The sequence below is a fragment of the Zea mays genome, chromosome 6 (assembly GCF_902167145.1).
Source record: "Zea mays cultivar B73 chromosome 6, Zm-B73-REFERENCE-NAM-5.0, whole genome shotgun sequence".
Classification (NCBI taxonomy): Eukaryota; Viridiplantae; Streptophyta; class Magnoliopsida; order Poales; family Poaceae; genus Zea; species Zea mays.
The window spans coordinates 164,254,721-164,326,086 of NC_050101.1; the positions used below are offsets into that span (position 1 = coordinate 164,254,721).

Genomic DNA, 71,366 nt, shown 5'->3' on the forward strand with positions numbered 1-71,366 from the left:
ATAAGGAAATGGCGCTCGTCATCAAGAGCTTCCGCCAAATCCTCAAGCAAAGGAGGGGGAAGGATTACAAGTCCCGCTCCAAGAAAGTTTGCTACAAGTGTGGTAAGCCCGGTCATTTTATTGCTAAATGTCCTATATCTAGTGACAGTGACCGAGGCGACGACAAGAAGGGGAGAAGAAAGGAGAAGAAGAGGTATTACAAGAAGAAGGGCGGCGATGCCCATGTTTGTCGCGAGTGGGACTCCGACGAGAGCTCAAGCGACTCCTCCGACGACGAGGACGCCGCCAACATCGCCGTCACCAAGGGGCTTCTCTTCCCCAACGTCGGCCACAAGTGCCTCATGGCAAAGGACGGCAAAAAGAAGGTTAAATCTAAATCCTCCACTAAATATGAATCCTCTAGTGATGACAATGCTAGTGATGAGGAAGATAATTTGCGTTCCCTTTTTGCCGACCTTAACATAGCTCAAAAGGAAAAATTAAATGAATTGGTTAGTGCTATTCATGAAAAGGATGACCTTTTGGATTCCCAAGAGGATTGTCTAATTAAAGAAAACAAAAAACATGTTAAGGTTAAAAAGGCTTATGCTCTAGAAATTGAGAAATGTGAAAAATTATCTAGTGAGCTAAGCACTTGCCGTGAGATGATTGACAACCTTAGACATGAAAATGCTAGTTTAAATGCTAAGGTTGATTCACATGTTTGTAATGTTTCAATTCCCAATCCTAGAGATAATAATGATTTGCTTGCTAGGATTGAAGAATTAAACATTTCACTTGCTAGCCTTAGAGTAGAAAATGAGAATTTAATTGCTAAGGCTAAAGAACTAGATGTTTGCAATGCTACCATTTCCAATCTTAGAGATAAAAATGATATTCTTCATGCTAAGATTGTTGAACTTAATTCTTGCAAACCTTCTACATCTATTGTTGAGCATGTATCTATTTGTACTAGATGTAGAGATGTTGATGTTAATGCTATTCATGATCATATGGCTTTAATTAAACAACAAAATGATCATATAGCAAAACTAGATGCTAAAATTGCCGAGCACAACCTAGAGAATGAGAAATTTAAATTTGCTCGTAGCATGCTTTATAATGGGAGACGCCCTGGCATTAAGGATGGCATTGGCTACCAAAGGGGAGACAATGTCAAACTTAGTGCCCCTCCTAAAAGATTGTCAAATTTTGTTAAGGGCAAGGATCCCATGCCTCAGGATAACGAGGGTTACATTTTATACCCTGTCGGTTATCCCGAGGACAAAATCAGGAAAATTCATTCTAGGAAGTCTCACTCTGGCCCTAATCATGCTTTTATGTATAAGGGTGAGACATCTAGTTCTAGGCAATCAACTCGTGCTAAGTTGCCTAAGAAGAAAATTTCTAATGCATCAAATGATCATGCTATTTCATTTAAAACTTTTGATGCTTCTTATGTGTTGACTAACAAATCCGGCAAAGTAGTTGCCAAATATGTTGGGGGCAAGCACAAGGGGTCAAGGACTTGTGTTTGGGTACCCAAAGTTCTTGTGTCTAATGCCAAAGGACCCAAAACCATTTGGGTACCTAAAGTCAAGAACTAAAATTATTTTGTAGGTTTATGCATCCGGGGGCTCAAGTTGGATACTCGACAGCGGGTGCACAAACCACATGACCGGGGAGAAAAGGATGTTCTCCTCCTACGAGAAAAACCAAGATCCCCAACGAGCTATCACATTCGGGGATGGAAATCAAGGTTTGGTCAAAGGACTTGGTAAAATTGCTATATCTCCTGACCATTCTATTTCCAATGTTTTTCTTGTTGATTCTTTAGACTACAACTTGCTTTCTGTTTCCCAATTATGTCAAATGGGCTACAACTGTCTTTTTACTGATGTAGGTGTCACTGTCTTTAGAAGAAGTGATGATTCAATAGCATTTAAGGGTGTGTTAGAGGGTCAGCTATACTTAGTAGATTTTGATAGAACTGAACTCGACACATGCTTAATTGCTAAGACTAACATGGGTTGGCTCTGGCATCGCCGACTAGCCCATGTTGGGATGAAGAATCTTCATAAGCTTCTAAAGGGAGAGCACATTTTAGGATTAACAAATGTTCATTTTGAGAAAGACAGGATTTGTAGCGCATGCCAGGCGGGGAAGCAAGTTGGAGTCCATCATCCACACAAGAACGTCATGACGACCGACAGGCCGCTTGAGCTACTCCACATGGATCTATTCGGCCCGATTACTTACATAAGCATCGGCGGGAGTAAGTATTGTCTTGTAATAGTGGATGATTATTCTCGCTTCACTTGGGTATTCTTTTTACAGGAAAAATCTCAAACCCAAGAGACCTTAAAGGGATTCTTGAGACGGGCTCAAAATGAGTTCGGCTTAAGGATCAAGAAAATAAGAAGCGACAACGGGACGGAGTTCAAGAACTCACAAGTTGAAGGCTTTCTTGAAGAGGAGGGCATCAAGCATGAGTTCTCTTCTCCCTACACCCCTCAACAAAATGGTGTAGTGGAGAGGAAGAATCGAACTCTATTGGACATGACAAGAACCATGCTTGATGAGTACAAGACACCGGACCGGTTTTGGGCGGAAGCGGTCAACACCGCCTGCTACGCCATCAACCGGTTATATCTTCACCGAATCCTCAAGAAGACATCTTATGAACTCCTAACCGGTAAAAAGCCCAACATTTCATACTTTAGAGTTTTTGGTAGCAAATGCTTTATTCTTGTTAAAAGAGGTAGAAAATCTAAATTTGCTCCTAAAACTGTAGAAGGCTTTTTACTTGGTTATGACTCAAACACAAGGGCATATAGGATCTTTAACAAGTCCACTGGACTAGTTGAAGTCTCATGTGACGTTGTGTTTGATGAAACTAATGGCTCTCAAGTAGAGCATGTTGATCTTGATGAGATAGGTGAAGAAGAGGCTCCATGCATAGCGCTAAGGAACATGTCCATTGGGGATGTGTGTCCTAAGGAATCCAAAGAGCCTTCAAACGCACAAGATCAACCTTCCTCCTCCATGCAAGCATCTCCACCAACTCAAAATGAGGATGAAGCTCAAGATGATGAAATAGAAGATCAAGCAAATGAGCCACCTCAAGATGACGGCAATGATCAAGGGGGAGATACAAACGATCAAGGCAAGGAGGATGAAGAGCAAAGACCGCCACACCCAAGAGTCCACCAAGCAATTCAACGAGATCACCCCGTCGACACCATCCTCGGCGACATTCATAAGGGGGTAACTACTCGATCTCGTGTTGCTCATTTTTGTGAGCATTACTCTTTTGTTTCCTCTATTGAGCCACACAGGATAGAGGAAGCACTTCAAGATTCGGATTGGGTGGTGGCGATGCAAGAGGAGCTCAACAACTTCACTAGAAATGAGGTATGGCATTTAGTTCCACGTCCTAACCAAAATGTTGTAGGAACCAAATGGGTCTTCCGCAACAAGCAAGATGAGCATGGTGTGGTGACAAGGAACAAAGCTCGACTTGTGGCCAAGGGATACTCCCAAGTCGAAGGTTTGGATTTCGGTGAAACCTATGCACCCGTAGCTAGGCTTGAGTCAATTCGCATATTATTGGCCTATGCTACTTACCATGGCTTTAAGCTTTATCAAATGGACGTGAAAAGTGCCTTCCTCAACGGACCAATCAAGGAAGAGGTCTATGTTGAGCAACCTCCCGGCTTTGAAGACAGTGAGTATCCTAACCATGTTTATAGGCTCTCTAAGGCGCTTTATGGGCTCAAGCAAGCCCCAAGAGCATGGTATGAATGCCTTAGAGATTTTCTTATTGCAAATGGCTTCAAAATCGGCAAGGCCGATCCTACTTTGTTCACTAAAACTCTTGACAATGATTTGTTCGTATGCCAAATTTATGTTGATGATATTATATTTGGGTCTACTGACGAATCTACATGTGAAGAATTTAGTAGGATCATGACAAAGAAATTCGAGATGTCCATGATGGGGGAGTTGAAGTATTTTCTAGGATTTCAAGTCAAGCAACTCCAAGAGGGCACCTTCATTAGCCAAGCAAAGTACACTCAAGACATTCTTGCTAAGTTTGGGATGAAGGATGCCAAACCCATCAAGACACCCATGGGAACTAATGGGCATCTCGACCTCGACACGGGAGGTAAATCCGTCGATCAAAAGGTATACCGGTCGATGATTGGTTCATTACTTTATTTATGTGCATCTCGACCGGACATTATGCTTTCCGTATGCATGTGTGCAAGATTCCAATCCGACCCTAAGGAATCCCACCTTACGGCCGTAAAACGAATCTTGAGATATTTGGCTTATACTCCTAAGTTTGGGCTTTGGTACCCTCGGGGATCCACATTTGATTTGATTGGTTATTCGGATGCCGATTGGGCGGGGTGCAAAATCAATAGAAAGAGCACATCGGGGACTTGCCAGTTCTTGGGAAGATCCTTGGTGTCTTGGGCTTCAAAGAAGCAAAATTCGGTTGCTCTTTCCACCGCCGAAGCCGAGTATATTGCCGCAGGTCATTGTTGCGCGCAACTACTTTGGATGAGGCAACCCTGCGGGACTATGGTTACAAATTAACCAAAGTCCCTTTGCTATGTGATAATGAGAGTGCAATCAAAATGGCCGACAATCCCGTCGAGCATAGCCGCACTAAGCACATAGCCATTCGGTATCATTTTCTTAGGGATCACCAACAAAAGGGAGATATCGAGATTTCTTACATTAACACTAAAGATCAATTAGCCGATATCTTTACCAAGCCTCTTGATGAACAATCTTTTACCAGACTTAGGCATGAGCTCAATATTCTTGATTCTAGAAATTTCTTTTGATAGCTTGCACACATAGCTCATTTGAATACCTTTGATCATATCTCTTTTATATGCTATGACTAATGTGTTTTCAAGTCTATTTCAAACCAAGTCATAGGTATATTGAAAGGGAATTGGAGTCTTCGGCGAAGACAAAGGCTTCCACTCCGTAACTCATCCTTCGCCATCGCTCCAAGAAAAGGACCCTGTCTTTGGGGGAGAGAGTAAAAGCCCAAAGCAAAAGGACCGGACTTCGTCTTTGGTATAATCTTAACTCATTTACTTATGACCAAAGGGGAAGATAGTACTTCGAGGGCTCTAATGATTCCGTTTTTGGCGATTCATGCCAAAAAGGGGGAGAAATGAGCCCAAAGCAAAAGGACCGCACCACCACCAAATTCAAAAACTTAGTGCTTTCCAAAAGTATTTATCAATTGGTATCCTATTGTGTTCAAAAGGGGGAGAAAGTAGTATTTCAAAAATGGTATATCAAAACCCTCTTGAACACTAAGAGGTGGATCTCTTTTAGGGGGAGTTTTGTTAAGTCAAAAGAAAAGCATTTGAAACAGGGGGAGAAAATTTCAAATCTTGAAAATGCTTTACAAACTCTTATTCATTTACCTTTGACTATTTGCAAAAGATCTTTGAAATGGATTTACAAAAAGAATTTGCAAAAACAAAGCATGTGGTGCAAACGTGGTCCAAAATGCTAAATAAAGAAAGAAACATTCCATGCATATCTTGTAAGTAGTTATATTTGGCTCAATTCCAAGCAACCTTTACACTTACATTATGCAAACTAGTTCAATTATGCACTTCTATATTTGCTTTGGTTTGTGTTGGCATCAATCACCAAAAAGGGGGAGATTGAAAGGGAATTAGGCTTACACCTAGTCCCTATTTAATTTTGGTGGTTGAATTGTCCAACACAAATCTTTGGACTAACTAGTTTGCCCAAGTGTATAGATTATACAGGTATAAAAGGTTCACACTCAGCCAATAAAAAGACCAAGTTTTGGATTCAACAAAGGAGGAAAGGGGCAACCGAAGGCACCCCTGGTCTGGCGCACCGGACTGTCCGGTGTGCCACCGGACATGTCCGGTGCACCAGGGGGACTCAGCCTTAAACTCTCCACCTTCGGGAATTCCCAGAGGCGACTCGGCTATAATTCACCGGACTGTCCGGTGTACACCGGACAGTGTCCGGTGCGCCAAGGGAGATCGGCCTCGGGAACTCGCCAGCTTCGGGAAACGCCAACGGCTCGTCCGCTAAAATTCACCGGACTGTCCGGTGTGCACCGAACTGTCCGGTGCGCCTCCGGAGCAACGGTCTTCTCCGCGCCAACGGCTCTCTGCCGCGCATTTAATGCGCGCTCTGCGCGCGCAGGGGTCAGAAACGCCCATGCTGGCACACCGGACAGCAAACAGTACCTGTCCGGTGTGCACCGGACACCCAGGCGGGCCCACAAGTCAGAAGCTCCAACGGTCAGAATCCAATGGCAGTGATGACGTGGCAGGGGCACCGGACTGTCCGGTGTGCACCGGACTGTCCGGTGCGCCATCGAACAGACAGCCTCCCAACGGCCACATTTGGTGGTTGGGGCTATAAATACCCCAACCACCCCACCATTCATTGTATCCAAGTTTTCCACTTCCCAACTACAACAAGAGCTCTAGCATTCAATTCTAGACACACCAAAGAGATCAAATCCTCTCCAAATTCAACACAACGCCATAGTGACTAGAGAGAGTGATTTGCTTGTGTTCTTTCGAGCTCTTGCGCTTGGATTGCATCTTTTCTTTCTCGCTTGTTCTTGAGATCATAGCTCACTTGTAATTGAGGCAAGAGACACCAATCTTGTGGTGGTCCTTGTTGGAACTTTGTGTTCCAAGTGATTGAGAAGAGAAAGCTCACTCGATCCGTGGATCGTTTGAGAGAGGGAAGGGTTGAAAGAGACCCGGCCTTTGTGGCCTCCTCAACGGGGAGTAGGTTTGCAAGAACCGAACCTCGGTAAAACAAATCTCCGTGTCTCACTTGCTTAATCGCTTGGGATTTGTTTTGCACCCTCTCTCGCGGACTCGTTTCTTTATTACTAACGCTAACCCGGCTTGTAGTTGTGTTTATATTTGTAAATTTCAGTTTCGCCCTATTCACCCCCCCCCCCTCTAGGCGACTTTCAGTTGGGTTCGGAGGTTCCATACTACATATGGGAGCTCTCTTATTCACTTCCCTGCGAGCTTCTCACTCTTGTCAAAAACCCTTTTCTTCAATGCATCCAGGATCATTCCATTTGCCCGCTCTATTTGATCGTTTGCTCTTGGATGAGCCACCGAATCATATTTGACAAGGATGTACTTTTGCTCAAATAAATCGAAGAAGTTTATCCCTACAAAATTAGACCCTAGGTCGGTGATAATGTTGTTTGGCACTCCGAACCGGAATATGATCTCATGGATGAACTCGACTGTCTTGGTTGTGTTAGCGATGCAATAGGCTTGTATTCGATCCATTTTGTGAATCTATCGATGGCCACCAGCACATATGTGTATCCTCCCTGAGCTTTCTTGAATAACATGTCCAACCCCAGCTTGCAAAGGGCCAGGAAACTAGAATGGTCTGTAGTTGCTGAGCCGACAAGTGTTGCTGCTTGGATAGGAATTGACACGACTCATACCTCTGAACTAGGTCGCATGTGTTCTTATTCGATGTCGCCCAATAGAACCTAGCTCTGAAAGCTTTCCCAACTAGTGTCCTGGATGCTGCATGAATCCCGCACTGTCCGGAATGGATCTCCTCCATGAGGTGTTTACCCATGGCTAAATCGATACACCTCATGAAAACTCATGTAGCTCTGCGCATGTACAAGTCATTTCCAATAAGAGTGTAGTTGGTAGACTGTCGGGCAAGTCGTTCGGTGACTGCCTTGTCATCTGCCTTTTCTTCATTCTTGATATATGTGATAATAGGAGTTCTCGAGTCATTCGGGTCTAGTTATGTGACCAGTATAGTGTTTCTTGTTGCCCTGGGCTCTTCTTCTGACTCGTGAGATACTTGAGCGCGGAACTGCCTAACTGAGCTTTGAAAGAGTTTCTGAGAGGCTGACTCTGTTAGTATTGATCCTATGACTGTGAGTTTGAGAGTGTTTCTGAATTCTGATATGACACTTTGGCTTGTAATAAATTTACACATTTGAATTTGAAACTGAGTTGGTCGTACTTTGTTTGGTTACACAGACTAAAAGTATTTAGAATGCATTAAATGACTTATAAGAAGACTAAAAATGTTCATTAACATTCTTCTGCCATTAGTGGGAATGAAATAAATAAGGGAAAAGTAGAATTAATATAATTTGGTCCCTTTAAATCATCTTTTTTGAGAGACTAGAAACTAAATCGGTTTAGTAATCTAGAGCTAAAATATACTGACTAATCTTTAATCACTCGAAGCAAACGTCCCCTGCTCCGGGATCCATGCATGCTTTCAATCACGGCCGTACTGTACCTACGACAGCAACGATGCAAAAGGTGGTCGGTTGCTGTCCAGCCAGGCCTGGGCAGATATTTGACCACCAAAGCACCGTGAAGTCCTTGCTGGACACGGGAGACGCGACGAACACAACCGCACGGACGGATCATGGATCGATCACTCGCGCTGGGTGCCACAGGTCCTCCGGTGTGGGGCATCATTCACGCGGCGCCGAACCACCACACCAGCTGTGCCAAAAACGACGAGCATTACCGTCGCCTCCCCTCGCCGAGCTACAAGTGGCCGGCCGGACTGGCCATTCTTCCGGCGAGCCATACCATGTCTGGCATGGCGTTCTAGATACACCACCAACTTTTTGTCATCCCACCCCACATCCACATGTGCGTGCAGTGGACCTTTTTCTTTCTTTCTTTCCATCACATACCCTTTTTGGTTGGCGCGGCACATACTAGCAATGGGGGGTGAAAATCGGATCGCTTTGGACAAACAAGTGACAATCCGCGTGACTGATTGTAACATCTGCTCCCACAAGTTGGCTCATAAACAAGATCAACCAGCCTTAACAACAAATAAATCGACCCGGCCCCCCACAATGGGCGTCGCTTTCCTCCAATTCTAATTTGACCACACCCAGTTGCCCCCAACCACCACCCTAGTCCGGCCAGCTTTCCTCCCACGCCCACCCATTGGAAGCTCAAGGCCGGAACCCAAACCGCCATCTTTCTACTGAGAGGAAACTATGGCCGAGACAACAACTCGCCCGAGTGACCCTAAACTAGTCCCTGCAACTTGCGAGGCCGCAGTAAAAGTAATGGCAAGTGTGTGCTGCTGCTGCCCTGGCGATTTTCGTCGCGACGAGTGACCATGACCGGCACCACCTCCCCAGTTGTTTGTTCCAGTTCCAGGTATATAAGCGAAGCGCCCGCCTCTCTCCTCCAGCTCCACCACCACCAGCTCCCACCCCCACCCATCCCTTGCCCGTTCGTCCTCCTCCCTCCCCTCTACGGAACAGAACAGCCCTGCCCAACCAAAGAACCTTGAGAGCCTTGAGGTGGGGTAGGGTGTGTCTGCCTGGCACAGAGAGTAGCAGAGCAGTGCAGAGCAAAGCAGTCAGGCAAGCAGCAGCAATGCCGTACACAGCTCCGCGGCCGTCGCCGCAGCAGCACAGCCGTGTACTGAGCGGCGGCGGGGCGAAGGCGGCGTCGCACGGGGCGTCGTGCGCGGCGGTGCCGGCGGAGGTGGCGCGGCACCACGAGCACGCGGCGCGCGCGGGGCAGTGCTGCTCGGCGGTGGTGCAGGCGATCGCGGCGCCCGTGGGGGCGGTGTGGTCGGTGGTGCGGCGCTTCGACCGCCCGCAGGCGTACAAGCACTTCATCCGGAGCTGCCGCCTCGTGGGCGGCGGCGACGTGGCCGTGGGGTCGGTGCGCGAGGTGCGGGTCGTCTCGGGCCTCCCCGCCACCAGCAGCCGCGAGCGGCTCGAGATCCTGGACGACGAGCGCCGCGTGCTCAGCTTCCGCGTCGTCGGCGGCGAGCACCGCCTCGCCAACTACCGGTCGGTCACCACCGTGCACGAGGCCGGCGCCGGCGCCGGCACCGGCACCGTCGTGGTGGAGTCGTACGTGGTGGACGTGCCACACGGCAACACCGCGGACGAGACGCGCGTGTTCGTCGACACCATCGTGCGCTGCAACCTCCAGTCGCTGGCGCGCACCGCCGAGCGCCTCGCCTAGAGAGACGAGACCAGACGAGACGAGAGCCCTGCTGGCGGCTGGCGCCGGCGCCTTGTTTCTTGACTCCGTCGTGTTCTTTTGCCCTCCAAGGGGAGGAGATCAGATCGATCCGTGAACTCGATTGAGGTTCTAGGATAGCCTGTGTTTCGTTTTCTTTTTCTTTTCTCTGTTTGCGACACAGAGTACAAATCATTGTATGGGTGTTGCCTGATATCATTAACCCTTATTCATCACATCACATACATGTACAACCTTTAAATTAGCCGTCTACCTCCCTTCCCTCTTGGCATAGGTAAACCACTACTTGAGGAGAATGATATTAGATGCAAATTTGTGCTGTGTGTGTTCCTGCGGTTTTAGCACCGTTTCTGCAAAGAAATTTATGGAAACCTGAATACAGATCGGGTAGGTGGGGTCAATTCACGAGATCAGTATACTGTGGAACGAGTTGCACGAAGCAGATGCACATGGAACTTGATAAGGAGCATTCCTATTTCTTCTACTAGTGATTAAGGGCATTGTTTCTTTTACCAAACAAGCACTTAATAAAGTTTTGTGCTGCCAAAGCCAAACCATGGATACAAATTATCTTAACCATCCGACAGTCTGACTTCGTATTTCTTTCCCCCATGACATAAATTTTATCCGTGCCCTGAGATCTCAGGTGCCATGCCATCCGCGTGCGTGCACGTCAAACAATCTTCAAGACGCATACGATCCGTGCAGTGCCGCCGCACGCTATTGGCACTACGAAGTAGCAGTCCAAGGACAAGGATATATACACAGATGCCCTGGCCCCTACCATTCGCCGAGAGCCTTTCGCAGCATTTCAACATTGGCGTCGTCGACCACTGGAAGAGTCCCTGACGCAAAATACCCGAGTGTCACTTGGTAATGGAACTTAGAAAATTAGAAAAAGAAAAGGATCTCTATGTGTGTTTGGTTTGAGGTCGAAGTAGGATGATGCGGGTGTGACACCGTCTCCTCAATTTTTTAGGATCACATCGTCATTAAAAAATTACTCTGGTGTTTATCTCGCCTCTACTTAACTCTCATTAAAACACTATAGAAACTATAGTCGTCCCTTTCCATCCCTCTTTATACATTCAACCAAATACACTATAACTTTATAGGCCCATACAAAATCATCCAAAACTGAATTCACTCGAATTAGATGTCACATGCAACGTCTGAGCTACTCTGTACTTACTATTTAGGTCCTCAAACTTAGCGTGTTGTGCCACTTAGGTCCTCAAACTTCACATGTTTTGTTCCCAAACTTTTATTAGTATATTTCAACGTTTCACTTAATGCCAGCATTCTATTTAAACAAATCTGATTTTGGATGATTTTGCACGGACTCACAAAGCCAGAGGACTTGTTTTCCCTGTTTTGGCAGTTCAAGCAAGTAACACAGCGTGCAAAATTTAAACCGCTACTCACCAAAAAAATCCCCCGTGAAACGCATTGGCGTCGCAGTCGCAGGTCGCACGCAGCCAGCAAGCGGCCCCACTTGGCTACTACCAACTTGTTCGTGAAGTGATTGTAAAAATGTGCAGCTCCGTACTAGGAATTTCGGGAGCCGAGCCCTAGGATTCCCTGCCGGTGCAGGGAGATTTTCACACGCGATGGCCTGGCCTGACACCGGTGCAGCTGGAGCGACGGAGTCAGGGGTACAGTGCAGGTGGAGCTTTTAACCTGGTGCCAGCCATGGATCTGGGGCTGACGCACGTACGTGCGTGCGGACGTACCACCCTGCTCGTCTTTGGCACCTACATATACGTGCCAAAAATTTATCGACTAATTTTAGCACCTTAATCTTTAAACAAACTAGATAATAAATCGCCTAATTATTAGTCATATGGTTGACAAACTGTTTACTCATTAGTCGTTTGATCTTGCTAATAGATGCTAATATATCGTGTAAAGAGAAAAAGACATCTATTAGCTAATACTCCAAACATGTCCTAACTAATTCTTGCTAGCTAATTATTTGTCGGCTAATAGTTGGCCACTGGCAAACAATTAGCCGCAAGGATCCAAACAGGGCCTAAATAGACTCATATTAAGCACAACACGATCCATAGTGCTTTGGCACGACACAAGCACGATTCATATAGTTTTAGTGCCAACATAGCACGAGTCTAGTGTCGTGTTTAGGTCTCCACCCAGCACGATGGGTTGGCACGAGCGCGTCACGATTATGTGGTCGGCACAACTTGGAGGTCTATAGATGCGATTATGATGTGTACATATGATTGTGATTTGTTATGATTTCAATCATAATAAATTAACTTTATAATGTATATGTCGGTGTTTTAAACATCGCTTCGATAAGTAAATTTATACTGGCTTGGACGAAATATCACTAACATCCTGTCATCAACGGTACCGGCACCATTGATGATCAAAGCTCATAGTAGGGGTTATAGGCAGGCGAGAGAGGGAGGAGAGGCTCCCAAATCTCTTATTCTTGGTAGAGGTGGTTACAAGGTGGAGTCCTAGCTAAATCCTGGCTTGGCGGCGAAGCTCCGACCTCCAGGTTCTCCTCTTGTTTGTCGGTCTTCTAGGCGTCGTATCGTCTAGGTCCACCCTTGCGTTGTGCTCCCTAACAGAAGAAGCTCCAAGTGACCTTTACCAAAAGGGCGTCCTTCGTGCGCTCCTCTAGAAAAGGGATCCCCTTGTGTCTTGGGGGTTGGTCTCCTCCCTTTATAAGCTAAGGAGGGGTAGGCCCATGATGGCTTCCTTCAGAAAGATCCATCGGGGTAATGGTAAAACTACGTCTTATCATGGGGTAAAGCCACACGTGCTTCTGGTCACCTGGTTGTCCCGTATTTTTTTTATTACGGGCAACGTGGGTAGCGTGGGACTGAGCGCCATCATTTGGGCTATACCGACCCTTGGCCTTCATAGCCTAGGGCTCGGTGCGGCTCGTCGTGTTGCGCCCTGCCAGCGGCCTACGCAATCAGGCCAAGTCCAGATAGGTCATAAGTGCGCCGTTGGCCAGAGATGCGTGGGCCATACATGCACCGCAGTTCGAGGGCCTCGTAGGTCATGAGTGCTTTGCACCCCGAGAGTTCGTAGGTCATGAGTGGGAGGCAGATCGGCGCCTCTGTTGTGGCTCGGCGCTAGACGCAGTTAAATGCGGTCGGTCATTTAGGATGGGTCGGTCTTGGACCCGGCGCGAGATCCACTCGAGTGGTTTCCCTTCGACACGTCCGCCCCCCTATCCGGTTCTGCCACGCTGGACCTCGGGGTCGGTGCCGCGGGGCTCGTCAGGGGCATGTTTGTCTAGGGTAGACATTACATGTCTCCTCCGGCTAACCATCGTCCCTAATTGCTAGAGGCCTTCTCTATGGTACTTACTGACCGGTGGGCCTCAGGGACCAGGGATCATATCCCGACAGTATACATGTTCAAGTTTTAAAATTATATATATTCTTAAAGATCTTCTATATTTTTGAACTCTCAAAGTAAAATAGTGTATGGGCTGACACGCCCACTATTATGTGTTAGTGTCGGCACGACACGATTAGACACTATATTGTTGTGTCTGGGACAATATCTAGACACTAATATCAACACGACACGACACGATTACCAATAGTGCCTAATATTACGTGTCGTGTCGGGCGGCCCATTTGGCCATCTATGCCAGTACTTAGTTGTTGATGATGGTGGTATTGATGTGTGTCGGTGTAGAAAAAGCTACACTCACAAAGACCAGCTAGCTAATTGATTGCATTGCATTGATTCTCTGTCCTCACTCTGTTGCTCCACTCTAAAATAAATGCACATCTCACTTTTAAGGAGTTATTTTTTAAAAGTTTAACTAACTATATGTAAAAATATACCAATACTTATGACGTTTAATAAGTATCAATGGATTAAACATATAATATACTTTTATAATATACTTATTTAAATGTACAAATATTGATATTAGTTTTGATATTTGTAAGCAATTTTTTTTTAAAAAAATGACTCCTAGTAAAAGGAGATGTACAAATAACTGTGGACCAGGGTTGTCTCCTAAAAAACAGTTTTGACTCTTGCCATCCTTCGCAAACAACTCCAGCTCTAACTCGTCTAGAGAATATTGAAATTCGGTAGGGTTGAAATCCTATATGATGGGGAATATATCAACCCTAACAGAAAGATTATAGTTATTAAATATTAATTCAATTAATAAATTTTGATGTATGTGAACAGTGTATGTTGGGGGATACCTATAGAGGTCCTCGACTCTGTAACTACTTATGTAAAGTCCTAAATATCTCAGAAAAATAATAGATTACAAGTCCGGTTTTGAAACAAAACCAGCACACACTTGGCTCTAAACAAAACAGAGAGCTCGCGACATGGCGTGAATAATAATAAATAAATGTAAGCGGCTACTTGGGCAAGTTGCTGCGGCGAGGCCAGGCCATCATTTGCCGACCCCGTCTGGTCAAGGAGAGCTGCTGCGCTGCGGCCTCCCCCCGATTCCATTTGCGAACGCGTCCGTTTCTTTTTTTTCCTTGACAAGTTTGCTTTCGCCATCGCGTTCTCCAACTCGGCGCGCAAGTTGGGGTCGTCGTGGCGCGTGCGCTTTTGCACCCGGATGAGATCGACACACCCGCTTCGAATGCCAACTGCCAAGTGCCAAGGCTTCGGGTCTGGCCTGCCTGCCCAGCTGCTGCGGCTGCTTGATCGGAGGACTCTGCGACTTGGCACTCCATCGGCCGGAGCTTCTTTCCTTCTCTCCGAAGAGAAGGGAGAGAGAGAGAAAACCTCGAGCACCCACCGTCCCCACACCCAGCGGCGCAACTTGGCCCCATACGGCAGAAGTTCTCCAAAGCATATACTCCATCTCGAGCATGCGCACGTCACTCACCGCTTCATCGAGTCACCGGTCACCGCCTTTGTTGGTTTGTTCCGTCGTGCCGCGAGCCGCGTCGACGACTGCCGTTCCGACTGCCTCTCATGTCTCTCCGTCAGTTCCAAACCAACCCAGCGCCAGCGAGCGCAGGCGGGCGTCCCCTCCTCCTCGTTCGGATCGTCGTCATCCGCGCGCGGGCCCAAATCCGAGGGAATCTCCCGTGGCCACTTGCCCGCCCCGCCCAGGCGCCTGCGCCACGAGCGGTCGCATGGCAAATCTCGTACGGCGGCGAGGCGATTTCCTCGGTATAAGCGCGCGTACGCTGCCACAAACATTTCTTTTTTTCATGTGTAGTGGAACTACAATCGACATCCGCTCTACTAGCAGATAGAGCATCTCCATAAGATACTAGAAAATCACCCCTAAAAATAGTTAAAGTTTTGTGAGCAGGGCCGGGCCGGCATAATTGAAGGCCCTGTACTGATTTTTTTTTTCTTTGTTAAGAATAGATGATACAGATTAATCTTATTTATTAACAGTGATTGAATTATTAATGTAGGAAATGGCTTAATAACGGTAATGAATGATCTTAACGTTCGGATGTTATGCCAGCATGTGCTACCTGCACTTCGCCATATAGCCAAAATGAGTTGCATGAGAGATTGGTACTCGCTTGTTACGACAAACACTATGTTTTATTTTTATCGAGCTGACTTAGCTAGACTTTCTAATCATTACTAAAATTTGTATTGATTAAATTATCACTAACTATTATTATTTTAGGGGCCCTTGGAGGGAGGGGGCCCTGTTCTTGTGCACTGGTGGCACATGCCTCCCGCCCGAGCCTGTTTGTGAGCAGCCTAAAACATATTAGACATGCAAATTTTTTTTTGTCTTTTCTCAGACAGTGCACCTAAATATAAACCTAATATTTAAACTGGGGCCACAGCCCATATTTATTCACAGGCCATGTTCGTTCACAGCAGCACACAGTTTATTCAGCCCATATGCAGGTGGACAAAAATTGCACAGACAGCTTCGTGGTTTTATTTCCATTTCCTTCTAATCGTTGTTTTGCCATGCGCTGTCGCTGCCGGTGAAGATTTCTTCTACCGCGCCTCTGTCGCCAAACGCCGGCTGGGAGAATAGGCGGCGGTAAACTGGAAAGTTGGGAGGGGGGGAGAGTCGTCAGTGCAGAGAAATCATGAAGCCAGCAGCGGAGACGTGAGCTGGGCCGGCGGGAGACGTTTCGGGCGTCCCAACAGACTTGTATTTGCTAGGTTTCTCTTCGGCTGTGGACGCTGCATAAAGGTCCTGTCAAGCGATTTAGCAGGACAGTTTTAAAGTGTTTTTTTTCTGGAAAAAATATGTAGAGTCGTTCTAGAGTAGTCATAATCCGTGTCCTCTCTAAGGGCTTGTTCGGTTAGCTCTCAATCCATGTGGATTGAGTGAGATTGGATGAGTTTGAATCCCAAACAAGTCAAACTTCTTAAGAATTTTTTCCAATCTCATTCAATCCATGTGTATTGAGAATAACCGAACAAGACCTAAAATAGTTTTACTCTAGAACATTTGAAAAAAGAATCCTTTGCGGCCACACGTTGCTACTATTGTTGTCCTTCGCGGCCATTGCGTCACTTCAAGCCTGCTACCGAGGTTCGCTAAGAGGTGGAGAAGCCATAGAAGTCGTTCTTGTCTTGCTCTATGTTTCTCTCACATAATTGCAAAAACTCCACAAGAATGTCAGGTCACTTCATCTCCAAGCCCCACACCTTCATAGAGCATCTGTTTGCTTATGTTTGGTTAATTACATTAAATACATTCAGAATAGATGTAACCTGTGTTTGGTTGTATGCATCAGAACATGCACCATAAAAAAGTGTATAAATAAATTTTCAAATATTACATAACATATGTGGTCGAGTTTTGTTTAAAAAAAATATCAGGAACACAAATATTAAATTGGTTCGGTGATTAAATCTTTTATTTGAAAGATACGATAAAAAGCGTTCGCAGTTTGTGTGCTTCAGTGCTTGTGTGCCGTTGCATGCATCGCCATGCACTTGGCCTGGAGGGGGACATAATCAGCTCCGGAACATCACAAGTGGGGCTGATAGGCGATCACTTTTTGCATCTACTCAGCATGTATGTTCAGAGATGGAAATCAATTAAGTTGCACTTGAATTCTTTTCGGAGAAGGAAACCAGGGCCTGTTGTTTTGCTCTCAATTTATTCCACGTGGATTGAGTGAGATTAAGTGTGTTTTAACCTTAAATAAGTTAAAATCTTTCACAATTTTTTCTAATCTTATCTAATCCATATGAGATAGTAATAACCGAACAAACCCTCACACAGAGATTGTTCATGGACCACGATAATCCCCTAGGTGAGATTCCACTATTCCAGTCCCATCCTCTACCTCCCTATGCCTTACCGAGAGGAAACCAAGGCCCGTAAGCTCTTCTTCATGTTTTGCTAGCGACCTCTTGTCGTTGTTCATGGAATCCCTTGTCGGATATCCTATTTTTGCTAGGAAGGCATCCCCATCACACCATGCTCATCCGCTCCAGAATCAACAACCCAAATCTCCCTATACATTCAACTCTTTAACTGGTATCCAGCTGGACTAAGACCATAGCCACAAACCTATCACAATATACAGGCACCAGTGGACACATGATTTATACCTAAGGTAGTCGAGAACGAAAATAATACCATGTATAGTTTGGTACTACATATATATAATTTCTATCAATTCGTTGTATGAGTAGAAATAACTAAAATATGTTATAATGTATTTAACTCATAAAGTTAGGTTGCAAATTACATATATTTGTATTTTTAGCCTAAACTTTGAGTAGTAGTTTGTTTTTGGAGCAAATCATAGAGTAGTCGGGGGCCTACCCATAATACCCTTTGGGTCCGCCCCTATATACCGGTGCATACCCTTGTCCCTATCACTAATCAACACATGTACAACGACCATGTTGGTATCTAAAGGATATACACATGAGTAGAGAGGGTGAATAGTGTTATAAAATTAACACGGTCTAAGATTAATTTGATAATGCGGTATGAAACAACATAAAAAATATATCTACTGATAGATATTATCTATGACGTTAGAACAGAACAAAGTTGAACTAATCTAACAAGATTAACGCATAAAAGAAAAATCGACAACTGATCTAACCATAAAACCGTCATCGCAATAAATTGAAAGTGCAAATTTACTTACAATATTTTCCTAGTGATGGTGAGGAACTCGAGCGGACATGTGAGAAACACTTCCTGAAAACTTGATTCGCCAGCACCCATGCAGATCGTCAGATGGTCGGCGCCGGTTCGAAGACATCGGTCCCCCTTATCTGCTGCACAACAGACCCAGGGACAACAGGGCTAAGAAACGACGACACAGAGAGTTGGAAAAGTGAGGATGAGATGTGTGCACGTAGCACCGTCGTGCACTAGACGTCTCATATATATTTATGGCGCCTCAAAGTCTTAGATTCGATCTGCTAAATTACAGGAACCGCCCTCAGGTACCTCTCTAAGTTCAACCGCTCGGAGATTTCGCATGTAACGTTTGTACCTATTACTCCTGGTTGACATGACAGTTTAGGTGTGGTATTCGATAACTAAATAAACAAAAAAACAAAAATTAACTGCTGATTAGAACATGACACGATTGCAAGTCACGCGATAAATTACGTGAAAAAACACGAAACACGAGCAAGCGTGTGACAGCCTTCATAACCCTTTTATTTATCTCATGTGGAGAATAGTGAACACTCTCATATATAAGTTGGTTCTCTCGTACCTAGATGAGCAATATGAGACTAAAGTCTAATGTCATCTCCACACACCACCTTATTTATTTGAATCGCGCCTCACACAAATGTGCCAAATTTCTGTGTTTTCACCATCTCTACGCTTTGAATTTGGACTATGTATCCCCGTGATTAGTAGGAGGACCAACTGCATCACTCTCACCATCTCCAAAACGTATATTCAGCAGCAACACAAAAATCATTATTGCCTTGCCTCTGTGATCCATGTACAATTAAACAATGAAAGAACAAGAATGTTCCATGCCATGTTCAAGAGAAAACCACAAATAAAAGCCACTGAGTCATGCTACGACACCTACTGCAACACTTAACTACAAATCACACATTTTATAGTGCTATTGCTAACTGCACCCCACAAGAGCAAACCAAAATCGTTACCGTGTACGTGAATTGTTTAGCACTAAAACTAATGGATTGTCAAACCACGCGTAGATCTGTACCTACAGAATCACGAACTGCACACAGTTCATAAATAACGATAGGTACTTATTACGGAATCCAGCACAGTTCACATACCTGTTTTCAGTCTAAACAAATTGAAACAAATAAAACAAATCCATTAGTGAGAGTTTCGTTATTTTGGCGGCAAACCACAGATTGGTGCACGGAGGGGGAAGCCTGGTGTGGGACCTTGGTGCCGTCGACGTGCGATTGCGATAAAGAGGAACAAGTGGTTACGAGCTAGAAGAGTTGGAGGCGAGGTGGACAGTTCCAGCTTCCAAAGGCTAGTGCTCTTGTTCATGGTGGCAAAGGCCAGCAGCATCGTCCAGAGGGGGAAGGGGCTCGCGAGTCGGGGGAGCAGGTCCACCGCATCCATGGACCTGAAGCGCTGCCGCACTGCTCCTTGTTCACAACCGTTTCTATTCGAGGGATAAACTATTTCTATGGTGGCGGGTATCGACATCGTTTGTCTGTCAGGCTTCCGATCAGTACGATTCAACGGATGAGGCCTGCCTGGGTTGTTAGTGGTTACTTGACGGCACCAAAGAACTTGCATGCACAAAAACAAACCCCTCCTCTTCTGTACACTCGAAAGCGGGCAAGCGGCTGACCCACTGTAACACGAACCTAACGAAACTACTACAATTCACTCACTGCGCTTCAGCTCACGTTCTGGTCACTCATGCCCAGATGGCGAGCATGGACATCAAGCCAGCTCCCAGCAGCAGCGAGGCGCTCAGCGCGGCCTGCAGGGGCGCGCTGCCCTGCACCCGGGCGCTCATGAAGTCCTCGCGGAGGATGTCGACGAGCGCCATGTACACCAGGATCCCCGCGGCCGCGGCCTCGAACAGGCCCTGCACGACCAGCGCCGTCTGGCTCGTCTCGTCGTACGCCGACGATATCCCGATGCCGATGGCCACGCCGATCGGGGTCGTCAGGGAGAAGAAGACTGCCATCGCCACCATTGACCTGAGGCGAAATTTGGCCTGCGGTGGAACAGATAGGAAACCTTTGTCATCGCGCTAGAATAGAACCACGAGTGATATTTTCAAATGGGCTGACTTGATATTCAGCCTACGTCCAGATATGAGGAGTACCGGCCCAGTTACTGTCGCCAACAATTTTTTTTGTTTAATAACATCTAGCCCTCAAGACAAAATTTTAACCTGGTTTATAAGAAAATTCAGACCTAAAAATCTTACAAACACACACAAAAATCTAGAAATCCGGAATACAAGCCCTAACAACTAATCCACGGCAACCCACCTACACGACAATTTACTTATACTAGTTGGTAATACAAAATATTATCTAAAATTACCTTAAAACTACGACACCTAAAATATATTTTAGGAGAAATATAGAACAAGAAGATGCGGCGACGTTTTCCTTCAATTTTAGAGGATTGGTAGGTTCTGCTGAGTGCTAAACTGAATAAGAAGAAGAAGATGCGGCGACGTTTTCCTTCAATTTTTATAGGATTGATACATTCTGAACAACGACTTCAACCTTCTCAATTGATGGCATATAGTTTGGCGGACAAAGACCCTGATTGAGCACTTGTAAACCAGTTCAAATCGGAAACAGCAGCGCGCTCACCTGGACGATGCACCCGCCGAGGCCGATGCCCTCGAAGAGCTGGTGGAACGTCAACGCCGGGACGAGCGGGCGCACCGTGCTGGGGAAATCCGAGGCGCCCAGGGACATGCCGATGATCAGCGAGTGCACCACCACGCCCAGCTCCAGCACCTGAATTCAGAACGATAATAAAAGCAGCGGAAAACATTCACGTACTGCGCTTGCATCGTGGAACGTAACGTACGTACGTGCATGTCGCTGGGGGTACCGTACCTGAGAGACGACGCGGTGGCGTACGAGGTCGTCGTCGTCGTCGTCGACACCGTGCGCGTGGCCGTGGCGCCCGCCGCCGGAGGCCTCCTCGGGGTCGTCCCCGCCGAGCTGCGGTGGCTCGTCGCCGACCGCCGCGGCCTTCCGGCGCAGGTACCCCGTGGCGACCGTGTCCACCACGAGCGTGGCGACCGCGGCGAGCATGGCGACCGTTCCGGCGAATGGGAACCTGGCCCACGGCCCGCCGGCCGCCGCGAGGCACGGCGAGCCCAGCGCGTCGAAGGCCGCGGGCAGGATGTGAACCAGCCCCGTGGCGAGGATGACGCCGCCCGCGAAGGCCCTGACGGCGAGGAACGGGCCCGCGCCCGGGCGCAGCGCGGGGAGCCTGCGCCCCAGCGCCGGCACCGCCGCGCCGGCCGCGCCCCCCGCCAGGATGAAGAAGATGGCGATGATCTTTAGCCGCAGCGCTCCCGCCTTGTCGCGGCCCGTGGCGTCGTCGTCCGAGCAGTCGCACTCCGCCGTGACGAGAACGGGCAGCAGCGAGACCGCGACGAGGGCGTAGAGCGCGGCCATCGCTTTCGAACCTGCAGCAGCTCTGCACAGTGACGACGACGCGGCGCGCGGAGGCTGTCACTGGGCACGGGCACGTCGCACGGGGTTTTATTTGTACCCGTACGTGTCTCGCCGCGTAAGTAAGGGTGTGTTTGGCATGGCTCTGCTCCACCCCAGAGCAGCTCTACTCAAACTCTGGGTGGAGCAGCTCTGCTCCAGAGTTTAGATTGTTTCTCATAACCAGTGGCAATGGCGGGTAAATAACTCAAAACTCCATGACTAGGTTGCTTTTTTGGAGTTTTCAGAGCAGCAAAAGAGGTACTCCAAAAAATTGTACTGCAGCTCCAAAAACTCCATAGAGTTTACAACTCTGGAGTTAGGGTGTTTGGCATGCTCTGGCCAGCTCCTCCTTGGAGTTTTGCTCTGGAGCCATGCCAAACAGGCCCTAAATTCAGGGGTTACGAGACGGGAAAGCCGGCCAGGCTCCGACTCACAGTGCATTTATCAGCTGGTTTGGGCGCACGCAGACAGGCATGGATCGTTTGGACGTTTTCAGCGCCCCTCGCGCGCGTTTGGCCGGTTTGATGAGTGGGCAAAACAGCGCAGCCAACAAGGATGATGCTGCCGCGAGCCACGCGGCGACCACGACGTGATTTTTAGGCCTTGTTCATTTGTGTTGGATTGGTGGGTCGAAACGATTCTTAGCCGGATTGTTTCTCTAATTTATATAAACTTTGATCAACTGAAACGATTCCGGATGCAATTCGACGTAAACGAACGAGGCCTTAGGGTTGCTGCCGCTGTTGGTGGGTGTTCGGTTCTTGACGGTTGAGAAGCGCTTTCAGGCGCACGCAGGCGCTTCAGAGTTCTGACAGTTGGGTTGCCCGTCGCCAGCTTGCGTTCAACATCTTGTTGCATTGCATGACAATAACGTGAGCAGGTTACCAGTTACACGTACTTACGTTACTTGTCAACCACTGGCTGAATGATCAGATAGCTCAGAAAGGGCAAGCTGGTACTACACTATATGACTAAACCACCATAGCGGGATTAGCGACGGCTATGCTCATCTGATGCCATGTGCAGACTCTACGTCCTCAATCTAACAAATAAACTACACCAATAAAGGTACAACAGCCCGGATAGTTTAAGAGCTTCAAGTCTTGGGGAACAGTTTAAATACACAGACGACTTTTGGCATGTGTAATGTGTTGCCACAATGTCGACATTCTGTATATATACTGATCTGCACCAAACACCAGACGGTTTATTAACACCTGTAATCTCGTAGTGGCGGCGCTCTATGTAACATGTAAGTACGTACGTAACGGGTCTAGGGGTTGACTATACTCAACTTGGCCATTTCGTATAGTAATTTTTTTTTCTACTATCCAGAAGCTCTCGCGAAAGACAGCAGAGATGCGCTTGCAAGATTGGTACAAATATAGAGGCACACCAGCTTTTTTTTCGCTTCAAGTGGAGTTGATGCGTACGTGCAGCAGTTGAACTTTTCCTTTCTCCTTTTTTTGCAATCCTCAACAAATTGGTTTCGTAGCTTTTGTTGTTTAGCGATATAATCGCACTTTTATTACATGCTTTGGTGGTGATTTTGGTATGTGCTGCTTCATTTTTATTGACAAACACAAATGGTGAGTTGTTAGGTCATGAATTAAGAGACTGTTTTGGTTGCTTGTCTAGGCAAGATTGCCTTCGCAGTAATATAGAGACTCGATTTGATACTCCAAAATAAGGACCTCATTTAATATAGTCTCTTAAGAGATTTTTAGGAGATAATTGCAAAAAAAGAGACATATTCTTAACTGCATTTATGATTCAAAGGCTCATGATCACTGGGGGATCTAGGATTTTTTATCATAGGGTATGCCATCTAAAAATTTCATATATATATATATATATATATATATATATATATATATATATATATATATATATATATATATATATATATATATATATATATATATATATATATATATTTGACCAAACCAATTGACAATTCAGTGATAATTTCTACATCAAATTATACATCTCAAGATTTTATCGGATAGGTCTTGATGTCATAAGCCTAAACACAAAAGAAGCGCAATCTACAAGATCGCTGGTGCAACATCCTTTCTATATTAAATATTATATACACACACGTTAAGTACGCGGCGTATGCCAGGGCATACCTAACATAACTGCTAGATATAATGCCCCTGCTCATGGTTGTATCATGCAGTTCCTTAGTTGTCTCTTATGCTTTGAAAATCGATTCATGGTCTCATGGTTAGGGCATATACTTTACAACTCTGAGCCTCGGAACGGTTTTCAAATATAAGAGACAATTAGGAGTCTATATAGTACAATTCTAATAAGTCTCTAGATAATAAATACAGTTAAGGCACAATATGTATAAAGAGTCGTGTAGAAACAAGCTCTTCACGAAGAGCCCGTCTCTTGATTTTTTTTCACTTAGCCTACTCGAATCCCCTCATTTAATTGGGTTGTACATGACCTAAGGTAATCCAGGTTTTAAGAAATATCGTACGGTGATTTAAATTCTACTCAGACTATAACTTAATAGAGGTGTGCTATTAGAACTTCTAGTTTTATTAAAACTTGAGTATAAAATTCTACTATGTGTATGACTCCTATTTACATGTACGAGTTTTAGCAAAGACTGTATAAAAAGATATATAGGCTATAGGCAGTAACCAAGAATTTAAGCCAATTCAGAATTTATTCTTTGTTTCTCCACTTCTTTCTTTTACCTCCCAAACCTTGTGAAAGTATCAAACTGAAGTTAGATAGTTTGAGCCAGATACTACCATAGTGGCTTCGTAGAATGGTTCTAACAAGATACATAACTTCTTTGACATCTCCCAATCATTAGGCGAAGGCTCATGTGTGGATTTGTGGGTCATTTCGCCTTAAAGCTTCATATGCTCTTCTATACTTCAAAGATGTCTTAAGAATATGATAGGTCGAATTTCACCGGGTGAGGACACCGAATGTAGGGTGTTTCTCAACATCGAGTACAACAACTGTGTGGTCAACTTGAGGAGGAGGTGCCACCAATGAAGATATTATTGGCGGAGCAGGAGAAATGTCGAGCACGACCGATGGAAAGGCAGTAGTGACACTTCACACCAGGGACTTTCCCCTTAGATGTGATAAGGTTGTCCTTCCCTCTCTGGTCTGCATAGATCAATAGACGATATTATTAAGTCAATAACAGTATCAAGTGCCTGTGCTAATTATTGGAAGAGGAGAGAGGGCGATAGTGACGACAGCGCGAGTGAGGGAGAGGGCGCGGCGAGGATGCGAGGGAGGGGGGGACTAGACGCAACGAGGTCGCATGGGAGGAGAGGGGTCGATGACGACGACAATGCGAGTGGGGGGAGAGGGTGGCAGGGACGTGGGGAGGGGGAGGCTTTTGTCAATGGAGTCGCAAGGTGATGATGAGGGTGAGAGATGATCCAAATAATATTGTCCATTATACTTGAATGAGTAAGTGATAGGTTATCCAGCGATCTTAACCATTGACTAGGTGTATGCCCGTGCGTTGCTACGGAGTAAACATGTTATGATGAGATGCAGAAGTATTAATTACTGTCCTATGCTTTTGTTAGTATCTTTTAAAGGTTAGAATATTTACATACCTTAAAAAATGTATACTCCGCCATAAAAGCAAACTATCACGAACGTTTTTATGGATTTTACTATAGTTATGTAAACATTCTTAACCTGGTATCGAAGATGCTAACAAAAGCATAGAACGACAATCAATATATCTTATATATCTTATTATAACATGTTTTCTCCGTAGCAACACACGGACATACACCTATATTATAGAATTGCCTCAATTTTGGTATCAAAATTATTTAGCCATCGATGTTGTGTTCAAGTGAAGATTATACCCAAACAATTTACTTTGACACTGCGTTACTCTTCTACAATTCTACCATGCTAACATGAATGATTCTCAATTTGTTTATTTAGGTGGACGGGATACTTGACCAATCATTTAAAGATGGAGGCCTCTAATACAATTTGGCAAGCTTTTGTTTTATTCTTGCTAGAAAAAAGTACAGGGTGACCAGCCAACCACTCTAATGCTCTTGATTTAAGCAGGGTCAAGGTGACCAGCCGATCCACCCTAACATGTTGATTTAAGAACAATAACCAGAGAGGATGGCGTGACTGCAGATTGGTATCTACCAGTATCAGTCCCACTTTTTTCTAGCAAACTTTAGGTACTTATATGTAGAAATCATATTGCTATTTATGCTTTGAACTATTAAAAATTGCTGGGAATTATTCAAACATCAAAATTATTAATGATCTTAATATAAAATGATGTGTAGTTTTGTGCATCGGAGAGAGAAAATGCAGAGTAAAAATACCACTCTGTACAGATTGAACTATCAAATAATCTAGAATTTTTTGTTCAGATATCTAAAGTATAGAACGTGTGGATGGGAAAAAAAGAATTAAAATATAATAACATGAGAAAGATGTTTACAGCATTCAAAAGACACGTAGATGAGTTAACAGGTAAAATTAGAGCAGTCATACATTGAAGTACTAAAGTAACCAAGAATTACTAAATGATTAGAAGCAGCAGAATTTCCACTCACGTCACTCGAAGCGAATGCGCTCTTCAGCTATGCTCCTTATTCTGATAGATATTTGCACCCACAACACAAAAAGAACAAACCAGCTCTGAATCAGCAATGGGCCAATAACAACAAATTTCAGGAGATAAAATGAAGACCGAGCAATTTGCGCCTTGGTTTGCATCCTAGAACCGAAACGAAATCATGGCAACCTCTCATCTCTGAATCTTTTTAGCAGGAGAAAATCATTTCAAATACCCCTACTCTACTGCACGCTTTAGACTTGCCGATTGATGCTAATGTTTTCCCTCTCATTTTATTTTAACAGAGAAATGGCAAGCAGCACAAATTCAATAGATACAAAAAAAAGAAAATGATGGAAAATAAAACATTCAGAACGATTGAGATCCCTGATGATCTGCCTCTTCACAGAACAAATCAATATGAATTCGTTGTCAGGCCACAGTGCACAAACTCGCAACAACTGAGAACTGGGTTTCATTTTGCAACAGCAAAAGGCTGAACCTACAACTGCGCAGTTTGAGAGACTCTGGGCCGCTTGGAGGCCGCCGTCAGTTGGACGAGCGATGGTAGGGGGCGCGACACCAGTACGTTCATCGACCTGTACAGCCTCCTCAGGCTCGCGTTGAGGCCCTTCGATGATCCGACAACGGTTGAAGAATCGCTCGCCCTTTCAGAGTACTGATGATCAGTGCTCCTCCCTGTTCCTAGTGTAACAGTGGTGCCATCCTCTGGAACATGCGCAGCTGAGACCATCCCTTCAGTCGCTTCCGTACCTTCGTCAGCAATCACCTTATGCCTGCAAACTCCCACCGTCAAACGAGCACGAGCATTCAGGTTCTGTTCTTGCGCCCCCAGTTCAGCCTCTCTGTTCCCTCTATCATGTTCAGTCTCTGCACCCAAATTATGCTCTTTCTTTCCACCTTCAGTTAGATCAACTACTTCTACTCCGCCATCAGATTTGATGTCGTTCAGCAGCTCAGATTCATCAGAGACCGGATTCTGTTCCCTTGTTGCAGCTTCAGTTAACCCAACCACTTGAATAGGCTTACTATGCCTACAAAACTCAAGCTCATTTGCAGAATCCTTGGCTTCAAGCTCATCGTCACCAATGATCTCGACACTCTCATACTCATAGTTCCACAGTTCAGGTTCGTGTTGCGGTAATCAACCTTGTGCTTCTGAAAAGCGTGACAGGTGGCTCGACTCTGACCTCGAAATCAACCACTGTTGCTTCTGCACCCTCCTCTAGTGCCTGGCTGATATCATTAGAGGGAGCACAAGCGCTGAACACTTCCTCGAGCTTCTCGACAGCTTCTACTGTCAGCAGCACTGCCTGGGCCGAGCTGGTAACAGTAGACATTCCATCAGATATCCCTAGCAACTTCCAGAGGGGATCGTCAGGTTCGAACTTGGGACAGGGAGCATTGCTTCCTCACATAGCTGAGGTCCACCACCATGCACGACGACATGGTGTAGACGACCCATTTGGGCTTGAGGATCCCCAGCGCCTGCTCCAACTCCTCCCGGGAGGAGTGCATTGACAAGCAGACGTGCCAGACCCCCAACTCGTCGCACATGGCCTCCGTTAGCACCGGTTTCTGCTGCTGCTGCTGCGTCGATGCCTCCTCCGGTGGAGGTGGGTCGTAGTACGCGTACCACTGCGAGGAGGGCCTGATGATGAGGGGCTTCAGCTGGCGCGCGGCGCGCGCCTGCGCGAGGATCTCCGTGGCCTGCTCCGACAGCCGCGGGAACGACAGCACGTGGAAGCGGGTGGAGGGTGCGGCGTCGTCGGCGGCGAGGATCTCGGGCGTGACATGCGCCAGCCTCTGGTGGCAGTCGGAGTTCTTCTCCCTGTCGACGTAGATCTTGGACCCGAACGCCTTGGACACCCCGACGAGGACGTCCTCCTGCCCCAGCATGTCACACACGAGATACACAACCAACGCGCTCGGGTGCTTCCAGATGCAGTCGATCACCTGGCGGATGGAGTCCTGCGTGGCGGGGAAGCGCAGGGAGCACCGCGCGAGGAAGAGGTAGTCGATGCGGCGGGCGAGGTGGGGCGTCAGGGCGCTGAGGCAGTCGGTGATGTGCAGGACGGATCCGAAGGGGCCCTCGAACAGGAACATCACGGCGCATTTCCTTATTATTAAACCAGCAAGGAATCCGACTCCCAGGATCGTCCACGTCACCAAAAAGTTCTTGGTCGTTGGATCGTTATCCAGTGGTAGCATTCTCCCCTGTGTCCGTTGTTTGCAGATTCTTCTAGGTCTCTCCGCCTCCGAATCTCACGCTCCCTCCTCCCCAGCGTCTTCAATCTCGCGCTCTCTCTTCCCCAAAAACCTCACCTTCCCCCGCTCGTCTGGCCATCGGTATTCTCCACCGGCGCTCCAGAGTTCCAGGTAATCGCGCTCCCTCCCTCGCCCTCCTCCACCCCATCCCCTCCATCCCACTCCGGTTTCCCATTGCTAGGGTTTAGGGCACGGCGGCGACGGCGGCTTCCTTGTGCGTTCGGTAGTACGACGCGGACTGGGGCCGCCGGGCGTCATGGCCTTGCGCGGAGGGGAGCGCGCCCAAAATCGACAAGAGGAGGAGCTGGCGCGTAGACACACCAGGAACAACGGAGGGAGCTCGCCGGAGGAGGGAGCTAAAGCGGTCGGACGAGCGAGGCGTCCGGAGGAAGAAGCACACTGTTGGAGACGAGACAGGAGGAGGAAGGTGGAAGACTCAAGAGTCAACAAGACCAGACCAGTGACGGCTTCTTCCCCGATGGACGCGAACGGTGGGACGCGCTCCGCCGCTTTCCCCCCAGCTGTTGTCAACGCGACCCACCGTGCGAGGTGCTGTGGTGCGCGCTCACGTCATGCAGCCTAGTGCTTTTCTCGCAGCTCGCCATGGCGATGGTTCCCGGCCTCTTCCATTCCTTCTCTCTCCTCGCTATGCTCCCTGCATTGACTTGGGCTTGCTTTGTTTGCTAACATGGCGAACCAGCCCGGGGCCTACATCATCTCTGTACCGAGTGTCGCCGTCGCGTCGGAAAGAAGGGAGGGAGAGGGTAGCATTGCAGCAGGGAAGGGGAGGAGGGAGTTGAGGCATGGCATGCGAGAACGTCACAGGCTCGTCGGAGGATGGCCCTTCTTTCTTTCTATGCCATTAAATTGTTTATAAAAAAATGGTGTGTCGTGTTCGTTGGAGTACTAAGTTCGTTCGGACACTACAAAGCAAAGATAATTAAGATGCTGGTGCTTGCTTTCAACATTACAAGTGCTAATGGGAAAATATATTTATTTGCTCTCCAGTTGCTTAAAAATATACTCAGGACGCATGAAATACGATTACCATCTGATTGTGAATTGAGCCATGACTGCATCGACTTGTGCAGAAAGTTGCTGCGGCTCAATTCAGGTTAAGTCACTAATTTGTAGTTACATTGAGTTCCTATGATATCTTCAATTCCTCACTGAATACAGAGCTTTATGATATTGTCATTGATGGTTCAAAGAAGTTTGAACCACATTATTATTCTTACGTTGCAACTTGGAAAGGAGAAATCTCACAAGTATCGTTGTATTAATTTATTATATTTGTTCTTTGGAAAATGAATGGTACCATGCAATAGCAGTTTTAATTGCAGTGTGATTTTCGCTTTTATTTTTCAGTGATTCTGTTAGTACCTATTTTTCAGTTTTGATGTTCAACTCAAGACTGTTCCTTAACATTAAGAAATTTTGCAGCAGAGATTTAGCCAGTTTTAGATAAAAGTGTTTTCAGAATACCACTTTTTTCAAGGCATACTTTTTTTTCTGCGAAAGTATGTTTAGGAAATAAGAACATTGAAAGTGGATGGTTTCTATTTTTGCGTTTGAGCATATCACGGTGCATAAGCTAATAATATACAACTGCATCATAGCCTTGTATCTAGTATTTAAAACTGAGGCTGAAATGTAATGTATACTATTGATGTTATCATATACAGTTATCAGCTAACATTAAATATATATGTGTGCTAATCTGTATAATTGATCCAGTGGAGCGGCTTACAGTTGAAGAATTTGTGCACCACCCATTTCTTTCTGAACATGCTCCAGAGAGGACCTTGAGGTATTGATTTGTCTCCATTATATTCTCACCTACTGCATTTTCTGATGTTCTAAATATTCTGTATTGCATTTACAGCCGGACATTATCTGAAATAAGAGATGGCTTTCCAATAAATAATATCAGTCCAACAAGGCCTTCAAGCCAAAGTTCACAAGAAGATTGTATGCCTTTTCCTTTGGATGATGAGTCAAGTGGACAGGAGGAGGGTCCAATTCCTGACAGTAAGAGTCCGATGAAATCTTATGGGTTTCCCACAGGTAAAAGATTGGATAAAACTTCAGGCCAGAGTCCATCAAAACATACCAGTCTGTTCTCCAGGTATGTCTTGGGAAATAATCATGCACCTAGTAACCAACACCATGGCCATACTGATAAAATGACCAAGGAAAGCAAGATTCATGAAGTGCAAGGTCCAAAAGGTGTTTATCCAGAAGGTATGGAAGTCATTAGTAGTGCAATTCCTCATTTTTATTATGAACAATCCTTACTGAAATTATTATTTCATTACTTTGTAAATGTAGATTTCCCTATCATTGATTCATTAGAGTTTGTAGATCAGGAATATGTATTTGTGTCTGGACCACACCCAGAGGGATCATCGTCTTCAACAAATGCCTCTCAGCAGCTTAACTTACCGGCAAAATATGATAATTTGTCTGTTTCACCACCGAAGTTAACTTTCTTGAGTGCACCAATACCGATAAACGGTTTGCCGATTAATAGACAACAATCTGCTGGGACTGGTAGCTTCGACAACCACTATTCTCCTGCATCTGTCACTTCATAGGGATCTGCGGATATAAGTGATGCCATGGATGAGCCCCCATCTGATTATCTGATGAGGATTAGATTGTTGGAGCAATATGCATCAGCCATAGCAGGGTTGGTCAGGGATGAGGTAATTTTTTATCTGCTTGGTGGTACCCAGATTCTTTGCTTTCCCTATGTTATATTTTCACTGAGTCACTAGGTCGCGTGTTCGAAGCAGCCTCTCCGCATCTGCGGGGGAAGGCTTGCCTCGGTTTATCCTTTGTCTAGACCCTCTTTAGACCTCGCTCGTGGGGGAGCCTCCGACACTGCCCTATGCTTTATTTTAATTTGACTCAACCTTTGGAGATGGTTATAACCCATTGAAATACTTTCATCCATACCACGACTTAATGTGCACTTTCCATCTATCCTAAGCTTTGTGTAATACTCTCCGTTTCAAATTGTAAGTCGTTCTAGCTTTTCTAGATACATAGCTTTAACTATGACCTAGAAATGCTAGAATGACTTATAATTTGGTATGGAAGGATTAGCAAACAATGCTTTTGAGTTACGTTGAACTGTCTTTAAGCTTGAATCCCGGTAACTCAAGACACAACTTTCCTATGAAGTGTTTGTCAATAGCAACAAGCTGCCACTGACTTGCTTTTTTGTTTTGCCGATCAACCACCTGATTGAAGATCAAAGGTGGCAGACACTAGGTGGCGTTCTCTATTCAGCTAATTGTTCTTGCAACCTGGAAGCAAGCAATTCATTTATGCAATACCTTTGTAGCTTCACTTGCAAAGGAGAGTCACAGGATATCCATATGAAGGGGCTTAGTGCTGATGCTTCACATTTGCTTGCGAACTCAAAGCTAGCTGATGATGTCTGCGTGCAGATAGAGAAACAGTTTCTCTCCGAAAGTGCCCCATCTGTGAATTGATCATGTCAGCAGCCCATTTAGGGACATTTTATAATGTAAAGCAAATAAATAGGAATGCTTGAAAGACATGCTCTTAAAAGAGTAAGTCTGCCAGCATAGGGCAAAAGTCTCCCTCTCCATCCAGCTATTCTCTTATCTATCACAGGTTGTAAATCAGCTCTCTTCAATTTAGTAAAGTGAAGAGGCACACCGAGGTATTTGATTGAGAAACCCCCTTGTTTGCAACAAAACACTTCTGCAAAACTATTAGCATTATCTGAATCCAAACCAATGGCAAGAAGATCACTCTTCTCATAATTGATCTTCATCCCTGATATCTGTTCAAAAAAAAGATTAACAGCCATCTCAAAGTCTTAGCCTTTTCTAGATTATTTCTAAGAAGAAAAGAGTGTCATCTGCATAATGCAGAGTGGTCACACCACCTCCCGTGACCTGAAAAAGAAGCCCAGAAATCAAGTCCTGTCTAGCTGCTTTCTTGAGCATCCTGGTAAAGCTATCAGCTACTAGGTTCAAAAGAGATAAAGGGTCTCCTTGCCTAAGACCTTTTCCAGGTATAAAAATACACTATCCATATCATTTATTCTCACACAAATAGATTCACCCTGTACCAGACTCCTGATCCATCTAATCCACTTGGGGCTAAAGCCCCTAGACTGATAGGGTTCCGCATTCAAAGTCTGTTTTGGATGATCTCTCACAAACCAAACCAATCCAATCCAATCTGACAACAGCCAATGCCAACCCATCGCAATGGCTCAAAGAACCTAAAAAAATATCTTCTTTTTTGCAAACATATAAGTTCAAAAAGAAGGGAAGAAAATGAAAGGGAAGATCAAACCAAGCCCCCCTAGACATCTAGCTAAAAACTGTGTCCCCGGTGGTGCTAGCTTTCTCAACTGATGCCCGTCAGCTCCAGCCTGATCTGCTTATTCCTAGCCGACACCGCCGTGGCAAAGGCGGCGGCGGTGTCCGTAACATCATCAACAAGAACAGAATGATATGTACTGGTGGCAATCTCGTTGGAGCCTAAACATGGCAATGATCTCTTGCTACCTCTCCTGTTATTGTCCCCAACCATCATACTGTAGCAAGCATGTACATGTTGTTGGTCAAAGAAACAGACACATTCATTTAAATAAAAAATGCTATATTGAAATTTTTCTAATCCAAGGTTCATCGGGACTGAACATTCATATGGTCAAAATGCTACACAAGTAGTACATGATCGAAATATAAACAAGTGACTCACATTCTCAATAAGACAAGATGGAGAAAGGTAGCTCATCTTGGAATCGATTGCTTCTTTGGTCAGTAGAGGTCCATAGGTTTCAAACAAGATTGCAGCTGCAGCCACAGTGGACGGCCTGTGATCAAGCACGCTACCAGCTGCACAAATAGTCCAACACCGAGCAGACCAGACAGTCAGAGCAATGCACGCAAGACAGATCACTAGGTGCCAGACAAGAGAAAGAGAGAGAGAGATTAATAAACACTTTATATAGCAATGATCTTAATATTATCAGATTAGTTGTGGTTTTCTATTACTAATGCCATTTAAAATCGTATAGTGAATTTAAAATGAATTGTTAGTACTGTTACCATGATTATCATTTTATTTGTGGCAGTTAATTATTGTTTGGCAAATATACACTTCCAAAACCGTTTGTTTACATGCAGTTTACCTGATCATTCTTGAACTGATGTCCATCACTTTGGTGTTCATAGTAAAGATTGTTGGTAACAGAGTTCATTTATTATTATGTCAGAAAACTGGTCATAGACTCAACACATGGCTTTTTAGTTGTACAAAATATATGCAGTTATTTATTAATAGCTCAAAAACTGAGTTCCACTATCTCTTTATTCTGGAGCTGTTCAAACAAAATTATTCTGAAAATACATAATTCATGTGGGATTGTTAAATATAAAAAGAATTTAGACCACCAGATGTGTTAGTTACTATGAAGATGATCTCAAAGCAGGCGGTTGCAGACTTGCAGCTCTAGGGGATCTCAACTCTTTGCTCATATTCACAGCTGCTCTAGGACATTGCAGCCACTGCTAACTGAACTATTCCACTACTGTCAATAGCAGGAGCTTGTCATTTTCTAGCTCTAAGACGATCTCTTCTTCAATATTATTGACTTTTTCGTAATGACTTATAGTATAATTAAATCAACATCACAACCTCACATGAACCTAAAAATACGTGTATAAAACCAGTTTTTGATCAGGATGTAGCTTTTCACTGTTTTCTATTGAAATATAAAACAGAATGATTGAATTTAGCTTACAAATTATTGTTAGAGTTGTCCTAAATATGTCATTATCTCATAAAGCTTACACCTTTTCTTTTAATCACAGAACGTTGACGAATATGCAGATCAGCTGACCAAGAATGAATTATCATCACCACCCAAAAAGTATGTATGCAAATACATTAGTTTAAAATAAAAAACAAAGCATGCCTTTTAGGCTTACAACTACAAATTCTATTCTATATTAATATAATACATTACATGTAGGATGAAGCACACCCAGGTTAGCAAAGGCATGCCAGATTCTACATGTTCCAAGAATGACAACATTTAGTCCATCATGAAATACATTAAGGTATGGCACCATTTTACTTAGCTAATTAATTAAGTATCTATATTCCTCAAACTTTTTTCAATACTTAGAGTTTACATGGTTTTAGCTTTTCGACCTATTCCTTAGTTTCTATGCTCCATTCTATGCTCCATTCTAAAACCTGTATATTACACATATATATGTGTCTATCTATCCTACTTAAAAGAAACACCAAATGTTTAACTCGCTTGGTGAAGGAGAGCAGGGGCATGAAACAACATGTCTTAACTGCACAGGCTCTTGAACTTCATTGCTTCCTCACTCCAGCATTTTATTTCTTTAATGTTAACCTGTCTTTCTTGATTTGTATTTAAATGCTTTAAACCTTTTCTTCGAACATTACCTAGATGCAGCTGCCAGCGTTCTTAGTACACTTGCTTTTACATTGCTCCTTTTTTGAAAGTGCATTCATCCCTTTTGTGAGTTTTGGTGATTTGGATAACAACACATTTAAAGGTCTAACAAATTTGCTAAGTGTTGAACAGGGAATTCAGTATGATGAACATACTTGAATAGTGTATAATGATCAGTGAACAAAGTTCAACACAAGGTCAAATAACCAGTGAGACAATGCAAATGGATATAATATGGTCTCTATATTGGTTTGAATATATGGACAAGTCCTGAGAAATCACTATGCATAAATATGATCATAGTAGAGGTTGAAGTGATTAAGAGGATTGGTCAAGCCAAAGTGAACAAGATATGAGGAATCGTGAATTGGCTTGACCATATTACTATTAGTCCATATATGAATATATGAGAATCAAACTAGAGCTTGATTGATCTTAGCAGTTATATCTAGATGACATTCAAGCAAGGTTCACAATATTGAAGAAATGATTCTCTCAATGGATGCTCAATAGGATGTGACTCAAGAATGGCTTGATAGGGTGAAGATAGCAAGGAAAGGGCTTCGAGGAACTAAGCGAAGGTGAAGGCCAAGCGACGGCTTGTAGACCGAGGTACCATGGCTAAGGTGAAGAAGAGAGTACTTGCACTAAGTCGATGAACTAATCAGCTATGAAGAGTTACAACATGTTGATGCATCAGTAAGGTGACTTGAAGCCATGATTTGAACTCATATATGGTGAAATGGCACAAGTCATAGGCTCGATTTGTGTTTGCTTCAAAAGGTGAGACAAAGATGTTTGTGATCCTTATGAAGCAACACCATGGAGAAATCACACTTGAGACACCAATGACTCAAGGAGTTTACTTAATTATATTTTATTTAACTTGAGTATAGGAATCGTCGTACTATCAAGGGGGATCCAAAAAGAAGGTTGGTGTTGGTACAAAAGCTCAAAAATCCTTGATCCAAAACTTCCATTTTACCCTTGTTAATCCTTAGTGAAAGTATGTAGTACAACCTTTTAAAGTCTATCTTGGTCAAAATTAATTTTTGGAAAAACAGGTTCAACCGGTTTTAAAACAGGTTCAACCGGTTTTTGCACTGTTCACCTTTTTTCAAAATACTGGTTCAGCCGGACACTCAACCGGACACTCAACCGGTTTTTGTCTGGTGGAAACAGGTTCAACCGGTTTTAAAACAGGTTCAACCGGTTTTTGCACTGTTCACTTTTTTCTGCCAGTCTGCTGTGTCAGCCAAAAAGCTGTGCGCAGCTTTTTGAAAAACCGGTTCAACCGGTTTTGGGACCGGTTCAACCGGTTTTTGGGCAGAAAAGTCAAAAACGGCTAGTTTTGGAGCCCCACCTATATATACTCACTCCTACCTCTCTCCCCACAGAACAGCACGCACAAAACTTCATTCCCAACCTGAGAAACACCTCCCACTCTCTCTCACACACCTCTTGCCTCTCCCATTTCAAATCTTTGGAGAGAAATCTTTGAGTGAGTTTGAGAGCTGCGGTTTTTGTGCTTCATCTCCAAATCTCTCTTGCTCTTCTTGATTCGAGCTTTGGTACTACATCGAGTTCTTTGTGGATTCATTACTCTTGGAGCTTCTAGCTCCTAGACGACTAGGTGTCTCTTGTGAGTCTCCAAATCTTGTGGAAGACCACAAGAAAGTTTGTATTACCCGCTCGTTTGAGCAAAGATTATTGTGTAGGCTTGACCTCTGTGGTTGGCAAAGGGAGGATTAGGGTTGAAAGAGACCTGGCTCTTTGTGGGCGCCTCAACGAGGAAGTAGGGCACCTTGGTGGTGTGACCGAACCTCGGGATAAATCTTGTGTCTCTTGTGTTCTTGCTCATTGTGTTTGTTTGTGTTCTTCGTTCTCTCACCATTGCGTGGAAGATTTGTTTATATATATTTGGTGTGTGGATTTTGAGAAGTGCCCTTCTCAGATCTACTATTTTGAACCCTGTGGATCAACTAGAACATCTCATTTCCAAAGTTAACTGGGTGAATTTCGAGATCAATTCAGTTTTACCCAGTTTGCTTCTAGTTTTTGTTGAAAAAGTTTTAACTTGCCTATTCACCCCCCCTCTAGGCAACTTTCAATTGGTATCAGAGCCTAATCCTCGTTCTAACGCTTAACCGCGTGAGGAAAAGATCATGTCGGGGGGACTAAGAAACAAAAGTGCTTCTAAGCTTGAAAAAGTTGAGGTTGCCTCGACTTCATCTTTTGTTGCAGATGTCGATCCTAGGGCAATAGATCTTGCCATGAGAATCGCCGAAAGGATGTTCCTCAAAATGAAGGAAGATGAGGCGAAGAACAAAATTGAAGAAGAAAATGATCGATGGAGACCAAATGATGAATCCACCTCTTCACAAGGTTCGTCTTTCAAATCCACTTCTCATATGTGCTTTATTGCTAATGGGAGTGACAGTGAAAGCGAAAGTGAGGATGAGGAGGAGCAAGAAAGTGATAGTGAAGATGAGGATGATCTTCAACAATTCTTCGCTCAGCTAAGCAAGAAACATCGGATGAGCTTGCTCAAACTCATGAAAAGAGCGAAAGAACAAAAAGAAATGCTTCATAAGCAAGAAGACTTCCTCATCAGAAAAATTGAAGACTTAGAGAAGTTGACCAAAGAGCATGAGAAGCTAAAGTGCTCTCATGATGATTTGGTCCAAAGGTATGAAGACATTTCAATTGAGCAAATTAAAGTTGTTAATCATTCATCATATATTGCTCAATTAGAAAGTAAAAATGATATGCTCAAGAACACAATAGAAAAGATAAATATTGAAAATCTAGCTTTACAAGAAAAACATGATATGCTTGTGTTCTCTCATAATAAATTGATGGATTCACATATCATGTTAGAAATGGCTCATGAGGTTGTGTTAACTAATTTGAAATCATACCAACCTCACATATGCACATGTACTCAAGTAGAAACTATATTATCATGTGCTAACAAATGTTGCTCTCAAGAAAGCCAATCTTCCATTGAGCTAGAAATTTCAGGAATTAGTGATATTTCTATCACACAAGAAAATAAAGAGCTCAAGGAAGAAGTTGGAATGCTAAGAAGGAGCTTAACTCGTTTGAAGGGAAAGTGTCATGCTCAACATTCTCAAGATAATCGTGATAATATGGTGAAAAATCTTGATAAGGGGACAACCGTAGCATGCACAAAACCCCTTCAAAAGAATACCAAGCTTTCCAAGAAGGGCATGAGCAAAATCCATGGTGAGAAAATTAATGCTCATATGATTTTCTCTAACAATGTACCTATGTGCTTCAACAAAGAAAGATCAAAGAGAAGCGATAGGAGGTGTTATGGATGCAAGGAGAAGGGCCATGAAATTGATTCATGCCCCCACATGAAGAATCAAGACCTTGCACGATCAAGAAAGATGACCATCAAAAAGGATGAAATCAAAAGGCAAATGCATTGCAAGGACAAGCATCGCATTTGCTACAATTGCCGTGAAAAAGGTCATCTATTCAAGGTTTGTCCAAAGGGTAAAACACCTAAGCCTAACTTCTTAATACATTCAAATATGCTTAGGAGACCCAAATTTGACCCTTGTGCTAGAAAGGTGATGAGTTTACCACATTCTAGGACCAAGGCTATTTGGGTGCCTAAGTACTTATTAGCTAACCTTGGTGGACCCATCCAAAAATGGGTACCAAAATATACTTAATAAGTTTTTGCAGGTACCTAGAGTTGATATGAAGCTTTGGGGTGCTTGAGCGGTTTAACTCAATTCTTATCTCAAGCTATCAATCTTACATTGTCTATCCTTTAAGATTGACCCAGAGATGAATTGAGTTGTTATATCACTAACTTCATATTTATCTCTAGCAAGAACTTGTGTTGTAGGGAATAAGGATTAACCTTTGTGGGAATCAAGCAAAAGGCCTACAACCAAGTAATATCCAAAGGATGGTAACACTTAATTCTTAAGTGCACATTGCTTTTAATTGGTATATTCCTTTGTGTCTTTTGTAGCCACATAGGAAAAATGAAGCACTTGAGAATGAACTTAAAAGATTTTACCTTGCTTTGGAAATGATCTAATTATATGGTAGATTGCAAGTTCATATTTTTATATTGTGACAATCTACATGCTTTAAATTGATTATATGTACCTTGTGGCATATTTCAAATTAATTATCGTGTTATTGCCATGACCTAGACATAAAGAGGATTATCCCATGTTCTTAAATGAATAGAGTGCTAAGTAAGAAATTCAAATTCTTATAGCACTTACCAAATGGGGAATTCTCTATATGACTAGAGTTGTGAGACTAATGTTTCTATCTAAGTGTTTATGTAGTCTCACAACATGAGAATGTGTTTCCCAAATGGAGTGTGCCATTCAACATTCAAAGAAGATCGAACCAATACTATGTGATGTATTCATTCTTGTTTAAATTGGTTTTGAGTCTTCTACATTAATCACTCACCATGCTATGAATTAAACTTGCCATGTGAACTTAATTAAATAATCATGCTACTTTCATCTTTTTTACAATTGATGTTATGCATGATGCTTGTAAGGGTAATTTAGTTCATATCATGAGGTTTCCTTGCATGTTTTAGTAACCTTCTTGTCATTCATATACTATAGGTTGCTAAATAGGAAACTATCGCTTGTGTTACTAATACAATCTCTTTTAAGATATTTCATGGAAATTCATAAGTAGAGATTGTGCTCTTTCCATTGGTAAAATCACAAGCTTTAAAGGTTAATCTTCACCTAAAAGAAAGATTAGGAATGGTCAAGGCAAAGGTATGGAACAAATTGCTTCAATTGGTTGTTGATCAATGGTAGTTCCTTTCAAGTGACATTCTTTCAATTGCTAATAATATATTCTATGGAAAGGAATGTCAATATGAAGGTTAAATTCCTTTTGGCTTAAATTTGTAAATTAGTGCATATTGTGAATTCACTGCTCCATGTGCATTAACTTAAAAGGAATTTAATTTATGCCTTTACGCCTCATAAATGATGATTTGTTTGCCATTCATATATAGATATCATCATTCATTAAATACTTCCTTGTACTACTAATACCTCTTTTCAAAGTGTTTTATCGACTAGTTTTAAAAGGAAAAAAGATAACAAAGAAGGAAGTCTCCACAAATGATGAAAAGAAGAATACTAAGGTGACACCACCACAGATAGTAAGATCTGTCAAATTGGTATAACAAATGGTACATTCTATATGGTGTGCATTTGACAAGTCATTCAAATACTTGATGCACATATCTGGGGGAGCACATTCGGTATCTTGTGTCTTAGAGAATAAGTTTCTCTTGAGTAAGCTATACTAACTCAATCCATAATGGTAAAAATTGTATCTCATTTTTATGGATTGTAATCTTTGTTTTCAAAATAGCTACTCTTGATGCAGTTTAAAATTCTCTTATCGTTAATTCTAAAAGTGCATAGGAATCTTTTTGTTGATATTCATCACATACATATGCACTAACATGGATATGATTTTTAAACTGTAAAAGGTACAATTAGTGATCCATACTCTCTAAATTTTGGAAACCCATATTTTGATATCTTAGAAATCTACTTCAATCGATATACATATGCTTCACATTGAATTGGATCACTAAGTTGTAAATTCCATGCATAACTTGTCTTTATGATATGAATGCTTGTGCGACTAACCTTGATAAGCTAGGTGCACCCAAAGTCAAGGTAGGTTCATCATCAAGAAGGCAACACAATGATGTATTAATAAAAGGAGAAAAGGCTCCTATTCTTAACTCTAGTTTTTATCTATGTGATTAAATATTGACTTGAAACCATGTAAGATGGTTGTCAAGTATATGTGGGTGCCTACACAAAGAGAAAGGCCACAATAAGGATTGTGTGGGTACTCAAGGCTCTTACCACTAATCTCAAAGGACCCAATTCAAATTGGGTACCAAGATATGAAGCTTAAACTTGTTTTGCAGGATCACTCCTTCAATGGATCAAGTTGGGTGCTCGATAATGAATGTATAAATCATCTTTGGAGATAGTAGCTAGGGTGGTAACAACTGAATCTCAAGTGCATATTATTTTCAAATCTTATCTTTTTGTGACTTGTGTAGCCACTAAGGAAAAAGAAGCACTTGAGGATATACATCAAATGTTGATTATGAAATAAAGGTCTAATTGGAAGTTGAATGAATATTATCATATGGTGAACAATCCAAAATTATGTGATGTATTCTCTATCTAGTTAATTTGGATTTGATTCTTCTATATTAGACACTCACCATAATATGGATTAAGTCATCCCTTTAGACTTCATTGAATAACCATGCATATTATCCATGTCATTCAAAATATATTGTGCATGAGGGTTCAAGGAAATTTAGTCCATATTATGATGTTTCTCTATTTTAGCAACTCGTTTGCCCTTCACATATAAAGGGTTGCTAAATAAGAAACTAGTGCTTGTGCTACTAATGCCATCTCTTGTGTTGAGTTTATCCATAGAAAATCTATGATAAGAGATGGTGCTTGTTTTAAATTGTATAAATCACAAGCTTAAAGGATACTATTCAACTAAAGTAAGAAGAAGTTGATAAGAGGCCAAGGTATGAAAACTTCCTATCCTTCAGTTGTTTTAGTATTCTATCCTTAGTGGGATGTGCCATAGTATAGGTTAAATTCCTCGCAATACAAAATGTTCAATAGTGCATATAACTTTGACATCAACTATATGTGTGCACTAATTTAAAGGAATTTAATCTATCCTTTTGGGTTTCAAGAATGATGATTCATTTTCCATCCACATATAAGGATTATCATTTGTGAAACCCTCCCTTGTGTTTCTAATGCTCTCTTTTCTAAGTGTTTCAATAAGGTCCTTCCAAGTGCTTTCAAGATGGATTGAAAATCTACGGATATAAGAGTCTTAGTTGTTTCAATCATTGAGTTTCAATTGATCTCATATCAAGTATGATCGAATCAAGAAAAGATGAAAGAAGTTCATGATCACTTGGTTGGATGAAATCGTAAAGGGAAAAGAAATCACAGTGATTCAAGAAAGGAGTTATATTTTTTTTTGTCAACCAAATAATGAAGATGTAGTGACATATTTATGTGACATCCTTCATTATGAGGTTTGAGGTTCATATTAGCATGTTTTACCATTTAGGATTTCAATTGATATACTTTCAGTTTTTAAACTTTCAATTGGTTTGATTTTCATCATCTATGTAAAGCATATTATGTTAAACCAATATATAGTGCAAACATCTCCTTTAACCTCGTATTGTTGATGTGCATAAGTGTACTTTGTGTACTCTTGCATGCACAAATTGAGGGAGAGTTTAACCTATATCTTGTGAGATTAATGATTTCTTAAAGTTCATGTTTTGTAGTCTCACACCTTGGAGAACATCAAATGAGGATGAGTGGTTCCAAGGAAATGATCAAATATTTACCACATGTCACCCCATGGATTAGTTCTATTGAGGATCAATATGTGTTCTCTAGCATAAATTCAATTGTTTCAAATATATTATGCCTTGACCAAGATATATGATGAACTCCTCTAAGAATCTTAATTGAATCAAGTGCATGTTACAAGTAATTCGAGTACTTGATGCATACATTTAGGGGGAGCTCATTCTATATCTTGTGTCCTTAAATACTAACATTTTCTTTTAGTGAACTTGTGTAGTTCTTTGAAAAGAATGGGTTTCTCTTGTTTTTTTAAGAGGATATGTTTGTCCTTGGCATGCTAAATTTACTCAATACATGTCGTAATGAAGACTGATGGGCATGAATGAAAATCATCTTGCTTTGTGCAAAAATAATGTCAAGCCTATCAAAAGCTAAGATGTAAATTCATGATTATAATGGAGACCATGTGGCGTAGAACAAAGGTGTGTCACTCCATGAACTATTGTATTACAATTTTTGTATCTAGGCTCTTACATGCTAATGTGTGCATGTATATGCAATATCTTAAGTCTCACCATAAGGTTGCACTAGTGGTGATGATTATAGAATCTCTAGATATTTGATTAATACCTCTTGTGGTGATGTCATAAGTTTGTCTTAAGTCATCTTAGTGAGGTATGAGTCAAACATGCTAACTTCTCTTGAATCTTGGCTTAAAATATTGCATATCATATCTATTAGTATACCTTTTTATTATGAGTAATTCCTTCAATTGGTACAATTTCACATTTTCATACTTTATCTGTACCAAGGTTCAAATTGTAGAACTTAATCCCCTGACCTCACAAGTCCAAGTGCATAAGCTAAACAAGTATTCATCACTTGTATGCACACATTTAGGGGGAGAATGGTCTATAATTTGAATCTTTGAGACTAACTTCATTTCCAAGTCTATTATGTGTGTAGTCTCAAATTAGAAAGGAATCTTCGGGCAAAGACAATCGCTTCCACTGCAAATTTTGATGGGTATCAAAAATTCTTTGCTCCAATAAATGTATCTTTTATACATTTTATAAGAGAATGAGTTTATCTTGTATATGCTACTCCAAAATCATCTAAAACTGGTAAACATATATCATATTCTTTTGGATTGCAAATGTCTAAAGTAGCATAGCTTATAAATTCTCCTGTCTAGAACTTAATTGATTAAATAGTGCACATGTTTCTTATGTCGCATGATTATGTTCAATTTATACTCATTTTATGCTAATGGTACTTTAAATTACAAATAAGTACTCTCAACTGGTATCAATTGAATTCATATATATGTGCGCTCTAAAACTTGAGGAGAACTTAGTGTAATATGCTATTAGTGATCTGCTTATCTATCAAATTGTATCAATTGGTGTTTTTCAATTGATATTTTTCATACATGATCACTAGTTGTATAATCCATACTTGTGCAATTTTCATGTTGCCTCTTGTTATGATAAGAAAATGCTAGGTGACATCTAGACTCGAGGTATCAAGATTTATCTTTCAATTAGTATGACAATATTCATTTGATATCTTGGACCTATGTCATAATTATGCCAACAAGAGATTGCAAAATGAACTCTAAATACAACACAAGTGTGGAACACCCCTTTGAAAAGGTAAAACGCAAAGGTACATCACTTATGGCACTTCTCCATTACCTTTGTGCCATATAAGGACCCTTTTCATGATAGTGTGTTCAAATCTTGATTAATCATAATTTCTACCCTTTATATTCTTTATATCTTTTTTTTGGAGATTTATGACAAAGTGGGAGAAATTTTGCATTAAAGCTTACCTTTAGTCTTATGTAACTAAGTGTTAGAAGACTTTAAAAAGGGGAGAAATAATTAAAAAAAGGGGAAGTCATAAGAAAAATATAAGATGTAGAAAGTTGATGAGTGCATACTATGTCATGAGCATCACGTTTATTTTATGACGCACTGCATCCTATGGATAGTATGATATAAGTTGTCTCCATACTTTGACCCAAATATGTGCTTTTGGCATTTGAGTACAAAATTGGTATTTTCTGAAATGCACATATTTAGGGGGAGGAAACTATATCATAGGATTCAAAATCTTATTTATCAAATCTTATGTAAGCTTTAAATGTGTTGTCATCAATCACCAAAAAGGGGGAGATTGAAAGTGCATTCATCCCTTTTGTGAGTTTTGGTGATTTGGATAACAACACATTTAAAGGTCTAACAAATTTGCTAAGTGTTGAACAGGGAATTCAGTATGATGAACATACTTGAATAGTGTATAATGATCAGTGAACAAAGTTCAACACAAGGTCAAATAACCAGTGAGACAATGCAAATGGATATAATATGGTCTCTATATTGGTTTGAATATATGGACAAGTCCTGAGAAATCACTATGCATAAATATGATCATAGTAGAGGTTGAAGTGATTAAGAGGATTGGTCAAGCCAAAGTGAACAAGATATGAGGAATCGTGAATTGGCTTGACCATATTACTATTAGTCCATATATGAATATATGAGAATCAAACTAGAGCTTGATTGATCTTAGCAGTTATATCTAGATGACATTCAAGCAAGGTTCACAATATTGAAGAAATGATTCTCTCAATGGATGCTCAATAGGATGTGACTCAAGAATGGCTTGATAGGGTGAAGATAGCAAGGAAAGGGCTTCGAGGAACTAAGCGAAGGTGAAGGCCAAGCGACGGCTTGTAGACCGAGGTACCATGGCTAAGGTGAAGAAGAGAGTACTTGCACTAAGTCGATGAACTAATCAGCTATGAAGAGTTACAACATGTTGATGCATCAGTAAGGTGACTTGAAGCCATGATTTGAACTCATATATGGTGAAATGGCACAAGTCATAGGCTCGATTTGTGTTTGCTTCAAAAGGTGAGACAAAGATGTTTGTGATCCTTATGAAGCAACACCATGGAGAAATCACACTTGAGACACCAATGACTCAAGGAGTTTACTTAATTATATTTTATTTAACTTGAGTATAGGAATCGTCGTACTATCAAGGGGGATCCAAAAAGAAGGTTGGTGTTGGTACAAAAGCTCAAAAATCCTTGATCCAAAACTTCCATTTTACCCTTGTTAATCCTTAGTGAAAGTATGTAGTACAACCTTTTAAAGTCTATCTTGGTCAAAATTAATTTTTGGAAAAACAGGTTCAACCGGTTTTAAAACAGGTTCAACCGGTTTTTGCACTGTTCACCTTTTTTCAAAATACTGGTTCAGCCGGACACTCAACCGGACACTCAACCGGTTTTTGTCTGGTGGAAACAGGTTCAACCGGTTTTAAAACAGGTTCAACCGGTTTTTGCACTGTTCACTTTTTTCTGCCAGTCTGCTGTGTCAGCCAAAAAGCTGTGCGCAGCTTTTTGAAAAACCGGTTCAACCGGTTTTGGGACCGGTTCAACCGGTTTTTGGGCAGAAAAGTCAAAAACGGCTAGTTTTGGAGCCCCACCTATATATACTCACTCCTACCTCTCTCCCCACAGAACAGCACGCACAAAACTTCATTCCCAACCTGAGAAACACCTCCCACTCTCTCTCACACACCTCTTGCCTCTTGAAAGGGAATTAGGCTTACACCTAGTTCCTATATAATTTTGGTGGTTGAATTGCCCAACACAAATCTTTGGACTAACTAGTTTGCCCAAGTGTATAGATTATACAGGTGTACAAGGTTCACACTCAGCCAATAAAAGACCAAGTGTTGGATTCAATAAAGGAGCAAAGGGGCAACCGAGGGCACCCCAGGTCTGGCGCACCGGACTGTCCGGTGTGCCACCGGACAGTGAACAGTACCTGTCCGGTGCACCAGGGGACTCAGACTCAAACTCTTCACCCTCGGGAATTCTCGGAAGCCGGCGCGCTATAATTCACCGGACTGTCCGGTGTGCACCGGACATGTCCGGTGCTCCAAGGAAGTGCGGCCTCCGGAACTCGTCAGCCTCGGGTTCGTGCGGCAGCCGCTCCGCTAAAATTCACCGGACTGTCCGGTGAACACCGGACTGTCCGGTGTGCCAGCGGAGCAACGGCTCTCTGCGGCGCCAACGGCTCCCTGCGGTGCATTTAATGCGCGCGCAGCGTGCGCAGTCGTCAGACTTGCCCATGCCGGTGCACCGGACAGCAAACAGTACATGTCCGGTGTGCACCGGACACCCAGGCGGACCCACAAGTCAGAAGCTTCAACGGCTAGAATCCAACGGCAGTGATGACGTTGGCAGGGGCACCGGACTGTCCGGTGTGCACCGGACTGTCCGGTGCGCCATCGAGCAGAAGCCTCCAGCCAACGGTCAAGTTTGGTGGTTGGGGCTATAAATACCCCAACCACCCCACCATTCATTGCATCCAAGTTTTCCCACTTCTCAACCACTTACAAGAGCTAGGCATTCAATTCTAGACACATTCAAAGAGATCAAATCCTCTCCAATTCCACACAAGAGTTTAGTGATTAGCGAGAGAGATTTGCCGTGTTCATTTGAGCTCTTGCGCTTGGATTGCTTCTTTTCTTTCTCACTTGTTCTTGAGATCACAACTCCATTGTAATCAAGGCAAGAGGCACCAATTGTGTGGTGGCCCTTGCGGGGAAGTTTTGTTCCCGGCTTTGATTTGAGAAGAGAAGCTCACTCGGTCCGAGGGACCGTTTGAGAGAGGGAAGGGTTGAAAGAGACCCGGCCTTTGTGGCCTCCTCAACGGGGAGTAGGTTTGCAAGAACCGAACCTCGGTAAAACAAATCTCCGTGTCTCATTTGCTTATTCGCTTGGGATTTGTTTTGCGCCCTCTCTCTTGGACTCATTTATATTTCTAACGCTAACCCCGGCTTGTAGTTGTGTTTATATTTGTAAATTTCAGTTTCGCCCTATTCACCCCCCCTCTAGGCGACTATCAATTGGTATCAGAGCCCGGTGCTTCATTAGAGCCTAACCGCTCGAAGTGATGTCGGGAGATCACGCCAAGAAGGAGATGGAGACCGGCGAAAAGCCCACTACAAGCCAAGGGAGCACTTCATCGGAAGAGTCCCGCACCAAAAGGAGGGAGAAGAAGAAGAGCTCCTCCAAAGGGAAGGAGAAGAAATCTTCTTCTCACAAAGAGAAGAAGGAAAAATCTTCTTCCCACAAGCCGCATCGGAAAGGGGACAAGCACAAGAGGATGAGGAAGGTGGTCTACTACGAGACCGACACTTCATCAACATCGACCTCCGACTCCGATGCGCCCTCCGTCACTTCTAAGCGCCAAGAGCGCAAGAAGTATAGTAAGATCCCCCTACGCTACCCTCGCATTTCCAAACATACACCTTTACTTTCCGTCCCTCTAGGCAAACCACCAACTTTTGATGGTGAAGATTACGCTAGGTGGAGCGATTTAATGCGATTTCATCTAATCTCGCTCCACAAAAGCATTTGGGATGTTGTTGAGTTTGGTGCGCAGGTACCATCCGTAGGGGATGAGAACTATGATGAGGATGAGGTAGCCCAAATCGAGCACTTCAACTCACAAGCCACAACAATTCTCCTCGCCTCACTAAGCAAAGAGGAATATAACAAAGTACAAGGGTTGAAGAACGCCAAGGAGATTTGGGATGTACTCAAAACCGCGCACGAGGGAGATGAGCTCACCAAGATCACCAAACGGGAAACGATCGAGGGGGAGCTCGGTCGGTTCCGGCTTCTCAAAGGGGAGGAGCCACAACATATGTACAACCGGCTCAAGACTTTGGTGAACCAAGTGCGCAACCTCGGGAGCAAGAAGTGGGATGACCACGAAGTGGTAAATGTTATTTTAAGATCTCTCATTTTTCTTAATCCCACTCAAGTTCAATTGATTCGTGGTAATCCTAGATATACTAAAATGACCCCTGAGGAAGTTATCGGGCATTTTGTAAGTTTTGAGTGCATGATAGAAGGCTCGAGGAAAATCAACGAGCTTGGCGACCCATCCGAAGCCCAACCCGTTGCATTCAAGGCAACGGAGGAGAAGAAGGAGGAGTCTACACCAAGTAGACAACCAATAGACGCCTCCAAGCTCGACAATGAGGAAATGGCGCTCGTCATCAAGAGCTTCCGCCAAATCCTCAAGCAAAGGAGGGGGAAGGACTACAAGTCCCGCTCCAAGAAGGTTTGCTACAAGTGTGGTAAGCCCGGTCATTTTATTGCTAAATGTCCTATATCTAGTGACAGTGACCGAGGCGACGACAAGAAGGGAAGAAGAAAGGAGAAGAAAAGGTATTACAAGAAGAAGGGCGGCGATGCCCATGTTTGTCGGGAATGGGATTCCGACGAAAGCTCAAGCGACTCCTCCGACGACGAGGACGCCGCCAACATCGCCGTCACCAAGGGACTTCTCTTCCCCAACGTCGGCCACAAGTGCCTCATGGCAAAGGACGGCAAACGGAAGAAGGTTAAAACCAACTCCTCCACTAAATATGAATCTTCTAGTGATGATAATGCTAGTGATGAGGAGGATAATTTACGTTCCCTTTTTGCCAACCTTAACATAGCTCAAAAAGAAAAATTGAATGAATTGGTTAGTGCTATTCATGAAAAGGATGACCTTTTGGATTCCCAAGAGGATTGTCTAATTAAAGAAAACAAAAAACATGTTAAGGTTAAAAAGGCTTATGCTCTTGAGATAGAGAAATGTGAAAAAATATCTAGTGAGCTAAGCACTTGTCGTGAGATGATTGACAACCTTAGACATGAAAATGCTAGTTTAAATGCTAAGGTTGATTCACATGTTTGTAATGTTTCAATTCCCAATTCTAGAGATAATAATGATGATTTACTTGCTAGGATTGAAGAATTAAACATTTCTCTTGCTAGCCTTAGATTAGAGAATGAAAATTTGATTGCTAAGGCTAAAGATTTTGATGTTTGCAAAATTACAATTGCCGATCTTAGAGATAAGAATGATATACTTCGTGCTAAGATTGTTGAACTTAATTCTTGCAAACCATCTACATCTACCATTGAGCATGTCACTATTTGTACTAGATGTAGAAATGTTGATATTGATGCTATTCATGATCATATGGCTTTAATTAAACAACAAAATGATCATATAGCAAAATTAGATGCTAAAATTGCCGAGCATAACTTAGAAAATGAAAAATTTAAATTTGCTAGAAGTATGCTCTATAATGGGAGACGCCCTGGCATCAAGGATGGCATTGGCTTCCAAAGGGGAGACAATGTCAAACTTAATGCCCCTCCAAAGAACTTATCTAACTTTGTTAAGGGTAAGGCTCCCATGCCTCAGGATAACGAGGGTTACATTTTGTACCCTGCCGGCTATCCTGAGAGCAAAATTAGAAAGATTCACTCTAGGAAGTCTCACTCTGGCCCTAATCATGCTTATATGTATAAGGGTGAGACATCTAGTTCTAGGCAACCAACCCATGCTAAGTTGCCTAAGAAGAAAATTCCTAATGCATCAAATGATCATGCCATTTCATTTAAAACCTTTGATGCATCTTATGTGCTTACTAGCAAATCCGGCAAGGTAGTTGCCAAATTTGTTGGGGGCAAACACAAGAGTTCCAAGACTTGTGTTTGGGTACCCAAAGTTCTTGTGTCTAATGCCAAAGGACCCAAAACCGTTTGGGTACCTAAAGTCAAGAACTAAAATTGTTTTGTAGGTTTATGCATCCGGGGGCTCAAGTTGGATACTCGACAGCGGGTGCACAAACCATATGACTGGGGAGAAAAGAATGTTCTCCTCATATGAGAAAAACCAAGATCCCCAACGAGCTATCACATTCGGGGATGGAAATCAAGGTTTGGTCAAAGGACTTGGTAAAATTGCTATATCTCCTGACCATTCTATTTCCAATGTTTTTCTTGTTGATTCCTTAGACTACAACTTGCTTTCTGTTTCTCAATTATGTCAAATGGGCTACAACTGTCTTTTTACTGATATAGGTGTCACTGTCTTTAGAAGAAGTGATGATTCAATAGCATTTAAGGGTGTGTTAGAGGGTCAGCTATACTTAGTAGATTTTGATAGAGCTGAACTTGACACGTGCTTAATTGCTAAGACTAACATGGGTTGGCTCTGGCACCGCCGACTAGCCCATGTTGGGATGAAGAATCTTCATAAGCTTCTAAAGGGAGAGCACATTTTAGGATTAACAAATGTTCATTTTGAGAAAGACAGGGTTTGTAGCGCATGCCAGGCAGGGAAGCAAGTTGGAGTCCATCATCCACACAAGAACATCATGACGACCGACAGGCCGCTTGAGCTACTCCACATGGATCTATTCGGCCCGATTGCTTACATAAGCATCGGCGGGAGTAAGTATTGTCTTGTAATAGTGGATGATTATTCTCGCTTCACTTGGGTATTCTTTTTACAGGAAAAATCTCAAACCCAAGAGACCTTAAAGGGATTCTTGAGACGGGCTCAAAATGAGTTCGGCTTAAGGATCAAGAAAATAAGAAGCGACAACGGGACGGAGTTCAAGAACTCTCAAATCGAAGGCTTCCTTGAGGAGGAGGGCATCAAGCATGAGTTCTCTTCTCCCTACACACCTCAACAAAATGGTGTAGTAGAGAGGAAGAATCAAACTCTATTGGACATGGCAAGAACCATGCTTGATGAATACAAGACACCGGACCGGTTTTGGGCCGAAGCGGTCAACACCGCCTGCTACGCCATCAACCGGTTATATCTTCACCGAATCCTCAAGAAGACATCATATGAACTCCTAATCGGTAAAAAGCCCAATATTTCATATTTTAGAGTCTTTGGTAGCAAATGCTTTATACTTGTTAAAAGAGGTAGAAAATCTAAATTTGCTCCTAAAACTGTAGAAGGCTTTTTACTTGGTTATGACTCAAACACAAGGGCATATAGGGTCTTTAACAAGTCCACTGGACTAGTTGAAATCTCATGTGACGTTGTGTTTGATGAAACTAACGGCTCTCAAGTAGAGCAAGTTGATCTTGATGAGATAGGTAATGATGAGGCTCCATGCATAGCGCTAAGGAACATGTCCATTGGGGATGTGTGTCCTAAGGAAACCAAAGAGCCTCCAAGTGCACAAGATCAACCATCCTCCTCCATGCAAGCATCTCCACCAACTCAAAATGAGGATGAAGCTCAAGTTGATGAAGGGCAAAATCAAGAAGATGAGCTACCTCAAGATGATAGCAATGATCAAGGGGGAGATGCAATTGATCAAGAAAAGGAGGATGAGGAAGAACCAAGACCGCCACACCCAAGAGTCCACCAAGCAATCCAACGAGATCACCCCGTCGACACCATCCTCGGCGATATTCATAAGGGGGTAACCACTAGATCTCGTGTTGCTCATTTTTGTGAACATTACTCTTTTGTTTCCTCTATTGAGCCACACAGGATAGAGGAAGCACTTCAAGATTCGGATTGGGTGGTGGCGATGCAAGAGGAGCTCAACAACTTCACTAGAAATGAGGTATGGCATTTAGTTCCGCGTCCTAACCAAAATGTTGTAGGAACCAAATGGGTTTTCCGCAACAAGCAAGATGAGCATGGTGTGGTGACAAGGAACAAAGCTCGACTCGTGGCCAAAGGGTATTCACAAGTCGAAGGTTTGGATTTCGGTGAAACCTATGCACCCGTAGCTAGGCTTGAGTCAATTCGCATATTATTAGCCTATGCTACTTACCATGGCTTTAAGCTTTATCAAATGGACGTGAAAAGTGCCTTCCTCAACGGACCAATCAAGGAAGAGGTCTATGTTGAGCAACCTCCCGGCTTTGAAGACAGTGAGTATCCTAACCATGTTTATAGGCTCTCTAAGGCGCTTTATGGGCTCAAGCAAGCTCCAAGAGCATGGTATGAATGCCTTAGAGATTTCCTTATTGCTAATGGCTTCAAAGTTGGCAAAGCCGATCCTACACTCTTTACTAAAACTCTTGAAAATGACTTGTTTGTATGCCAAATTTATGTTGATGATATTATATTTGGGTCTACTAACGAGTCTACATGTGAAGAGTTTAGTAGGATTATGACACAAAAATTCGAGATGTCGATGATGGGGGAGTTGAAGTATTTTCTAGGATTCCAAGTCAAGCAACTCCAAGAGGGCACCTTCATCAGCCAAACGAAGTACACTCAAGACATTCTAACCAAGTTTGGGATGAAGGATGCCAAACCCATCAAGACACCCATGGGAACAAATGGGCATCTCGACCTCGACACGGGAGGTAAGTTCGTGGATCAAAAGGTATACCGGTCGATGATTGGTTCATTGCTTTATTTATGTGCATCTCGACCGGACATTATGCTTTCCGTTTGCATGTGTGCAAGATTCCAATCCGACCCTAAGGAATCCCACCTTACGGCCGTAAAACGAATCTTGAGATATTTGGCTTACACACCTAAGTTTGGGCTTTGGTACCCTCGGGGATCCACTTTTGATTTGATTGGTTATTCGGATGCCGATTGGGCGGGGTGCAAAATTAATAGGAAGAGCACATCGGGGACTTGCCAGTTCTTGGGAAGATCCTTGGTGTCTTGGGCTTCAAAGAAGCAAAATTCAGTCGCTCTTTCCACCGCCGAAGCCGAGTACATTGCCGCAGGCCATTGTTGCGCGCAATTGCTTTGGATGAGGCAAACCCTGCGGGACTACGGTTACAAATTAACCAAAGTCCCTTTGCTATGTGATAATGAGAGTGCAATCAAAATGGCCGACAATCCCGTCGAGCATAGCCGCACTAAGCACATAGCCATTCGGTATCATTTTCTTAGGGATCACCAACAAAAGGGGGATATCGAGATTTCTTACATTAATACTAAAGATCAACTAGCCGATATCTTTACCAAGCCTCTTGATGAACAATCTTTTACCAGACTTAGGCATGAGCTCAATATTCTTGATTCTAGAAATTTCTTTTGCTAGCTTGCACACATAGCTCATTTGAATACCTTTGATCATATCTCTTCTCTATGCTATGACTAATGTGTTTTCAAGTCTATTTCAAACCAAGTCATAGGTGTATTGAAAGGGAATTGGAGTCTTCGGCGAAGACAAAGGCTTCCACTCCGTAACTCATGCTTCGCCATCACTCCGAGCAACTCTCTATTCCTTGGGGAGAAATGAGCATCAAAGAAAAGGACTTCATCCTTGGGGGAGAGAGCAAAAGCTCAAAAACAAAAGGACCGAACTTCGTCTTTGGTATAATCTTAACTCATTCATTTATGACCAAAGAGGGCTCTAATGATTCCGTTTTTGGCGATTCATGCCAAAAAGGGGGAGAAATGAGCCCAAAGCAAAAGGACCGCACCACCACCAATTTCAAAAACTTAGTATTTTCAAAGAAGTATTTATCAATTGGTATCCTATTGCGTTCAAAGGGGGAGCGAGTAGTGTTTCAAAATGATATATCAAAACCCTCTTGAACACTAAGAGGAGGATCTCTTTTAGGGGGAGTTTTGTTAAGTCAAAGGAAAAACATTTGATTCAGGGGGAGAAAATTTCAAATCTTGAAAATGCTTTGCAACTCTTATTCATTTACCTTTGACTAGTTGCAAAAGAACTTTGAAAAGGATTTACAAAAGAATTTGCAAAAACAAAACATGTGGTGCAAACGTGGTCCAAAATGTTATATAAGAAAGAAACATTCCTTGCATATCTTGTAAGTAGTTATATTGGCTTAATTCCAAGCAACCTTTACACTTACATTATGCAAACTAGTTCAATTATGCACTTCTCTATTTGCTTTGGTTTGTGTTGGCATCAATCACCAAAAAGGGGGAGATTGAAAGGGAATTAGGCTTACACCTAGTTCCTATATAATTTTGGTGGTTGAATTGCCCAACACAAATCTTTGGACTAACTAGTTTGCCCAAGTGTATAGATTATACAGGTGTACAAGGTTCACACTCAGCCAATAAAAGACCAAGTGTTGGATTCAATAAAGGAGCAAAGGGGCAACCGAGGGCACCCCTGGTCTGGCGCACCGGACTGTCCAGTGTGCCACCGGACAGTGAACAGTACCTGTCCGGTGCACCAGGGGACTCAGACTCAAACTCTTCACCCTCGGGAATTCTCGGAAGCCGGCGCGCTATAATTCACCGGACTGTCCGGTGTGCACCGGACATGTCCGGTGCTCCAAGGAAGTGCGGCCTCCGGAACTCGTCAGCCTCGGGTTCGTGCGGCAGCCGCTCCGCTAAAATTCACCGGACTGTCCGGTGAACACCGGACTGTCCGGTGTGCCAGCGGAGCAACGGCTCTCTGCGGCGCCAACGGCTCCCTGCGGTGCATTTAATGCGCGCGCAGCGCGCGCAGTCGTCAGACTTGCCCATGCCGGTGCACCGGACAGCAAACAGTACATGTCCGGTGTGCACCGGACACCCAGGCGGACCCACAAGTCAGAAGCTTCAACGGCTAGAATCCAACGGCAGTGATGACGTTGGCAGGGGCACCGGACTGTCCGGTGTGCACCGGACTGTCCGGTGCGCCATCGAGCAGAAGCCTCCAGCCAACGGTCAAGTTTGGTGGTTGGGGCTATAAATACCCCAACCACCCCACCATTCATTGCATCCAAGTTTTCCCACTTCTCAACCACTTACAAGAGCTAGGCATTCAATTCTAGACACATTCAAAGAGATCAAATCCTCTCCAATTCCACACAAGAGTTTAGTGATTAGCGAGAGAGATTTGCCGTGTTCATTTGAGCTCTTGCGCTTGGATTGCTTCTTTTCTTTCTCACTTGTTCTTGAGATCACAACTCCATTGTAATCAAGGCAAGAGGCACCAATTGTGTGGTGGCCCTTGCGGGGAAGTTTTGTTCCCGGCTTTGATTTGAGAAGAGAAGCTCACTCGGTCCGAGGGACCGTTTGAGAGAGGGAAGGGTTGAAAGAGACCCGACCTTTGTGGCCTCCTCAACGGGGAGTAGGTTTGCAAGAACCGAACCTCGGTAAAACAAATCTCCGTGTCTCATTTGCTTATTCGCTTGGGATTTGTTTTGCGCCCTCTCTCTTGGACTCATTTATATTTCTAACGCTAACCCCGGCTTGTAGTTGTGTTTATATTTGTAAATTTCAGTTTCGCCCTATTCACCCCCCCTCTAGGCGACTATCACCTCTCCCATTTCAAATCTTTGGAGAGAAATCTTTGAGTGAGTTTGAGAGCTGCGGTTTTTGTGCTTCATCTCCAAATCTCTCTTGCTCTTCTTGATTCGAGCTTTGGTACTACATCGAGTTCTTTGTGGATTCATTACTCTTGGAGCTTCTAGCTCCTAGACGACTAGGTGTCTCTTGTGAGTCTCCAAATCTTGTGGAAGACCACAAGAAAGTTTGTATTACCCGCTCGTTTGAGCAAAGATTATTGTGTAGGCTTGACCTCTGTGGTTGGCAAAGGGAGGATTAGGGTTGAAAGAGACCTGGCTCTTTGTGGGCGCCTCAACGAGGAAGTAGGGCACCTTGGTGGTGTGACCGAACCTCGGGATAAATCTTGTGTCTCTTGTGTTCTTGCTCATTGTGTTTGTTTGTGTTCTTCGTTCTCTCACAATTGCGTGGAAGATTTGTTTATATATATTTGGTGTGTGGATTTTGAGAAGTGCCCTTCTCAGATCTACTATTTTGAACCCTGTGGATCAACTAGAACATCTCATTTCCAAAGTTAACTGGGTGAATTTCGAGATCAATTCAGTTTTACCCAGTTTGCTTCTAGTTTTTGTTGAAAAAGTTTTAACTTGCCTATTCACCCCCCCTCTAGGCAACTTTCATTTTTTCCTTATATATCGTCATAACAATGAGTTAGACTATTAGCCTCTTCATGTACCTTATTCGACAAACACTTTAACTGACTTAGTACCTGCTTGCTGTGATCAGAAGGAAATAGAAAATAAACATATTGTATGTTATTGTTTCTCTCCTTTCAAAGAATGTTATTTCTTTTATGATCCTGATATTACATTGAACTCTTCAGTATTGTCTATGCTAACATACTACTCTCATTTATATACAGGTATGAGGCTCATCACTTTTGGTCATGAGACTTTTATGTACGTATTAACCTGATGTTTAAACCTTCCTAAACGGTGTCTATGCAAGAAAAGCTAGGTCACTTTTGATCAGTAGACTCTTATTTGCACCTTGCACACATAGAAAAGGCCCCACCACTTTTGGTCACAAGACTTTTATGTACATATTAACCTAATGTTGAAGCCTTTCTAGAACTATGTGTGTATGCAAGGAAAACTAGGTCACTTCTGGTCAGTAGACTTTTATGTACATATGACTCTACTGTTGGAGCCTTTCTACAACTATGCTTGCCTATGTAAACTCTGCAGATACACTATTGCTGGACACTCAAGTATGCCAGTTTAATGCAACTTACTACTTATCGTAGTCTAAATTTGTATTACTACTGCTATTGCGCTATTGGTACTGGAAAAAAAGACAACACGCGCGCAGGCGCGCGCTTAACGCACTAGTGTATGTTGAAAAGGAATCGAATGAGGCCCCCGGTCGGTGATCCGAATCAACGAGGGGCGGCGCGGTGACATGGGAAGTGGTTGGCGTCGAGCGGTGATGGTGAAGTCGTCGTTGGGGTTCGGGACGTGCAGCGGCGCGGCGGCTAGCCGACATCCAGCTCGATCCGGGTGGGAGAGAGCGGCGATGGCGGCGAGAGAGACGGGGCGGGGGTGTGCTTCACCAGATTGATGAGCGCGCCGCTGCAGGTGGGGCCACACGGGCGCGCAGAGGCGGGGGCAGGCGGGGCGCTTGGGGTGAGGAGAGGGCGTCGGGGCGCGGGGGCGGAGGCAAGCGGAACCGTGGTGAACGCCTACACTATACTCTTATAGAGTAGTAGAGATTTTGATGGTGCGTTCAGTCTGGATGCAATTTGTTAGATGGATTTATTGGAGGTTATGGGTGTGGAGTGATTTGGTTGAGTGAGTTTTGCAAAGATTAAACCGGTAGATTATACAGTGGTATAAGTATAGGGTTAAATTATAAAAAACAATTCCAACAATAGTACCCTACTTTACCATTTTTAATAAAAAAATATAGGGCACACCATAGTGTAATCCAAATATACTACGTCCTAGATTAAGGATTTCTACATCATTTTAAACCTTTTTCATTTATAATAATATAATCTAAATGATGTATTGTTTTAATTTTTAGGTATTATTTTGAGGAACTTTATTGGAGTCGTTCTTAGATAAAAACGAGAAATGCGATAGTGGCTTGTGTTCGCCGTGCCAACGCCCACTTCCTCACCTCATGTGGGTTGTTGCTGGAAAATTCTGAAAAATTACGAGACACAATTCCGGAAAATTCCGAGACATAAATCCGGTAATTTCTGACAAAAACCGGTAACCGAAGGAAATGGTCGGTAAAACACCACGCCGATTCCGATAGAAAATTCCGAAACCGATTCCGTTTTCGAAAAATACCGTTACCGGTGAATCCGATCGAAAAAATTTGAAACCGGTTTCCGGAATTCCGAAAAATTTCGAAACCGTTTTCATCCCTACCACTCTCGACGGCAGCTCACCTCGTCGCAGACCCCAAATACAAGGATGAAAACGAGACAGGTACCGGAACGGGTATCAGATACGAGTATGAAAATAGGATGAATTATTTAATACGAATACAAATATTTTGTTTTGGGATATATATGGGTATCCCAGATACTGAACTCTTAGATACGAGATCCGAAAACACTATTATCCGCCCGTAAATACAGTGTAAGCAGTGGCGAAACTAGAGCAAATATATTGGGGGTGCAACTCCCTTGCGGGTGCATAAGGATGAGATATGTGTGATGCATATATGGTGAAAATTTAACTATTATAACTAAATTCTGGATTTTAGGGGGGGTGCATGTGCATCCACGAGCTAACATGTAGCTTCGCCCCTGAGTGTAAGATATGGGTATCTAGTGGGTACCCGATCCGAAGTGTATTCTGTGCTGTGCGGTTCGGTCTGCGGGTATGGCCACGAGCCTGCTGCGGCCTGCGGTAGGCGGTCCTGCCCTGCCTGGTGCCTGCTAGAGTGCTAGTGCTCCCTGGCCCCTGCTAGCCAGTTGGCCCAGGCCCATTACTCCATTGCGCCATTATCTCCCGGGTCGCCAGCAAAAGCCACAGGACCAAAGCCCAAAAGCTTCTAGGCACTGAGAGAGGCAGGTTGCGACCAGGCGTCCGGCGGAAGGCTGTGCGTAGGGATGGCCGTGGTTACGGTTATGGACAAATAACCGTGTCGGGTATGGATATGGTGGGTTTTCGTATCCGCGGGTACGGAATACTATATAGTATCCGTGGGTAATAATTTCGCGGGTATAAATATAGGCTATCTATATCCATCATCCGTTGGGCATATGACATGTGGACCCAGATCCTATTCTCCAAATCTCCAATCCCATTCCCAGGCCATGCGCCAGCCCCGTGGGCCGTGGGCCGTGACTCCGTGAGCGAGCTGCGAGCAACAGCCAACAGCCAAGAACTACGACTACGGTACGGCCGTCCACCGCTCTAGGACTACGACAACAAGTCCTAACCCTAGCCCCGGTAGCCGCCACCGCCAGGCTCTACGACTACGGCCCGGCCGTCCACCGCTCGGCCGTCCACCGGTCCACCGCTCTACGCGACGGCTCCATCGCTCGGCTGCTCCAGGCTCCAGCGCCCTCCAGGCTCCAGCAGATCCCGGAAGCACCGACCACGGTCCACGGCGAGTCGGCGAGCAGACAGCACAGGCGCACAACAGTGACGGCGAGCAGACAGCACAGGCGCACAGCCTCCGCGCATCCGCGGTCCGCGTCCGGCCGTGCAGCCGCGCAGGTTAGTCCGTTAGTGCTTTTGCCCTTGCATCATTTGTTTGAATGTTGAAATTATTGTTTGAATGTTGAAATTATTTCTGGTACAATGGTATTGGAATGTTGCTGAAATTTTAGTGGACGGGCGGGCGGGTAATGGATACCCGTTGGATAACGGATACCCGGCGGGTACGGGTACGGATACAGATCCGTACCCACGAGCGTAAATGAGTATGTGTATGGATTTGGTTTTATCTCGTGGGTATGAATACGCGAACCATATATCCGCGTTCTACCCGCCCGATTGCCACCCCTAGCTGTGCGTTCTCCCTCCCGTGTCCGGCGGCCGGATGTTGTGTGCGTCTCTGGTATCCCTCCCGTGTCCGGTGGCTGGCCCTTGTTGAGCGAGCGCCGAGCAGCTACCGGCGCCTCTGCCTCCCGCCTCTCGCCCGGTCACCCGTCGTCGACTCGCCGTCAGGCAGCGTCGCTCCGCCGCACCAGTCTCCATCAAAACAGGACAGCACAGCGCCGGCCTCCCTCAACACTTCAACAACTAACACTTGAGCAAGGTACTTCACAATTCACACTATGGAGCTTATTACATTCGCACTTAGCATACCAAGGGCCCCATGAAGATCTGCTGAATAAAGTAAGCCAACATATAAACCTATTAGAAGGGCCCCATGAAGATCTGCTGAAAGAAGGTTCTCAGTAAATTTCTTTTTCCTGTGGTGTAGAGAGGACATGTAATTTGCTCATATAGGGTACATATTACAGGAATAGGCACAATAATAGGGTTTACATTAAAGTTTTCCAAAAGTTCGAGTTGGTCCACTACTATGAATGCGCTTGCTTCACACTCAGGATAATTATTGCCTTTCTTGTTTGTTCAAATCTTCAAATTCGTTGATATTTCATAAAATATAATGTTTATATGGTAACAAATGATTTAGTGCTTTTAGTTTAGTTCATATAGTCAATACATTTCAGTTCGAGAAAACTAGAATCTTTGAGTGGTCTCGACGTAGCTTATACAAGAAAGCTCATTTTACTGTACTGTATAAAGTCTGGAAATCTGTGTAGCCCTTAACTATTTGCTACATTAGACATAGTGGGTTTAAAATCCATCAGGTTATACTATCAACCTATCACTGTAGCATTCTCAATAGAATCAGTTCAATATATGTTTGGTTGTGTGCTTGTGTGGGTTGTACTCTAAATAATTCTCATTAATGCAATGATCCGTAGCTCTCGTGCTTGTGTATTCAACGACAAAAAAGTTCAAGTGGAGATAGTAGCGTAGCCAAAAGCTTTCAGGAGTCTGGGCGACCTCATTATGCAAAAATATTTAGGTAGCAAATTATAGTATTTTTCTTTGATATAAAGAAATATTTCTTTTGAACTTCGCCAATGAGCCAGCCGGTGGCCCAGGGGGGTGGACAGCGGCTCCGCCACTGTCTCAAGAGTCAAAATTTTGAGACCAATAGCAGCAGAATTGGCAGGGTCCGAGAGGGGGGGGGGCGCGCTACAGTAACTACGACACTGTAGCACACCCCTCAGATTGTTTAGATAATGTGTTCTCGTTTGTGAGAAATAATGTGTGTTATATGTCTGATTTTTTGTACTAACTTGTGATTGGTAGTACTATGGATGTGGATGATATAGTTGATATTGAGAATGGGTCCAATGAGAATGAAGTGCAAGCCCCAATTATGGAGGATGGCAATTCTCGCAGCGATGGCCTAAGTTGCTGCGTTTTTTTAATTGTGTTGTTTGTAATACAATAGAATCCAATAGAGTCCTAGCTGTAGGTGTACAGGAATATATGTAACCCTAGTGGGCCAGGCCCATAACACAGGAGCTCTTACACCCCCCCCCCCCCCCCGCAGTCGAAACTCTAGCCACTGCAGATGTTGAGGCTGGATCGAAACTCCGTGAACACCACCGACGGGAGCCCCTTGGTGAAGACGTCAGCGAACTGGGAGGTGGTCGGGACGTGAAGAACGCGAACAGCGCCACAGGCGACCCGTTTGCGGACGAAGTGGAGATCAATCTCCACATGCTTCGTGCGCTGGTGTTGGACGGGGTTGGTGGAGAGGTAGACGGCGCTGACGTTGTCGCAGAAGACGAGGGTGCTCGTGGCCAGCGGACTGTGGAGCTCGTGTAGTAGCTGACAGAGCCAAGCCGCCTCGGCCACGCCGTTGGCTACGGCGCGGTACTCGGCCTCGGCGCTGGAGCGGGAGACAACCGGCTGGTGCTTCGACAACCAGGAGACGAGGCTGTTGCCGAGGAACACATCGTAGCCCGAGGTGGACCGACGCGTGTCTGGACAGCCCGCCCAGTCGACATCGGTGTAGACGCGAAGTTTTGTGGCTGAGGACCGGCGGAGAAGGAGCCCGAAGTCAAGAGTGCCCCGCAAGTACCGTAGGATGCGCTTCATCGCGGTGAGATGCGGCTCCCGAGGGTCGTGCATGTGGAGGCACACCTGCTGGACGGCGTAGGCGATGTCGGGCCTGGTGAAGATGAGGTACTGAAGGGCCCCGGCAATACTCCGGTAGCCGGTGGGATCGACGACCAGGGGGCCAGCGGCGGAAAGTTTGCCTTGCGTATCCACCGGGGTCGCGCAAGTCTTGCAGTCAGCCATGCCAGCGCGTTCAAGTATGTCGACGGTGTACTGCCGCTGGTGGAGAAACAGGCCCTGGGGACGGCGCTCGACGGTGACTCCTAGGAAGTGGTGGAGCGCCCCCAGGTCCTTCATCGCAAACTCCTGCTGGAGACACCGATACCCCTTATGGTCGGGTGAGTAGCCGAGGAAGACAAAGCGAGTGGAGCGAGGGGCGAGCTTATGAGGAGCAGTGGATGCGAGATTGGGGTAGCAAGCGCACCCGAAGACACGAAGATGGTTGTAAGAGGGATGGATGCCGAAGAGAGCGAAGTAAGGAGTGGGGTGGGCAATCGCCTTGGTGGGGAGATGGTTGAGGAGGTAGGTGGCAGTGGCGAGGGCCTCAGCCCAGTAATGAGTGGGAAGAGAAGCCTGGAAAAGAAGAGAGCGCACAACATCGTTCGTCGTGCGAATCATACGCTCAGCGCGGCCGTTCTGAGGAGACGTGTAGGGGCATGACATGCGGAGGTGGACGCCGCGAGAGAGGAAGAAGTCACGGGACACATTGTTATAAAACTCGCGCCCGTTGTCACACTGGATGCTCCGGATGGTGCGACCAAACTGAGTGGAGACGCAGGCGAAGAAGTGAGACAGGGTGGGAAAAGTGTCGGACTTCTGACGTAAAGGAAAAGTCCACAGGTAATGGGAGAAGTCATCGAGAATGAGTAAATAATACTTAGAACCAGAAATGCTGATTACAGGAGATGTCCATACATCACAGTGTATCAGATCAAAAGTGCCTGCTGCTCTAGAAGAGGTGGGGAATGGGAGCCTAACATGGCGACCTAACTGACAAGCATGATAGAGGTGCTCAAAAGATCCCCTACAACCTGAACCAGAGGTGCTGCTGGAGAGCTTGGACATCACATCGCGACCGGGGTGACCGAGACGACGATGCCAAGTGACAGAAGAGGTGGCCGTTGCAAGAACATGTGGGGCAGAGGTCGATGTAGGGGAAGCAGGCAGACGAAGTGTGTAGAGCGGCTCGGGGCTGTCACACCGAGCGAGAAGGGTCCTGGTGGCAAGATCCTTCACAGAAAGACCAAACGGGTCAAATTCCATGGAACAAGAGTTGTCAGTAGTGAACTGACGGACGGAAAGAAGATTTTGAATGATATGAGGGGCTACAAGAACGTTGGATAAACGGAAAGGACCGGGAAGGACTGCGTCACCTACTGAGGTGACGGGAAGGGCAGAGCCGTTTCCAACCACGATGGAAGAAGGAAGGGAAGGGTGGGGGGTGGGGGGGGAGAGGTGGAAGACAGAATACCTGCATCCGGGGGGGTGTGGTAGGAGGCACCGGAGTCAGCCACCCAGTCAGAGACCGAGGTGGGTGGGGCCAGCGTCATCGTGGAGAAGGAGTTGGCGAGAGACTGTGTGTCCCACCCATTAGTCCAAGGCCCCCACACGGGCTGGGCCGGAGGTCCCGGACGGCCCGGGCCACATGTGAATGGTGCCAGTCCACGGGTTGTAAAAAGAGGGCCACTGAGAGCTGCCTCGGCCGCCCGGCGTGCCACTGCGTCCACTCTTGCGACCATGGCCGCGACGCCCCCCCACCGGAGCCAGGAGGCTATCGAAGAGCTCCAGGCGGCGGGGGACCGGAGTGCGGAGAAGAGGAACCCCCCGGAGGCAGAGGGGGCAGCCCGAGGAGCGCTGTAGAGCGCCATGGCGGGACCGGCGGTGGCAGTAGCGGAGAGGCGAAGCTCCTCGAGAAGCAGATCGTTCTTGGTCTCCGCAAAGGTTGGAAAGGGCTTCATACGGGTAAGAATGGGCGTCACACGATCGAAGCGAGGGCTCAAGCCTCGGAGGAGGTTGAGCACGAGACACTCGTCGGTGATGGGGGCCCCGAGGGTGCGGAGAGTGTCCGCCATCGTCTTCATCTGACGACAATACTCGTCCACAGAGAGATCGCCCTGAGCAAGCTGGCGGAAGGCGGTCTCGAGGTAGAGGATCCGAGTCTGGCGGTGTCCGAGGAACTGAGCCTCAAGAGCACCCCAGATCCGGTGAGCAGTATCGTCCAGCACGCGAACGATGTCCTGAAGTTCGGCCGTGAGGGTGCCGTGGATCCAGGAAAGCACCACCTCGTCCATCAGAAGCCAATCCTCTGACGGGTCAGGGACTGCGGAGAGGACGTGATCGGCGAGGGCGTAGCGACGGAGGGTCTGCAAGACTTGGTCGCGCCACCGGGGGTACTGGGTGGAGTCCGGCGCAAGAACATCGGTGACTGTTGCCCGGATGCTGGTGAGGGCCGCCGCCTGAGCGTTAAGGGAAGCGCGGAGGGTTGAGGACGAGTTAGGCGCGGGCTCGAAGGTGTCGGCGCCGTGGCGAGCGGACGTGGGGGAGCCATCCGAGACACTCTTGCCAGCGAGACGACGGTAGGTGTCGGCATACTGGCACTCGATGGCGTCGACCACCGCCTGCTCCTGCTCAAGAGTATGGGCGGCGTCCTGGGCCCGCTAGCGAGCAGCCGTAACGGCTGCTCGAGTGGCGGCGAGAAGAGCAGCAGCGTCATCCGAGGGAGCGCGCAGGGCGGAGGTGATGGTGGACGGTTGGCTGTAGACAGTCAGCGGCACGGGGCAGCCACGCACGGGGGCCGCGCCAGTGGTGTCGAGCGGGACATGTGGATAACCCGGCGCCAACAGTTGGGAGCGAAGCAGGGCAGCATCCGGTAGGGAGAGCGCAGGAGCCGGCCAAGATCCGTCGGGGCCAGGGGCGGCCGGGAGGGTGGCGGATTGGGTTGGCGCGGGCGGAGGTGGCTCGGCAGTGGTGGGCAGCACAGCGGTGATGACAAAGGCGTGCCCCGGCGGTGGGCCGGGAGCGGCGCTGGGGTGCGCAGGTGGTGTGGGGAGTGTTGTCGGCGCGCTGACCACGTAGTGGACGGCCTGCAGGGACGCGACGGTGCTCGACGGCGCTCCTGCCGCAGGGGGGAGGGCCGCCGAAGCGGTGGCGGGGCCCGGCAGCCCGCCGGCCGCGGGGGAGAAGGGCGCCGGAGAGGCGGTAGGGCCTGGCGGCGCTCCGACCGCAGAGGGAAGGGACGCCGGGGAAACCGCGGGGTCCGGCGGCGCACCGGCGGAGGGGAAGAGAGCCGCCACGGGCGCGGTCGAGCCTGGCGACGCGCCGGCCATGGGGGAAACGGATGCCGGGGGCGCGGCGAGGGCGGCACGATAGGAGAGAGGAAGGGGAGGGAAAGACTCGCCGGCGCCTGAGGGGTAGGGAGGGGGCGGCGGCCGGCCCGCCATGGTGGGGCGGCGACGGCAGAAGGGGTGGGGGCGGCGGCGGCTGTAGCCTGTAGGGAAGGGCAGAGGAGGAAACAAGAAAACCTAGGCTCTGGTACCATGTAATACAATAGAATCCAATAGAGTCCTAGCTGCAGGCGTACAGGAATATATGTAACCCTAGTGGGCTAGGCCCATAACACAGGAGCTCTAACATTGTTGGTTCTACAATGTCCTTGTGATTAATAACTTTGAACTGCATGATGTTAATTTTTTTGATTTACTTTCCTATAATTGAGTTATCATGTACATGATTATGTATTTTTATTTTATTTGTTTGTTGAATGGTTGACAATCAATATTATTGGGACGAACTACCCGACAAATATCCGTTATCTGCCCGAGTAATATCTGTTATCCGTTTCTTACCCGCCCGAGTTATTATCCAGTACCATCTTGTATCCGTCCCAAATTTTAACCACACATGTCCAATAGAAATACATTAGGGTAGGATACGGGATGATCTTGTATCCGGCCCGTTTTCAAACCCCCCCCCCCCCCAAGTGGCCTCGGCCTTCCTCACACAGTCCGATCCAGCCCAACCGAACCCAAAAGTCTAGCATATGGGAACCTGAGCCCTCAAACCCCGCCCCTTGGCCTCCCCTACCGTCCACGCCGAACACCCGCCGTTCTCAAAACTGGGCTCCTCCCCTTTTGTGATTGGACTTAAGTGGGATTCATATATCAGGAGTTTGGATTCTTCTCTTTCCTCTGCTGGTGAGGACGTCGATCTTCTTCTTTTTGTGTTGTTTCCCCCCTTTATCTTCACATTCAGCGATCTTCAAATTCAATCTGTTGTCTGTCGGATTGGCGCTCTAGTCTGGTGGGTTTGCTTTCAGATTTGCCGAGTATCAATCCGGGTCCCCATTTGTTGGTGGTTGAAGCTCGATTTCTCCATGGCGCTTCGTGCAGCTTCATGAATCCAGGTTCTCAAGTGTATTTGATCATGATTCTATAAACAACCATCTTATATTACTAATCTGTATGAGTTTTTTTACATGTTGGTGGTTCAAGCTGAAAAAATTAACTTAGGACAAAGCTAGATTGTCTTTTACATTTGTGATTGGAAGGAGTAACCGTTTTCAGTATCCAGTGGCAGTTATAAACAGTTGTTGCGCTTGTGCAGCTTCAAATATTTTGGGATGTTGCCATGTTAAGGTATTAGCTTTTTGTTGTTTCAGTATACTGGCTTCCTAAAGGATCAATGTCGGCTATCTCTGATCAGAAGAAACGCACCTTGGAAGCCCTTCAGCAACAGTATACTGCTGCAAAAGCTAAGAAATTGCAAGATGAACAGGTTAAGAGTCAGAAGAAGAGCAATTTTAATACCCCTAAGCCTAAATGTGATGCACCAAGGGGAAGCAAAGGTCCAGAAATCACTCCTCGACGAACATATGCCCAACCTTCTCATAAAGGTTTGGTTTTCTTCATTATTCTTTTTATGCACAGGCAATGTTTTGTTTATCAGCATTTTCTATCATGCTGCTGCTGCTTTTCAGGTGTAGCATTTTCTAGTTCTAATTGTCAACAAAAGCCTTCCACGTCCTCAGGTACCCTGCCTCTCTCTCTGTGCTTACATGTATCAAGTGTGGTTGTGTACCTGTTCAACAAATACTTTGAACTTTGTAGGTGAAGAAATCAATCCTGTGTATGCTGAACTTTCTTGTGCTTTTCATGACACTTTGTCCAAAGGTGTTGTCTCGGTAAATATTCCTTTCATATGGGTTCTTGATATAAAATTTATTGCCATATGTTATTTTACACCCTCTAATATTCACTATCATGAACTTTGGTTTAGGATTTGGATGGCACAGAGGTTGTTCACAATGTTATATATGACATAATTCAGAAAGGTGGAGATGCTGGGAAAATTACAAAGGGTGCCAAAAAGTTGAAACTGGAAAAAGGGATCCTTTTGGATAATTATGTTCAGAGGGGTTCTAGATTAGTGGATTCCCAAGCAAGATCTTTGTTGATTCATTCAAAGCGATCAAAAAGGCACATGTCTCTAAAACAACATAAGAAATGTGGTTCATTTGATTTAGATGGTACATTCCACAAGTAAGTTTTGATCTGGTTGCCCATAGATTGATATCTCACCACCAAAAAACATGAATTTTTTTGTTTCTTTAGTCTACACGAAGCTGCAGTTTATGTCCTTGCTCAAATCTCCACATAACACCTGATGTTCTTGATCTTGTAGGTACGACCTCTATAAGCCAATGCATGAGATGTGGAAGGACTATATCAGAGAGCTTATGGATCTGAGCCCGTACGATTCCACACCATCCTTCTTTATGTTATTTTGGACCTCTTATCTTTCTTTTTATTTTCTACGTCTTTTCAGTGGAAATAAAATCCATGTGTTATACTGAAACTCAACAAAATAAAAGACAGTTAGTCTTTGAGTGTTCTTGTTATGAGCGGCAGATGGCTGCGGGGGTTAGAGGACGATGGCTAGGGTTAGAGGGCGACGGCTAGGGTTAGGGGCACTGGGAGGCCGGCCGCAGGGCTTTGCCCACGGCCGGCAAGAGAGAAGGGATTTCCTTCTAATCTCTTGCTTACCTTCAATTGATACAATCCATCTCATTATATAGTGAGGGTTACTTAACCCCTAAGCACTAGATCTAATCTTATCTCTAATTCTAATCTTATCCCAAACTAGTCTATCTTTATCTAAACAATCTGAGGGGTGTGATACAGTGCCGCCATTACTGTAGCGGGCCCTCTTGGACCCTGACAGTACTGCTGCTATTGGTCTCAAAATTTTGACTCTTGAGTCAGTGGCGGAGCCGCTATCCACCCCCGTGGGCCACTGGCTGGGCTCATTGGCGAAGTTCAAATGAAATATTTCTTTATATCAAAGAAAAATACTATAATTTGCTAGCTAAATATTTTTGCATAATGAGGTCGCCCAGACTCCTGAAAGCTTTTGGCTACGCTACTGTCTCCAGTTGAACTTTTTTGTCGTTGAATACACAAGCAGGAGAGCTACGGGTCATTGCATTAATGAGAAGTATTTAGAGTACAACCCTTACAAGCACACAACCAAACATATATTGAACTGGTTCTATTGAGAATGCTATAGTGATAGGTTGATAGTATAACATGATGGATTTTAAACCCGCCATGTCTAATGTAGCAAATAGTTAAGGGCTACACGGATTTCCAGACTTTATATAGTACAGTAAAATGAGCTTTCTTGTATAAGCCGTCAAGACCACTCAAAGACTCTAGTTTTCTTGAACTGAAATTTATTGACCATATGAACTAAACTAAAAGCACTAAATCATTTGTTACCATATAAGCATTATATTTTATGAAATATCAACGAATTTGAAGATTTGAACAAACAAGAAAGGCAATAATTATCCTGAGTGTGAAGCAAGCACATTCAGAGTAGTGGACCAACTCTAGCTTTTGGAAAACTTTAATGTAAACCCTATTATTGTGCCTGACTGCATGTTCCTGTATGTACCCTATATGAGCTAATTACATGCCCTGTCTTCACCACAGGAAAAAGAAATTTACTGAGAACCTTCTTTCAGCAGATCTTCATGGGGCCCTTCTAATAGGTGATCCATATGCTGGCTTACTTTATTCAACTTTCTTTTAATCCAATCATGCTTATATGTCTTTGAGGTATCCAGTGGCAGAATGCAAAGCTGCTTCATATAAAGGTGTAAACGGCATCATGATTCGGGATACTGCAGAGACGTTTGGAATTATATCCGAGGACAACCGCTTCCGAGGTATGTATCCTTCTCTTTTTGGTGCTGTATTGTGAATCACTTGCATTAGCTGTATTTTATTTTGTGTAACAAAATGGCTCTTAAAGTGATTAATCAGCCTTGTTCTATTGCTATATTCCATGCACTGTAAAAATTGAGTGATTAACTGTATTTTATTTTGTGTAGCAAAAATTGAGTGGCTTGTATACAATTAATCCTTCTTCTATAGCTCTACCTCCATAGGATACATGTTGAGTTGTGAAATAATTGCTTGTGATTCATAGCCTTTGTTCTGACCGAAACACTTTTACAGCGCATGATCTGAAAATTTTATGGTCAGAGGTTCATGCAGCCATGATTTTTCATCTGCTTACAAACACATCAAATGTTATAGTCAAAGGCTTGCTGTTGTTGGTATCTGTTGTGCTTGTGAAATTCAGATACACTAACTGTAGACTTTCTGAACAACTTACTACTTTGGAACCTGCAGTTGTACCAAAAGCTGGTTCAGTGTTCGTACTTCAAGCAGATCGCTGGAAGTTCACACTGATTGGCGACAAGCTCTCGCCCAGGGAGAAGTTGAAGGAGGATCAGCGTCAACAACGTGCACAATCGCTAATCAGATAGTTTCCAATGTGCCAGCTGTTCTCTCAAAATTTTTGCTCCACGAAATACTTGCTTTTGTTTAGCTGTTTTACCCTTTTTAGTTTGCCTCTAACATTGAAGGTAGATAATGGGTGTCTGTTTTTGCAACTATTGATTTTATTTTACACAGCAAGATGTAACTGCAACGGCCACGCCGTCATTGTTTAACTGTCATTCATGCTCTCCATGATAAATATATAGAGTTAATAGGAATGGGAATGAGGTTGACCTACTAATTTGTCACTACAGAATCTGCCTTCAGCGGTCCACTAAAACTTTAGTATTGTACATATAGGGTCTGATTGGTTTACTGCGTCCACACATACAGTCTCACGTGAGCCTGGTCGGTCAGGTACGGCTATTTCTGGCGTATGTGCAGATGCAGGTAAATAACATTAGAATGACTTATTTTGCATCCACTCATGCAACTATAATTTCTCGTGTACAGACAACCAAACAAACTCTTACCCAAAGTCAACGCACATGCTGATTCAGGATGGAATGGTGCGGGCAACCAATCATGTGGATATTCTTCAACTAGATCCAGGCTCGAGACTAGAAACCAGCTCCAGGATCTGTGAGAAGTACTACACTAGCATTCTGGCCCACAGCAGTGAGGCACTGTGGGCCGCTCCTTCGGTAGTGTCATATCCATGGTGTCATGCTATAAGAAAAACAAATAGATGAAGGTCCATTTCCACTTTAGCTTTGGCGTTTCATGATTAACATGCTTATGTAGACTAATATTATTTACTAGTGTTTTCAGATATAATTCAAAAATGAATTTTGACTTAGGCAAAGCGATTATCCGAATGGTCAACACACCTTAAGCAAGACATTAGGTTGAAGATCTACAAGAATATACAAAAGTTTAAAGGACCAGACAGAATCAAGTCTCGCATGAAGATCATGAAGAAACTAATAAGTGAAAAGGATGCGGTTGGAGAAAACCCTAGTTGGCATCAGCAAGGGTATTATACCAAGCATCGGACCATATGATACAACTATCCAGGGTAAGTAGGGCGCAGGACCGAGAGAATAACAGGACGTCGAACCAAATGAAGACATTGATCATGCTCTAAAAAGCGTCGATCCAAGACGGCTTAAGAGCATCGGACAATCAGATGTAGGGTCCGACGGTAGATAGAGAGGTTCCAAAGAAGGAAAAGAGATGTTGGACTGGTCCAATGAAAAGCATCATAGTGTGCACTACAGAGGCGCGCTCCAACTGTTTGCAACGGATATTGCTTACACCGTAGCCATTGCGAGGTGTTGTACCTTGACGGATTGTCCAGTGGTAAGCAAAGATGGTTGTTGTAGTTGCAACGAGTATATCACTCCATGGGAGCAATAAATAGACCCAACCAACCATTTTAGGGGAATGGGAGCTAAGAAACATATATAATATGTGGAGACTCGGCTCATTAATATTTGCTCTGATACACCCAATTGATCAAAAAATCGCTCGATCATTAGCGTATGTGCAATGCTTAGGCTAGCTAGACCATCACTTATAGCGCTTGCTCTAAGTTTAGACCTAATGTTTAGTGAGGCTTGCATACTTCAAAGTTCAAACCACTTGGTGCTTCACACAACATTAGAGTTGTATTTGGATGGTCTTGTAGTCTTGCGACATCATACCAACTGTTTTTATAGTGTGGTCGCCATCGTGTACTAGAGGGAATAAATCCTACGATGTTTCAACTAGAAACTTGATAGTGAAGATAGCGAGGAGTAATTCGGCAGAGGCTATTTTAAAGATTCACTTGTGCGTGAAAAAGGTTTGTGGCTGTCTAGGAGGTGACCCAACCGAGAGCTTGACCGTCG

General features: G+C 44.5%; 5 protein-coding genes across 11 annotated transcripts; 3 read left to right on the forward strand and 2 right to left on the reverse strand.

The window, feature by feature from the left end:
- The first annotated feature begins 9,264 nt into the window (after positions 1 to 9,264).
- Positions 9,265 to 10,266, forward strand: LOC100216590 (uncharacterized). The gene has a single exon (NM_001143005.2). It carries the CDS (start codon positions 9,432 to 9,434, stop codon positions 10,032 to 10,034), a length of 603 nt encoding a protein of 200 aa, NP_001136477.1. The 5' UTR covers positions 9,265 to 9,431; the 3' UTR covers positions 10,035 to 10,266.
- Positions 10,267 to 19,701: 9,435 nt separating this feature from the next.
- Positions 19,702 to 21,661, reverse strand: LOC103630465 (zinc transporter 5). Its single transcript, XM_008651517.2, has 3 exons — positions 21,039 to 21,661; positions 20,787 to 20,936; positions 19,702 to 20,173 (listed from the first exon to the last, which is right to left on the reverse strand). The coding sequence occupies exons 1-3, from the start codon at positions 21,606 to 21,608 to the stop codon at positions 19,868 to 19,870; spliced, it is 1,026 nt and encodes a 341-aa protein (XP_008649739.1). The 5' UTR covers positions 21,609 to 21,661; the 3' UTR covers positions 19,702 to 19,867.
- A 4,942-nt stretch (positions 21,662 to 26,603) lies between these two features.
- LOC103630466 (uncharacterized) lies at positions 26,604 to 28,362 on the reverse strand. Its single transcript, XM_020540148.2, is given in 3 exon segments — positions 26,604 to 27,391; positions 27,393 to 27,635; positions 27,637 to 28,362. Coding segments are annotated over 3 exon segments (1,623 nt in total). The 3' UTR covers positions 26,604 to 26,737.
- Positions 28,363 to 29,212: 850 nt separating this feature from the next.
- Positions 29,213 to 31,161, forward strand: LOC103630467 (serine/threonine-protein kinase ATG1c). The gene is made up of 5 exons (XM_020540149.1): positions 29,213 to 29,245; positions 29,533 to 29,638; positions 30,262 to 30,334; positions 30,410 to 30,768; positions 31,122 to 31,161. The coding sequence occupies exons 1-5, from the start codon at positions 29,213 to 29,215 to the stop codon at positions 31,139 to 31,141; spliced, it is 591 nt and encodes a 196-aa protein (XP_020395738.1). The 3' UTR covers positions 31,142 to 31,161.
- Positions 31,162 to 58,844: 27,683 nt separating this feature from the next.
- LOC100274475 (uncharacterized) lies at positions 58,845 to 69,771 on the forward strand. Of its 7 annotated transcripts, none has more exons than XM_008649387.4 (10): positions 58,845 to 59,251; positions 66,003 to 66,089; positions 66,345 to 66,578; positions 66,663 to 66,713; positions 66,793 to 66,866; positions 66,962 to 67,224; positions 67,367 to 67,435; positions 68,680 to 68,738; positions 68,814 to 68,915; positions 69,385 to 69,771. In XM_008649387.4, the coding sequence occupies exons 2-10, from the start codon at positions 66,080 to 66,082 to the stop codon at positions 69,519 to 69,521; spliced, it is 999 nt and encodes a 332-aa protein (XP_008647609.1). In that variant the 5' UTR covers positions 58,845 to 59,251; positions 66,003 to 66,079; the 3' UTR covers positions 69,522 to 69,771. The 7 variants fall into 7 exon arrangements, with proteins under 7 accessions (XP_008647609.1, XP_008647611.1, XP_035815351.1 ...); XM_008649389.4 differs by having other exon boundaries at positions 58,886 to 59,251; positions 68,820 to 68,915; XM_035959458.1 differs by lacking the exon at positions 66,003 to 66,089 and adding an exon at positions 59,365 to 59,795 and having other exon boundaries at positions 58,887 to 59,251; positions 68,820 to 68,915.
- The last annotated feature ends 1,595 nt before the right edge of the window (positions 69,772 to 71,366 follow it).

Coding starts and splice junctions, on each gene's coding strand:
- LOC103630465 (XM_008651517.2), bottom strand. CDS start 21,608: ATGGCCGCGCTCTACGCCCTCGTCGCGGTCTCGCTGCTGCCCGTTCTC. Junction 20,937..21,038: donor GCCACCGCGTCGTCTCTCAG/GTACGGTACCCC, acceptor TTCTGAATTCAG/GTGCTGGAGCTGGGCGTGGT. Junction 20,174..20,786: donor TCGGCGGGTGCATCGTCCAG/GTGAGCGCGCTG, acceptor GTTCCACCGCAG/GCCAAATTTCGCCTCAGGTC.
- LOC100274475 (XM_008649387.4), top strand. Junction 66,867..66,961: donor TGTCCAAAGGTGTTGTCTCG/GTAAATATTCCT, acceptor ACTTTGGTTTAG/GATTTGGATGGCACAGAGGT. Junction 67,436..68,679: donor GAGCTTATGGATCTGAGCCC/GTACGATTCCAC, acceptor TCTTCACCACAG/GAAAAAGAAATTTACTGAGA.
- LOC100216590 (NM_001143005.2), top strand. CDS start 9,432: ATGCCGTACACAGCTCCGCGGCCGTCGCCGCAGCAGCACAGCCGTGTA.
- LOC103630467 (XM_020540149.1), top strand. CDS start 29,213: ATGGCGAACCAGCCCGGGGCCTACATCATCTCT. Junction 29,246..29,532: donor CCGGGGCCTACATCATCTCT/GTACCGAGTGTC, acceptor TTTGCTCTCCAG/TTGCTTAAAAATATACTCAG. Junction 30,769..31,121: donor AAAAGGTGTTTATCCAGAAG/GTATGGAAGTCA, acceptor GTCACTTCATAG/GGATCTGCGGATATAAGTGA.